The 72,089-nt window shown below is 40.5% G+C and overlaps 2 protein-coding genes and 1 pseudogene across 2 annotated transcripts; all 3 read right to left on the reverse strand.

The window, feature by feature from the left end:
• Positions 1-645: 645 nt before the first annotated feature.
• Positions 646-2,989, reverse strand: LOC130464074 (protein MAIN-LIKE 2-like). The gene is made up of 2 exons (XM_056833455.1): positions 2,150-2,989; positions 646-951 (listed from the first exon to the last, which is right to left on the reverse strand). The coding sequence occupies exons 1-2, from the start codon at positions 2,987-2,989 to the stop codon at positions 646-648; spliced, it is 1,146 nt and encodes a 381-aa protein (XP_056689433.1).
• Positions 2,990-20,736: 17,747 nt separating this feature from the next.
• Positions 20,737-31,186, reverse strand: LOC110793958 (condensin-1 complex subunit CAP-D2). The gene is made up of 17 exons (XM_021998895.2): positions 30,974-31,186; positions 30,540-30,889; positions 29,382-29,542; positions 28,115-29,303; positions 27,795-27,986; positions 26,499-27,155; positions 26,225-26,401; positions 25,890-25,957; positions 25,583-25,805; positions 25,411-25,510; positions 25,170-25,285; positions 25,033-25,090; positions 24,538-24,689; positions 24,248-24,449; positions 21,875-22,042; positions 21,687-21,780; positions 20,737-21,045 (listed from the first exon to the last, which is right to left on the reverse strand). The coding sequence occupies exons 1-17, from the start codon at positions 31,104-31,106 to the stop codon at positions 21,042-21,044; spliced, it is 4,044 nt and encodes a 1,347-aa protein (XP_021854587.1). The 5' UTR covers positions 31,107-31,186; the 3' UTR covers positions 20,737-21,041.
• Positions 31,187-64,131: 32,945 nt separating this feature from the next.
• Positions 64,132-64,232, reverse strand: LOC130466590 (uncharacterized; annotated as a pseudogene).
• Between the last annotated feature and the right edge of the window lie 7,857 nt (positions 64,233-72,089).

Here is a 72,089-nt window from a genome sequence, read left to right on the forward strand (position 1 = left end):
CAAAAGAATCACGAACACTTAGGGGGGTAGCAGACGTGTAATAAACACCCTTTTCAAAAAATATATATAATTAGAACTACGCACGACCTGATTCTGACGAAGATACGTAGGCAATCCTTATCAAGGATTCGGTCCGATCAAAAAAAAGAATAATAAAGTCATGGAACACATCGAGAAGAAAAGACACTACAAGGGCACTATACCCCGACCCATGCACGAGTAAGGCTAAAAGTCCAAATAGAACAAAAAAGGTAGCCACAGGAATTTATGAAGGTGCAAGCCCAACAAAGGAGTATGGCACGAGTTGACAAGGACGAAAACCCCAAATGTAGACATGAGAAAATATACATATGTAATACCCCTCAAGTAGTCGGCTAATCTAGTACATGTGCACTCTTGAAAAAACTCACTCTTTTTTAATACAATATATGGAATACTTTCTTTTTTTTCAAAAAATTGTCGTTGGTTTGAAAGTTTAGTACCGTCATAATGCTATGTGTTGAGACCTCATTTGATAAAGTCAACCTAGCAAGCCCAATGAAAGCTCATACATTCTTGCACCAAAGATTCGCAAAAAAAATAATAATAATAATAAATCATATATACTTGCGAAATACGAGAATGAATACAAAGGTGGAGGCAAGCCTAAGACTCGTCCTCGGCTTCACCCCTCCAAGCCTCACTGGTCCATCCCGTCCACCCCCCATGGTGCGAGGATCCCCAGGCTGAACCTCCCCAATGCTGCGGCTGCAACTCGGGGCTAGGCTCATGAGCCACTGACATGAAACGTCGCCCACGCTCCGGCCCAGGTCGTTCCCCAGTAGTACTCGTCCCCACGTCAGAACGGCGATGCCGTAGGGGCGAGTACCGTTCCCGTTCCCTCTCCTCGGGGTCGCGTCCCCCGAACCCCGACGGCCCCGCGTCATCGGCGCCGGCTCGCCCTGTCTCCGTCTGTAGAAACAAAAAGAAAAAAAGTAAGTGACAGAAATGAGACAACCAAAGAAAATGTACATCTCAAAAAGCAGGCACATTACCTGAGTAGAGTGGGGGCTCCTGCAAGAAAGTACGGATCGGGCCCGAACCAACGCGGACTTCAGCCGGTTGATCACCCCCACCATCGCATTGGCCGTACGGGCCGGGACCTGAAATGGGAATGTCAGTAACAAGAGAAAACAAAAAGGGAATAAGAAAGATGCATAAATGAAAGGTGCATACCGCCTGTACTCCCTCAGGGAGCGGAGCATGGAAAACCCGGCCCTCCGGGATAATCTCCACAAACTCGGATCCACCCTCCCCAATATATGAGATCCGAGCATCGGGAGGCACCCACCCCCCTAACGCAGGATCAGGATGCTCCTGCACGAAACACGATAACATAAATATATGGGTACGAGCATGGGAATGCAACAAGAAATAAAAATAAAAAGAGCGACTTACAACGCCAGGCTCCGGGAGACGAAAAGAATCCAGGATGAACTGATGATAGCTAGCTCCCGCTATCACCAGCTCAGTCGTCGGGACGCCCTCCCTCGAATGAACCCTCCAGGCCTCGCCTATCGAACGGGTGGCCAACATGGTCGCGGGTGGAGGATGAGGCACTGAGAAGACTCCAACGGTCTACATACATACCCGCTCCCCCAGATACCAGACGGGGTCACGGCGACCAATGAATAAAATCCGCATCTGGCTCAGGGCATAACTATCCCTGACCGAAGCGTAGGCACCCCTGAAAGAGATCCATGGGGTCCAGACCACCTATTTGTGAATACAAACACAATCAGATCTCGCACATAAAATATATATATATATATATATATATATATATATATATATATATATATATATATATATATATATATATATATATAGTAAGAAACGAGATAAGGAAAAGGTGCTTTACATGCTCGGGGTTCCCGTCCTGAATGAGATCCCACACGGTATCAGGCGGCGGACGCGCCGTCAGCTTCTTCTTCCAGCCCCAACGACGACCAGCAGGGTACTCCAAAGGCCTATGCCCCTTTCGGGGAGCCAGCCAAGGTAAGTGCTCAAAGGCCCAAAGCTATAAAAAAAAGAGAATGGGCAGTAAAACAAAATGTACATCAAAAAGCCCAATAAGGCAAGAAAGCAAAAGAAGGGGCGAGGAACATACCTCAATCAAGCGCGGCGCCCCCGCCAAGGCAATGACGAAATGATGTCTACGGGGATCCGAGTCTCGCACCGCCAAGCTCATCTGGCCTACGAGCGTCGCATAGCCCAAGTCGCCCCAGCGGTACGCGCCTAGCGAAGACACGTGCTCCACCAGGTCTATCCACCTCGGGTCAAAGGTGTCAGTAGGACCCGACAGAAAAGTGGAAGTGATGAAGTGGAGGTAAAACAACCGGGCCTGTCTCAAAGGCGACTCCTCCACCCCATGCTCCAGGCCCCACATCAAATCAGCATAAGGTATCCTACGGGCCTGGTACGAAGGCAATCTCTGACCCAGCCACGAGGCCATGAGCCTGGTACCCTCAACAACAGTCGGCAGCGGGCCACCAGACCTCAGTCGAACGGGAATCCCCGTAAAGGTCAAGCCCGTCAAAGCGGTGTAGTCCTCAGGAGTAATCGTCATCTCGCCCCAAGGAAAATGGAAGGTATTGGTAGTGTCCCACCACCACCTCATAAATGACCGCAAGAAAGATAGGGAGATGTTGAGTCGCAGTATCTCCCAGAAAGTCTCAACTACCGGGAACAGCGAACTCGCCCTCACCAAAGCCTGGGCGTCCGAACTCATATAGCCAAAAACGGTCTCACTCATCGTCGCACCGTAACCACGGACTGAAGTATCCCTCCTCGCGTAAAGACGGGTAGTCACGTGGTGCTCCAGGTCGTAATGTAAGTCCCGACCGTCGTAATACACAGGACCCACCCATAAGGGTCCCGCACCGGTAGACTGACGTGTCATACCACGCTCCGCGTGGTCGCCAGAGGACGGCGACGACTCGCAAGACATGCTGGTCAACGACACAATAATAAGGCATTATACCTTTAACAAGATGGCCCTCACCATCTCCAAAAGGGTGCATTCCGCTCATAAAATGGAGTCATACAATTTTGTTCCCTAAAAACATGGTACTAAGTTCAAATTGAGAAAATACCTCCCTAAATAAAATTAACTCCAACAAAATCGAGATTCTTCCATAATTTGTCACTCATGAATTATGAAGAACGCAAGCAGTATACCAAGAACACCTATATTGCAAGAAAACACTAGAACCGTAGGTGCACTTGGGGGCTAGTATAAATATGTCCAAATTCAACAAAAACCAACATACTTGCGAAAATTGACATGCACAAACTAATTAACATGTCATATAGAACATTTTCAACTATCTAATTGAAAGAAAGGGGCACGAAATCAAAAACCCCCAAATCAATTTCAAGTTCAAGAACACTCAACAAAAAATACTCAAATTTGACAAAAAGCTTGAAAATTACTGAAAATTACTTACATTGGGAGAATTAGGAAGTGATTTGGAGTAGAATTCGTGAAGAAAAATGAAAGAAACAAGTGAAAAATGAGTAAGTTGAGGAAGAAGTTTGAACGAAAAATGGCAAAATAATGGGGGAAGAAGGAGACGGATCGCGTCTTTTAAAAGACAGCCTCCCCTTGCATTTTCAACGCCCAACTCTGGGCGTTAAACATTCTCGCGCCCAGTGCTGGGCGCTGAAAGTGCTTCCCCATACAGCGAATATTCGCTGTCGGGGCATGCGTGAGTTTTCTTTTGTAAGAATTATATGTTGTCTTAATATTCCTTTCCCGCGGAAAAACAACGGTATTGCAAAAATCTCGTTATTTATTAACGAGGGACATACATAGTGTGGACCCACTTATAGGACACAACCAATTGGGAAATATTGCGACCCACCAACAGGTTGTAATCATAAAAGCCTTTTATTAAAAAAAAATATATAGGCGAAATGAAAAGAACATAAAAATCTTCAAAACAAAACATGCTCGCCATCTTCAGCCTGTGGGGTCTCATCACAAACCGCGTAGGTCCTTATTTTCAAACATCAAAACAGATTTGTCCACTTCTATCGGACGGGGTGTCCACCCTCAGCGGACAGGCTCGCCCACCTTCAGCGGGCGGGGTCTGCGTCACTAACCACGCAGGTCCTTAGTCGCTGCAGCGATAACTTTTCCTGGTTTCCCTTTTCCAAAAATCAAAGGATGGTTTCCCTTTTCCAAAAATCAAAGGATGGTTTCCCTTTTCCAAAAATCAAAGGATGGTTTCCCTTTTCCAAAAATCAAAGGATGGTTTCCCTTTTCCAAAAATCAAAGGATGGTTTCCCTTTTCCAAAAATCAAAGGATGGTTTCCCTTTTCCAAAAATCAAAGGATTGGTTTTCCGCTTTTCCAAAAAAGAGCGATGTGCTGGATTTTCCTTCGTTTTACGTCCTATAAAAACAAGGGGGTTTTCTCGTTTAGCTAACCCTGAAAATGAGAATCTTTAAAACGTTTTACCTGAAGGAAATAGTGCCCTTGGTCCAAGTATGCATATAATATTAAGTCTAATAAATGTGGTTCAGTATTAATTAACAAGTTAATAATTCAGTGAGATCAAGTGAGCTGAATGGCTGACTAGAGGCCGCTTCAGTTCAAGTGGAATTAATTATATTAATCCACAGCTTACTCTTGACTGAACCCGTAGGGTCACACAAATAGTACGTAAACGGATCAAGTATTTAATGGCATTAAATACTCCATCTATGGATATTCGGAATCGACGGATCTTGGTTTCAGTGGGAGCTGAGATCGTCACAGGCAAGAAATGAATACTCCGGAAACGATGATATTGCCGGAAACGGAAATATGGATCGTATCGGAAATATAAATATTATCCAAGTCGTAGATGTTGCCGGAAACGGAAACATGGTACGTATCGGAAAATATTATCGGAAATGGAAATATTGCCGGAATCGGAAATATTGCCGGAAACGGAAATATTGTCAGAATCGGAAATATTATCGGAATCGGAAAATAATTCCGGAAACGGAAATATTAAATATTTGTTCGAAACGGAAATTAATTCCGGAATCGGAAATATTAAATGTTGTTCGTATCGGAAATGAATTCCGGAATCGGGAATTTAATCGGAAGCGTATCGTACGAATTAGCATCGGACGAGGCCCGCTAGACGAAGGCCCAGCACGAAGCCAGGCCATCGCCCAGCGAGCCGCACCCCTCGACCAGGCCTAGCGCAAGGCTAGGCCCAGCCTAGGGCGCGCGCGCGCGCAGCACCGCGCATAGACTGTGCGCTTGTCGTGGGCCGCAAGGCCTGCACGGGTGCACGGCTTGTACGATGCGTGTGAGGGAAATCCTAATCCTATTAGGATTCGTGCGAAGATTAAAATCCTAATCCTATTAGATTTGCTTTGTTATTTAGAGTCCTAATAAAGTTCTAAATTAACAAATCCACATCCTAGTAGGATTACAATTCCTTTTCCATACCTCTATAAATAAGGGCCTAGGGTCATTATTTGTATACACGATTCAAGTATTCAAAGTGATTTTTGAGAGCAAAAATTCAGTCATATAATTGCCTACAATAGCCGAAAATTCTAAGTACCTTAAGGGCGATCCTAGTTGGTCAAGCTTAAGGCGGATCCGGACGTGCTGTGGACTATCTACGGAGGGACGACATTTGGAGTCCTAAAGACTTGTTCTTGCTCGGTTCGGGCGCAGCTAGGGAAGGCACGCAACAAAGTGTATGTATCTAAACTATGCTAAATGATTATGTGTAAATAATATGCTTTCCTGGCTTTATGGTTTTTCCGCATGATTTATGAATTGTCATATGTATCATAACCTAACAGTGGTATCACGAGCCTCTTATTATTTTCATAATCTAAATTGCATAAACATGGTTAAATATTACAAATTTGCAAGAATTAAAAGGGGTGATTAAGTTTCATAATTGTTAATTAATTGCAAATTGCGTTTATTTAATTATACGGACGCAGTTTTTCGGCAGTTTCTTCGTTACTCATCCAAATCGAGTGATTTTTGTGTCAATTCCGCATGATAAAAGGCATTCTAAAATTTTGACAAAAACAGTCTTTTTCGGCCGAACCCAGAATTCTCAAATTCGAAGCCTAACTATGACTTTTCGGAGGTTTTAGTTTTTCGAATGCAAAATTTCGTAAATTTAAGATGTTAAATTAAATATTTGCGATTCTTGTTGATAAATCTTGAATTTTTGATTGACCTACTGTATATGTTTAACAAGTTTGAATGCCTAGCCTTGTTAATTATGCAATCTAATTTGTAATTATGATTAATTTGTTGAAAATTGGAATAATTTAGAATTAATTTGATTTTCATAATTAGTTATAATTTAATTAGATACCTATGATTAAAAACCACCATAAAAATTGTAAATTTATGTTAAATTTTAAATTTTTATGACCTACACTTGAATCCGTGTTAATCGGAAATCAATTAAATAATAAATTTTCGATTTTTCGCCCTAAAATTATGAAATTAATATTATTTATTAATTTGTCATTAATTTTGAATATAAATTTTTAATTTTATGCGACTCGCTCATATAACTTGCACGCACAAAGCAATGGACGCTACGTGTTACCCTTAAGGGGTGTTGTATAGTGCGGGCATGCGACGACGAGCAAGGGAGCTCGTCGCCCATGCGGTACGAATGCAGCGAGCAAGGGCATGGTGCACGAGCACAAGGCAGAAGCCCTGCCTTGTGTCGTGGGCTGTGAGCCATTAGCGTGTGGGCAGGGGCGAGAGCAAGGCACGAGAAGTCGCGTGTGGGCAGCAAGCGTGCTGCACCACAGCGCGCACTGCCTCGCGCAAGCATGCGGAGCCTCGCGCGCAGCGAGCGCAAGCTCGCGTGCCACGAGCGCAACGCACAGCGTCGATGGCTCGCGCGCAGCGAGCGCCAGCTCGCATACTGCTGCCTCGTGCGATGAGCGCAAGCTCGCGTGCGGGTAAGGCAGGCGCGCAGCGAGCGATGGCTCGCATGGATCGAGCGCTGGCGAGCGAGCGCAGCAAGCGATGGCTCGCGTGCATCAAGCGCTGGCGCGCGCAGCGAGCACCAGCTCGCGTGTTCGATTGATGCCTTGCGATGGTGAGCAGCAGCGATGCGATGCAGCGCATGGGCTGCGCGCACATGGCCAGCTATGGCTGTGTGCGTGTGGCCCATGGGCGTGCGTTGCGTGGGATTGTTGCGTTGCGATTAGATCGTTTTGAAATTTTAATTTGAAATTTTCAGTTTACGTAATTTTAATTAATTTTAAAATTAATAATTTAAATTATTTTCTTGGATTTTAATTTTGAATATTGTAATTATAATAAATTTTATTTATTCTAATTATTTTACTAAAATTAAAATCATGAATTAATTTAAATACGACTGAAATTAAATTTAAATTTTTGGATTCAATTATAAATTTATATGAGCTTTAAATTTTAATTAAATTTGTATGTTTCCGGTTAGACTAGAAATACATTTTAATGTTTAAAATTAGTAAAGCATATGAATTTATTGGTTTAAGTGGGAGCCCTTTTTAGTCATAAACTCTTGATTAGGTCTACAAATCCTTTAAAACAACTTGATTAGAATTAATAAGGACTGAATTATTTGTAGATTATTGGTGCCCTTGATTAATTGCTGCAAATGTTTATGTGATGCATAATGTGTTTTACTAACCAGCTATGTGGGCCATTCATGATAATGAATGGGTGAATGGTATATATTGTATATGTACTGTTTTGCAGGTTATGAAGTGACTAGTATGGCCCAAATAGGATAGAAAATATGGTCTGCGTACCATTAATTTGAATGTAATTGGTCTAAAGTACCAAAGTTGTTTTTCAATTCAAATATGGTCTGCGTACCATCAAATAGTTGTAATTAGTTTTAATTATAGCTTATCCTATTTGAAGAAAATGGTGCCTCCCACGGAGATTTTCAAGACGGACTTTGAAGTTAAAGCTTCAAGATGAAGTCGGGCCATACTAGATCACATTTATCTTATGCATGTTTTAAGTTATTTATTGCTTTTAAATATGTCTTAAAATGCATGAGATCAAAAGCTTGATTATGTTGCATGATTAAGGATTTTAGTTCACTTAAAATCTAACCAACATAGTAAGAGCCTTAAGTTCCAAACTTAAAAATTGAGTTAAAAGGTGCCATGCCAAAATATACACTTGCTTGGATATCCTTTACATCAATCTAGTAATAGTTTTCGCTCAGCGAGGTGTTACTTATTGGTCCTAAAGGGGCAAGGTACACAAATAATTGTGAGTACATGTTAGTTTTGGTGAAACTCAACGATATAAGTAAGGAGTCCTTTTATGTCGTGGCAAAATCGATAGGTTTACCTAATAAGTTCTTAGACGTACCTATCAACCAAGAATAGTTTCTAGACTATTAGCAAAAGGCTTTTGCTTACCTAATATGTTTTAGGACTAAGTCGACAAACTGTGCTTAGTTCTTCAATGATTTTAGGATCTTGGAATCATTTTATTCACACCTGCCGGAACACATAACTTGAATAAAATGCTTAATGAACATTGAATTATGCATGTATGCTAGAATTTAAGTTTATTAAGAGAAACTGTGAATGGTTATTTATTTGTTTATTCTTTTCAAATGTAGTTTTAAATATGGCAAACAACAATTCATTCAACATTCGATCAATTCTCGAAAAGGAGAAGTTGAGCGGGAAAAACTTCCTTGACTGGCAAAGGAACTTGCAAATAGTTCTTATGCAGGAAGAAAAGGAGTATGTCCTAGAAGAGGCGATGCTCGAAGCCGCAGGCGACGGGGTCACTCAGGCAGCCCTCAATCGTTGGATTGATGCCAACAAGGATGTGAAATGTCTAATGCTCGCCACCATGAGTGCAGATCTGCAGAAAACGTTCATCAACTCAGATGCTTTCACAATCATCAGTGAGTTGAAGAACATGTTCCAAGATCTGGCTCGAGTCGAAAGATTCGAGACTCATAGGCAAATTCTTGAGACCAAGCTTAAGAAAGGCGAGCCCGTAAGTCCACATGTTCTCAAAATGATTGGACTCATTGAGAATATGAGTCGGCTGGATCAGCAATTTTCTCAGGAAATGGCTATAGACACCATCCTCCATTCTCTTCATAGCGGGTATGATCAGTTCAAACTGAACTACAGTATGAATAGTCTGGACAAAACGCTCACTGAGCTTCACGGTATGCTCAAGACCGCTGAAAAGACGCTCAAAAGTGATAAGCAGGATGTGCTTATGGTGCGTGGGGGCAAGTTCAAGAAATCTGGAAAGAAGAGGAATGCTAAGAAAGGTGGCAACAAGGCCAGCCCAACTAAGCAAACTGGCGCCAAATCTGTAAAGAGGAAGGTCAGTCAACCCACTTCTGAATCCGAATGCTTCTACTGCAAGAAGAAGGGGCATTGGAAGAGAGATTGCTTGAAGCTAAAGGAAGATCAGAAGAACGGAACAGTCGTTCCATCTTCAGGTATTTTCGTTATAGACTGTATACTTGCTAATTCAACTTCTTGGGTATTAGATACAGGTTGTGGCTCACACTTATGTTCCAATCCAAAGGGACTAAGAAGAAGTAGAAAGTTAAGCAAGGGAGAAGTCGACCTACGAGTGGGAAATGGAGCACGGATTGCTGCATTAGCTGTAGAACTTATTATTTGTCGTTGCCCTCCGGGCTAGTTTTGGAACTGGAAGAGTGTTTCCATGTTCCAAGTCTTACTAAAAACATCATTTCAGTTTCTTGCTTAGATGCTAAGGGATTTTCCTTTTTAATAAAAGACAATAGTTGTTCGTTTTATTTTAAAGAGATGTTTTATGGATCTGCTAGATTAGTCAATGGACTTTATTTATTAGATCACGACAAACAAGTATATAACATAAATACCAAAAAGGCCAAAAAGGATGATTCAGATCTCACCTATGTGTGGCATTGTCGATTAGGCCATATAAACTTGAAACGCTTAGAAAGACTTCAAAAGGAAGGAATTCTATAACCATTTGACTTAGAGGATTATGGTAAATGCGAATCATGTTTACTTGGCAAAATGACAAAGCAACCTTTCTCTAAAGTTGGAGAAAGAGCAAATGAACTATTGGGTTTAATCCATACAGATGTATGTGGACCAATGAGTACAAATGCTAGAGGTGGTTTCAGCTACTTTATCACTTTCACTGATGACTTCAGTAGATATGGTTATGTCTACCTAATGAAGCATAAGTCTGAATCCTTTGACAAATTCAAGGAATTTCAGAGTGAAGGCAAGAAGATTAAGGCGTTGCGGTCTGACAGAGGCGGTGAATATCTGAGCTATGAATTTGATGACCATCTGAAAGAATGTGGAATTCTATCAGAATTGACTCCTCCTGGAACACCACAATGGAACGGTGTGTCGGAACGGAGGAACAGAACCTTGCTAGACATGGTCAGGTCAATGATGGGTCAGGCCAAACTTCCATTAGAATTTTGGGGACATGCACTAAATACAGCTGCACTCACTATAAATAGAGCTCCGTCTAAAGCTGTCGAAAAGACTTCATATGAGTTATGGTTTGGAAAGCCTCCAAATGTGTCTTTTCTTAAGATTTGGGGATGTGAAGTATACGTCAAACGATTAATTTCAGACAAACTTCATCCAAAATCTGACAAATGTATCCTTGTGGGCTATCCAAAGGAAACAAAGGGGTATTACTTCTACAATACATCTGAGAACAAGGTGTTTGTTGCTCGAGATGGTGTCTTTTTGGAGAAAGATCACATTTCCAAAATGACAAGTGGGAGAAAAGTAGACCTCGAAGAAATTCGAGTCGAACAACAAACTCTAGAGAATGCTCAAGATGACATTCAGGATGAAACTCAGAGATCTTTAGAAGAATCTTGTGAGAATCATGGTCAATCTAGAAATGTTACCCCGCGTAGATCGCAAATATATAGATCTCAACCGGAAAGGTACTTAGGTATTTTGACGAACGAGAGCTATGACGTTCTATTACTTGAAAGTGATAAACCTGCAACTTACAAACAAGCTATGACGAGCCCTAGCTCCAAGCAATGGCAAGAAGCCATGCAATCTGAATTAGACTCCATGTCTGAAAACCAAGTATGGGATTTGGTCGATTTGCCAGATGGCTACCAAGCCATTGGAAGCAAATGGGTTTTCAAACTGGAAAAGGACAAGGATGGGAAACTTGAAGTTTTCAAAGATAGATTGGTTGCAAAAGGTTACAGGCAAGTCCACGGTGTGGATTACGATGAAACCTTTTCACCAGTTGCAATGCTAAAGTCTACTCGGATAATGTTAGCAATCGCTGCATATTACGATTACGAAATATGGCAGATGGATGTCAAAACTGCTTTCTTAAACGGCGTTTTAACAGAAACTGTGTTTATGACACAGCCTGAAGGTTTTGAGGATCCAAAGAATGCCAAAAAGGTATGCAAGCTAAAGAAGTCAATCTACGGATTGAAGCAGGCATCCAGGAGCTGGAATATACGTTTTGATGAAGCAGTCTGTGACTTTGGTTTCATCAAGAACGCAGACGAATCTTGTGTATACAAGAAGGTCAGTGGGAGCAAAATTTCTTTCCTAGTATTATATGTCGACGACATATTACTTATCGGAAATGACATTCCTATGTTGAACTCTGTCAAGATTTGGCTTGGGAAATGTTTTTCGATGAAAGATCTAGGAGAAGCACAGTACATATTGGGCATCAAGATTTACAGAGATAGATCTAAAAAGATGATTGGACTTAGTCAAAGCACTTATATCAATAAGGTGCTTGATAGGTTCAAGATGGCAGACTCCAAGCGAGGCTACCTACCCATGTCTCATGGAATAACTCTAAGCAAGACTCAGTGCCCAAAAACACTTGATGAGCGTAGACGAATGAATGGGATTCCATATGCATCATTGATTGGTTCAATAATGTATGCTATGATATGTACACGCCCGGATGTTGCGTACGCACTCAGTGCTACGAGCAGATACCAGTCAGACCCAGGAGAGGCGCATTGGACTGCTGCCAAGAATATTCTGAAGTACCTGAAAAGGCACAAAGATGACTTCCTGGTCTATGGTGGAGATGATGAATTAATTGTTAAAGGCTATACGGACGCAAGTTTCCAAACCGACAAAGATGATTTCAGATCACAGTCTGGGTTTGTCTTCTGCCTCAACGGAGGTGCAGTAAGCTGGAAAAGTGCTAAGCAAAGCACCATTGCGGATTCTACAACTGAAGCGGAGTACATTGCTGCACATGAAGCAGCAAAGGAAGCTATATGGCTAAGGAAGTTCATAGGTGAACTTGGTGTAGTCCCCTCCATTAAAGGACCAATAGCCCTGTATTGTGATAATAACGGAGCTATTGCACAGGCAAAGGAGCCTAGACACCACCAGAGAGTCAAGCATGTACTTCGTAGATTTCACCTTCTACGAGAGTTCGTTGAAAGAAAAGAAGTCGAGATAAACAAGATTGGAACTGATGACAACATATCAGATCCATTGACTAAACCTCTGCCGCAGGCGAAGCACAACTCGCACACTGCAGCTATGGGAATCAAGCATATTGGAGAATGGCTTTGATATCCCTGTTTAATGTTTTAAAGTTTTAGAGTTTAAATCTTTGTAAAACATTATTGGTTAATCATTCACAATAAATGAAAAGAATTCATTTTTCCATTTAATTTGTGGTTTGTTAAATGATGAGTCCCTTCAATTTGACGATATATTCAAGATAGACTGTCAGGACCAGTCCTGTGACTAAGAAATGTCTATCAAGTGAACTTGAATGTCAAAGGTTGAAAATGGTCCCTAGTCGGAGTTTTCTATAAAATTGGACGCATAGAAAACGTTAAACGATTAGAATGCAAGATGACTAGTAGTTCTGTTTCTTGAACTATGTGGACATGGCAATGTCATAATCATTTGGATAGATACTTACTTTGGGAAGACTAGTATCGGACAAGACCTATAAAACTTTACTGTAAGAGATGAAAATCTGTCATAAGTAAATTTCATTAAAATTATTAGACACTAAATCCTCAATACCTGAGTGATTTGAGATTACTTGTTTGAGAACTGGTTGCTTTGACGTTGACCAACCGTCGCACCGTAAAAGGAGGCTATAAAGGCAACGCTCAGGTAATCACCTATCAAACGAAGTCTAATCTCAAGATCGCAAGATTGGGATTGTCCTCCCATAAATCGGGATGAGATGCTTAAAAGTTGTACAAGGCCACTCGGAGAGCTAGAAACTGTGAAATGCATGGCCGTGCTCGGATGAATCATAGGCTATGATTATCTGTTTATTTGATCAGTTGAACTCTGAAACCGAGGAACACCTCTGGACATAATAAGGATGACAACTCTTACCTTATGTTCAAGAGCAAGCATCGAGCGACAAAGGAATTAGGAAATGCACACTTGTCCCTAAGGACAAGTGGGAGACTGAAGGAAATAGTGCCCTTGGTCCAAGTATGCATATAATATTAAGTCTAATAAATGCGGTTCAGTATTAATTAACAAGTTAATAATTCAGTGAGATCAAGTGAGCTGAATGCCTGACTAGAGGCCGCTTCAGTTCAAGTGGAATTAATTATATTAATCCACAGCTTACTCTTGACTGAACCCGTAGGGTCACACAAATAGTACGTAAACGGATCAAGTATTTAATGGCATTAAATACTCCATCTATGGATATTCGGAATCGACGGATCTTGGTTTCAGTGGGAGCTGAGATCGTCACAGGCAAGAAATGAATACTCCGGAAACGATGATATTGCCGGAAACGGAAATATGGATCGTATCGGAAATATAAATATTATCCAAGTCGTAGATGTTGCCGGAAATGGAAACATGGTACGTATCGGAAAATATTATCGGAAATGGAAATATTGCCGGAATCGGAAATATTGCCGGAAACGGAAATATTGTCAGAATCGGAAATATTATCGGAATCGGAAAATAATTCCGGAAACGGAAATATTAAATATTTGTTCGAAACGGAAATTAATTCCGGAATCGGAAATATTAAATGTTGTTCGTATCGGAAATGAATTCCGGAATCGGGAATTTAATCGGAAGCGTATCGTACGAATTAGCATCGGACGAGGCCCGCTAGACGAAGGCCCAGCACGAAGCCAGGCCATCGCCCAGCGAGCCGCACGCCTCGACCAGGCCCAGCGCAACGCCAGGCCCAGCCAAGGGCGCGCGCGCGCGCAGCACCGCGCATAGGCTGTGCGCTTGTCGTGGGCCGCAAGGCCTGCACGGGTGCACAGCTTGTACGATGCGTGTGCGGGAAATCCTAATCCTATTAGGATTCGTGCGAAGATTAAAATCCTAATCCTATTAGATTTGCTTTGTTATTTAGAGTCCTAATAAAGTTCTAAATTAACAAATCCACATCCTAGTAGGATTACAATTCCTTTTCCATACCTCTATAAATAAGGGCCTAGGGTCATTATTTGTATACACGATTCAAGTATTCAAAGTGATTTTTGAGAGCAAAAATTCAGTCATATAATTGCCTACAATAGCCGAAAATTCTAAGTACCTTAAGGGCGATCCTAGTTGGTCAAGCTTAAGGCGGATCCGGAGGTGCTGTGGACTATCTACGGAGGGACGACATTTGGAGTCCTAAAGACTTGTTCTTGTTCGGTTCGGGCGCAGCTAGGGAAGGCACGCAACAAAGTGTATGCATCTAAACTATGCTAAATGATTATGTGTAAATAATATGCTTTCCTGGCTTTATGGTTTTTCCGCATGATTTATGAATTGTCATATGTATCATAACCTAACATTACCTTGTGATTGGGCTTGGCCAGGCCTAGTTACACTTTATAGCTTTGATTTCGAAAACATCTTTAGATACTTCCAATGACAAAGTGAGGGAGTTTCTATACTATCAGTTAACAAATTCCAATGACGCGTGAGGAATGTGTTAACACTTCAAGTGATGACCCTTAAGTCAAATGTTATCACTCGGGGGCTCGTGAGACCCTCGCAAAACAGGTCACATACACCATGGCTTGTAGGACGCACTCCGTCTAGTACTTTGACCATCGTCTCATCTCGAGACTCAGTCAAAGTGGGGGCTAACTGTAGACACCTACTTTTGTCCCCGTTCCCGAAAGAGAAGGTTCGATGATGACAACATAAATCTCCACTTGGCAACGCATCTCCTATAAAATAACGAATCTCAATCACCCTCTCATTTCAGCCAAAGCCGCTATTTATGGAAACCAGCTAAGAATAGTAACTGCCGTAAAAGGTAGTTGTTAAAAGTGGCAAGTCATAAAAGATAGAAACCTGTCAGAATTAGGTGTTGCACTCCAACATAAATCCTAAAAGAGATAGAATTTGCATTCCTGGTATAATTCGAAAAGAAGAGTTACGTATTAATTAAATTCCTAACGAACCTAGAGTTCGTAACGGGCCCAGACGCATTCCATCATAAGTTAATACGCACTAAAAGACTCGGATAAATCTCAAAAGCTCCGTATTCTAAGAGTCCAAATCTGATAAAGAAACTCGGCCCAGATCCCATTTTCAACGCCTGGATCTGGGTGCCGAAATCTTCAGCGCCCAGCCCTGGGCGCTGAAAATGCCTGGTTATCTCCGGATTCTTTTTGGATTCGTATCTTAAAAATCTATCTTTCACACACTCTTTTCCTATAAATACAGCCTCACAATCGACGTGAAAGTAACACACAATTCCATAATCTGAGTATTGACTCTAGCCTTAAGCCTAAGCCTCACGCTGCGAAATTGATCCAGCGTTCTGTCGCAATCGACCCAAAAGTCGAACAGAACGCGTCCTGCCCCTTGTAGCTTGATGAATTAAGCGTAAATACTGGAACATTGCTTAGAAACCCGAGATTCGTTAAATAAAAGGAGAAATAGCAAAGCCAAGTGGTTAGTTTTCTGAGAACCACAACGCACCTCTCAAGGGTGCGTTGTAATGTGTCCCTCATATGATTTAATTGCTTTCATCACCATTTTATAAAATTGTCAAACTATTAACTTGATTGATCTATCACGCCTAATAAGCTAATACCTTGGACAATTGAATTATCATGCTAGGTACCTTAAGTCAATCTAAATAAGATAATCACGATCGATTTAGTGTTATCTGTTGCATATTGTTAAAATCAATTCAGAATAGTTTAATAGTTTAACGCATGTCCCTTCAATTATTTATGCTGAGCTAGTAAGGATAGCCTGCCTCTGGAGTATTATCGATGAGCACTCCTCTCGGTAGCTACAGTCCCCCGAACTCTCAATCTCTGCCCTGCGGGTGTACGTTGAGCGATCCCCACACCAGGAATCACAAGGGAACCTATGGCCGTCGTGGTCGAACATAATTGCACTCCCTTTATGTCACGATAACCGGGTTTTGTCAGTTTTTCTCATTGTCGTTAAAAACTGAATGGCGACTCCTATATTACTAGTCGATTGGGTGTAAACTCACGGGAAATCCAATTACACTTGATCTGACGACGTCACGCCCACGAGGGACGAGGTCATGCATTAGTCTCGTGCTTTTTCGATCCCCTCACAGTACCAGGTACCTAAAGAGTTGCTACTCATGGTATGTGATATGTTCATATTTTATAGTGTGTTTACCCCCGTCCCTTAGTACTTTTTCATCTCAAATAAGCTCTTCGGAGCGATTTTTAGTACTAATGTGCTCCTTGTAGTGTGTTTGTAGTTTCAGGTTCATCATTGTAGGAATTAGAATGTTTTTGTGCATTTTCTACTCATTTTAATCAATACAAGAGATTATGTACTTTCGAGAGCACACACATTGTGTTGGAAGAGTTTTCGAGCAAAGCGGATATGGAAAGAACTAGAAAACTGACACTCGTCTACTCTTTTGATCATAACTTACGTCTACAACTCCAAATGAAGTGATTCCAATTTGGTTGGATTCTAGACTTCAGTAGCTTTCCAACGAGTGGCCACTCGCCTAATTCCGACGAATAACGAAGGAGATACGGTGTTTTAAAGATAGAGGATCGTGCAGTTTGTACGCGCGCCCGACGGGCGAATGGCTGCCCGACGGGCGAATGGCTGCCCGACGGTCGAATGGCTGCCCGACGGGCGAACATCTGCCCGAGGGGCGGGAGCTGCCCGACCGGGCGCGTGCCGGTGATTTCCAGAATTTCTCCCTCCGCCCGGCGGGCAGACCTGCGCCCGACGGGCGGGTTACGAGCTGGTCGCCCGACGGGCGGAAGGCTGCCCGACCGGGCGACGACAACCCAGGCCCCTTTTTCCGCGGTTTTCTTCCGGTTTTTCCTTATGTTTATGGGCAAACTATAAATACTAGGCTTAGTTATTTTAGTTGGGCAATTTTGATTTTTCTAGTATTAGCCCCTTAGTTTATTTCTCTTAGCTTTGTTTTCTCTCTAAATTTATGCAAACATTTAGTTTTCAATTTCAATAAAAATTCAAGATTTCTATTTCCATTGTTCTTCAATTAAGGTATTGTTCACTATTTCAATTCTTTATTTAGCTCTAATTATATTTTCAATCATGCTAATTGCTTTGTTTATTGTTAATATGCTTGAGTAGTCTAATTTCTAGGGTTTGGGGATCCATGAATAATATGAAGGGATATTGAATAATCATGATTGTTGGCATTGTAATTGATTCCTATTGATTGGTTTATTTCACTATACAATTAGATTTGCGCAGGTTTAATTGTGGTAGTTATGCAATGTCAAATTAAGATTCGAGAGATGCAATTTGATGTTTAGGCTTGTGTCTATAGGTGGAATTAGAGTTAATACGTAGCGAGAGCCCGTTAATTCTAAGTCTATGATTAGTATCGATTCGAGAGAGCATGCTAGTCTAATTAATTACTTTGTTGATTATCGTGATTGTTCATTGTCCTGGATTGTTATTTGTTGGTGAACCTATGCTCTAGATTCCTGAATATATTGATTCTTATTCGTTTAATTATCGTTCGTAGTTTTAGCATACAAACCACCAACCAATTCCTGTTCCCAATAGTCTAGATTAATTAATTGATAGTAGAAAGAACGCATGTTTCCCTGTGGATTCGATCCTGACTTCCCTTGCTACCTAGCTAGTGGACCTTAGGTTATTTTTGATTAGGTGATACGACTTTAGCCTGTCAGTATGAAGTATGAACTCTCATTCAACCAAAATTATTGTTTCAAAGATGAACAAATGTTAATCCCTGTCACACTTTTCTCACAACAGATGAACACATGCGATCTCAAAATAATAACAAGATTCTCACAAAAAAAAAAAAAAAAAAACTACCGCGCACAGCAACGACGCCGAAGACATGGCTGCCGCGCACAGCCATTGCGCCGACGACACGGAGGTTGCGCACAAGACCTGCGCGGCGGCCCTGTCGTCGGTGCAATGGCTGTGCGCGACAGCCGTGTCGCCGGCGCAATTGCAGTGCGCGGTGGGTTCTATTTAGTAAAAAATCAAATAAAATAAGCATCATCGACCTACATCAGGCCATCAACAATGGATGTCTGGGTTAGAATTTGTTCGCGAATCGTCAACGAGTTCGTCCAACCTCTTCCAATTCAAGGTGTTTACTCTCCCTCGTTTTTGTCAGTGTTTAAGATTTATGGTGATGAACTGGTGATGATCAGGGACGAGGCTACGTTGGGGCCCAAGGGTCCCCGGCCCCAGGCACAAATCAGAAAGTCTTTATATATATTTATTATTGTCAATTGTTGACAATGAAATGTAACTTATTGCAGAGGTTTAAACATCAACATTCTTGTAGAAGGTCATAAGTTCGATTCCCAAGTTCTGCACTTTGCATTATTTTTTCCCTTCCCTCTTCTTTTTCTTTTCTTTCTTTCTCTCTCCTTTTTTTTTTCTTTTTTTCTTTTTTCTTTCAAATTTTAATTTTCTTCGTAATTTCTTTCACAAAGACTACTTACAAAAACTACCTATCTTAAAATCATTTCTTATTTTCTTTATTAATTTTACTTATATATATTTTTTTCGATTTTAAAAAAAAAGAATGAAATTGTTTGGCCCTATCAAGATGAATTTTTGGCTTCGTCCCTGATGATGATGCTGCTTAATCTTTTGAACTTGATGATGATGATGCTTAATTTGTTTATCTTTGAACTTGATGAAGATGGTGATGACGATTGACGATGATGATGATGATTCTGCTTATTTTGTTTATCAATTTTGATCCCATTTATTGATTATTAGTGGCGAGATTTTTTATTATTATTATTGTTGTTTTTTTATTGTTATTATTAATTATTATTATTATTGGAGGGAGTGAATATTAAAAGGGCAAAAATTATTTTCCTACGCTAAATGTGGGCGTTTTTAAGAAAATGCGAGCGTCATTTAAAAATCCCACCCTTACAAGCTTGCAAACCGAATAAAAAACACACTACTAAAAACTGTGAAGGTCTCCTTCGTTAACCTGCGGATCTTGAATAACAAAGAAAGAGGTAGAAGACTAAGGCCCTGTTCTTTAGAGCTGAACTGAACTGAACTGAACTGAACTGAACTGAACTAAACTGAACTGAACTGAATACTCCTGAACTGAACTGAACTGAACTGAACTGAACTGAATGCTCCTTAACTGAACTAAACTTAACTGAACTTAACAGAATATATTACCGAAATAAATAATAAATAATAAATAATAAATAATACTCCCTCCGTCCCAGAATACTCGACCCGGTTTGACCGGCACAGAGTTTAAGGGACTTGAATTGACTTATTTAATTTAATATGTAGTAGTTGATAGTGAGGTATTATTTTAATGTAGTTAGTGGGAAATGTGTAAAGGGGTGGGGTTGGAGGAGAGTAGGGGTTGAATTTTTAATTATTATTTGTATGGAATATGGGGTAGGTGGGTTAATAGGGGTGGAGTGAGAAATAATATAATATTGTTAGAATATTTCCATTTTTAGAAACAGGTCAAGTATTAAGGGACGACCCGATAAGGAAAACAGGTCAAGTATTCCGGGACGGAGGGAGTAAATAATAAATAATAAATAATAAATAATAAATAATAAATAATAAATAATAAATATAAATAATAAATAATAAATAATAAATAATAAATAATAAATAATAAATAATAAATAATAAATAATAAATAATAAATAATAAATAATAAATAATAAATAATAAATAATAAATAATAAATAATAAATAATAAATAATAATAATAATAATAATAATAATGAATAATAAATAATTAATAAATTATATTAAATTGATATAAATAAACAAATAATACTAATTAATAAAAATAATAATAAATTATATTAATTATTCATAAATATTTAGTTATAAATAATAATAATATATTATTATTATTATTAAATTAAATTAAATTAAATTAAATTGAATTGAATTGAATTAAACTGAATTAAACTGAACTGAACTTAATGCTCCTGAACTGAACTGAACTGAACTGAATGCTCCTGAACTGAACTGAACTGAATGCTCCTGAACTGAACTGAACTTAACTGAACTTAACTGAACTGAACTGAATGCTCCTGAACTGAATGCTCCTGAACTGAACTGAACTGAACTGCCAAATAAGTCCTGAAGCTGAAATTAAGCCAAAAAGAACAGGGCCTAATAATAACACGAGCAGGTTGGAAGGAACTCGTGATTTTCTCACAATCCACATGAGTCACTAAAGATGACTCGGTAAGAATGCTATGAAACCCCAAAAAATTGGGTTACTTTCATGTTGAACTTCAATGTACATACATAAATACAACAACAAACTCTTTCCCTGCGATGCAACATAGTCCCCTAATCGCCGTTTATTGAATAAGGGACTATTGGAGAACTCCAACCTCATGAGCATCCTAGATTGTTACAACTTACTAGCTAACTATTCACAGTAAAATGCAGGGCAATTTTAACTGACCCTGGGAAAGAGGTTACCAAAACGAGCATACAAAAGGAAATATTTGCCTATTTGCTGGCAAGGAAGCCAGTAAATCCTCTCCGTCCTCACCTGCAGCAACATAAAAGTCACTTACGAGTTATAAGGCTGTCATAGTTTAAAAGTTCAATTAGAAAGGCGTGTCCTTCATTTGCATTCGACCTTATAGTTATATCCCTCGTTTAAGGAGTAATGTGGAGCGGTCATGTTCTCAAGTCATACAGGGCTCGTTTGGTAGTCGGCCATAAATAGTGTCAACGAGAATGAATTTGTATGTAAATTCGTAAGGAAAACCAACATTCATTCTCATGGTAATGATAGTTCACTCGAAATTATCTCTTTTGCTTCATAAATTTCTATTACCATCGATTACCACTTGGGGAGTAGTATTGGATGAGAATGCAAATTTATGCAGAAAAACACCATGTTTGGGATAAGCTTCATTTCCATGGATATTATGATGTTATTTTTCTTGTCAAATAACACTTACATTTATTCTCATTCTCACCGTTTATTACCGGCAACCAAACGGGCCGTAAGTGCTTTCGCACAAACTTGAAAAAAATTAAGTTTGCGAAAGAATGTAACAAAATTATTTGTTTTCAAGTCACTTTACTTAAGATGATCCAATGATTACACAATGACCCAAATTCTCTTATTAAGATTTGAGAGTACCAGAACTATGTCAGATTGTCAGTCAGGCAAGAAGTTACCTTTGCTTTGATCTGGTACTCCTCCTAACAGATACAGTGTTTACAACCTTCTGATCTTTCAGCTTCGATTTCCGGGATCTAGAATTTGACACAGCTGTACACAACAAAGATGCGGTGTAATTGCCAGATTACAGAAAGTTAGATAGCTACCAGGTGGGAATTAAAATACCATCTTTAAGAAGAATTACCTCTTTGATCAACTATTGGCGATAGGACTTCTTCACCACTAGCCTCTGTCTCTGTTGCTTCATTGGTTATAGTGGAACAATTTTCTTCTAGCTCATCAACATTTGATGTTGCGACATCATTCAAACATGGCCCTGCAGACGGGTCGATCACCTCACCATCTATTGCATCTACAAGAAAAAAAGAAGGGTTTTAATGGTGAAACATGCATGGACCAAAGCCTTTTTACTGTGACTCGTTAAATTGCTGATAGATTTGGCAGACGAGGTAGCCATTTTCTACTGTGAAAAATGTCGGGCAAGTTATTAGTAATGGTATCATTTCATTTGACTTAGTTCAGGAGAGGTGGGGCCGGGTTGGTGTAGTTATAGACCACAAACCTCAACAAAGTCTTAGAACTCACAAAGGCAAATCTAAAATTTTCCAGATCCTGTAACATCCGGTGAAGGACAAATCTCAACTTCCTTTCTCTATAAAACTCTAGTCCCATAAAGATGGCATTTGAACAGAAAGTCATGTTAATAATAGGCAGTTTAATAACCATTAGTGTAGACATGTTTCTGTATTACTCATTATCATCAAATTCAGTTATCTGATACCACACTGTAGATTTCTTAAATCTATCTAAAAAGTTCCTTCACCTGCTAATTAAGTAGTTCTAATTAAGTAGTTCTGAGGTATTTATTCCACTTGAAACAAATTTATTTATTAGCTTCTCAATTCACTGTGCTCTTGAAACAATAGATCCTTACACCAAACACATCCAAGTAATTGTCCATTGATTTCCTCTGCATCAACTAAATACCGGCTAAAAGGAATATTTCCATTATTCCATTATAAATTAATTACAGATGATGTTTCATACGGTGGTTATGTTTTGTCACTGAATTTGCAATGCAGTATATTCTGATGATAATGAGAATAGACCAATCAGCAGGTGTGATCAGTACAACGTCTTGTTAGTTCCATAGCACCCAGTTCCTGCAGCCTCTGGTGCGCACTGTTAGTTCAGTTTGGTTAAATGAGAAGCATTGTGGATTTGTATACTTCCTCCGTTTTTTTCACTTGCACCATTTTCCTTTTATGAAAGTTGCATATTAATTGCACCATTTCCTTTTATGGTATTTTTTCACATGTTTCTTGGTGTGTTCACACACTAAGTACCTACTTTACCCTTACTCACATTTCACATTTAGCATTGTTACCTAACCTTTTTCCTCTCTTTTTGTTTGTTATCATAAGGGCTATTTTGATATTTACAATTTTTCTTAATCTTTGTGCCCAATCCAAATGGTGCAAGTAAAAAAAAAAGAGGTATTAAGAAAGCTCCAAAAGTTTCAGTAGAGACAAAGTCCTTCTACACAGGCTATTGATGAGAAGGGCTAAACTCTTGGACTCTTTGTTTGTTGAAATTTCCCAAGTCGGGCTAACTAAAGAACATATTTGAGGAGCTAATCAATGGCTCGAGTTTGTTGAACCCCTCCCTTGTCCCACCTCCCCGACCTCCTGGGTTGCCAGAAAATAAACAAGGCTTTCATAATGATCTATACTTCAAAGGTCAACTATTTATGTCAAAGTTATACCTGGTGAATAGCATTTCTACTTGTTAAGGGTAAGGTTGCCTACATCTTGACCTCCTCATACACACCCTTCTTGAGATCCAATCTATTGTGTGGTCATTGATGCTAATATGCTATAGCTGATGTAGAAAGATAATTGTTCATCTGTTTAGCCAATGTCCTTTTGCAGGGTTTTTGGTTATCAATCATAAAGGGGAGAGGAAAGCAATTAACTTGCATTTTCCTTCCAAATCTTTCTAACACTAGAAGTATATCACTTTATTAAACGGATATAGAAAATGGATCCCTCCCATTCTCTTTTCTCCCACCCCAATTTCAATGTCAAATAAGGGGTAATGGATGTCTCATTCTTCCTACCCTACCCCAATACCCCCCCTACCCCTATCCAAACACATTGTTTGAAGCAGGTGAATAAAGTTGTTATAGTTGTATAAATGACACAACAAAAATCATATCCAATATCCTAATGATCTCTCCTCCTCAATAAAGAAGTGAGAAAGTACACATTACCATTTGTACTGTGAGAATATGAGATAGACCAAAGGTGGATACGAATTTTCTAGGCTATAAGGCTCATAACCATGTAAGTATCGGTCTATGGGATCACACATTGATCAAAACCAAACAAGTACAATTTTGCATTACAATTATCTCTCACCTCGTTGACAATTCTAGAGTGAGGCTTATGCTCATATCAACGTAATCTTTCCAAAAGGGACACAGATGCCAAACGTGACGGTAATGCAGAAAAATACAAGTAAAAAAATAACGTGGAGTATGAACGGAAACATCTACCTTTGGTGATTGAAGCATCTTCATTTTCTTGTCTGGTTTTACCAGCAACGATGAAACCTTCTAAGTTGTCAATTCTGTCTTTGTGGGCTTGTGCATTTCGTGCTGTGACTTCCTGCTCCTTCTTCTCCAAATGATACTTGTTGAGCTTTTCCTCAAACTCCTCAATAGATGATTTCAGTTCTGGTTTTGCAAACTTCTTGCCCTGATTTAATTTAACAAAAAGTTGGAATAGCACCAGTAAAATTTGGAAACTCAGCAGATTCAGGTTCATTGTTCAACAATGATATTACCTTGTTTATTATGTTTCTGAAATGGCCCAAAACAGAATCCTCAGATAAAGCATGTTCATATGTCTTAAAGGACTCGATAAGCTTTTTCATTCCTTTGTCGGTGAATGTCAACTGAGAAAGGCAATATGCAAGGCATTCCCAGTGACAAGTATCTGCAGAAACATGTTTACCCAAATGAATCGATATTATAGAGAAGAAACCGACACAAAATTATCATTTGGAAAGAGCTCAATTGAAAGCACTTGTTCAGATAATATCAATGACCAGGGAATTTTTCAAACAGAGTAAAAAACACAGGACAATAACAATAGAGCTTTCCTATATGACAGTTAATAGCTGAACACCTGCACTGCAAGCATTCTTACAAAGAGAATTGCCTAACCATTAAGAACTGAAAAAATGACATTACCGCACTGCAATCGGCAAATTTTCTATAGGGCAGCATGTAAATATAAAAAACCATAATGAACACATATTATACACGTTCATGCCAACCTGTAACCCCATTAAACCGGTTGCAAAGCTTCTCAACCAAGCCTTCCATTTGTTTATCCTGTAGAAGACAGGAAGAATATATAAATATGATGCACCCAAGAAAATCAATACAAGATTTAGTAAGAGGTGCCGTTAACCTTTTTAATGGAACCAATTAAGAATTGCATAATGTTGCAGAATGGTTCTGTCTTCAAATTCTGTTGGGAAAGCTTGCCAAGAATATCAGGAAGTAGATTATATATCGGATTCGATCCTGAAGAATGACAAAGAACTCTTTCATGTTGTTTTTATATGGAATAGAGAAATCATATAAGATGTCTCCATTTCAAGCAATTCCATTTCTATCCAAGTGCACATGTAAATTTTAATCGTTTGTACCTTTCTTTGCTAATTCAGTGAAGAAGAGTTTTGCCAGATTTGAAATTCTATCATCTTCATCCTCCAATCTCACAGCCATTTCATATATGTAACCCTTGACCTGATTATGCACTGGCCATTATCAGACACAATTTGGGACACAAAAGTAATTCAAATAGTTGTGCATTCATACCTTCATCATCTCATTCAAGATAAGATGTGAAAGAACCAAAACAGCATTTTTCCTGACAGAAACTGATGGATCACGCAACCTAGCATACATGTGCTCAGTCCAAGGTTCAAGTAAATTAGGAAATCGGACTGCCAGGTCTCCAAGAGCTATGGTGCAATTTGATCGAACAGTTTCTGATGATGTACTCTCCACAACTGTGAACAGCAACTGAAGATTTGCTTCACTGAACATCATTGAAAATGAAATTAATTTAAAAGTGTCAACTCAGTCATGAACCATGCCAAGAGAGAAGAGAGGGCATTCTCACCAAAAAGATGCATCGACAATCATAAAACGACACAGAGCAAGCATAGCAGCTGCTTGCAGTTCCAGATTCTATAAACAGGAAAAACAAAATATATGAGAATGAAAAACGTAAAAAGACTTAGCTAAGCTTCCTTTTACTGTTTGAGAGAAAGATTAAACATCAGTGTTTTAACTCCTTGAAGCTTCAAATATCAGGGAAGGCAGACCAACATCTTCCAGATACATGCCAAAGTAGCCAAACAATGTCGTTCATATTTCTTTGTTATATGAGGCGTAGATTTGTTTTCCATGAAAGATCTTAGCTGTGATAACAGACCGCAGAATTGAGGAACTTACCTTCTGCATCAAACTAAAGTTTCTGCAGAGCTTCGAAAGAAAACCTGCACAGTATCCAAGCAAGTTCTTTTCATCAGAACCACCAGATAAAATTTCTCTCTCTGCCTTGTCAGCTAGTGAATCAAGCATTGCATCATCAGAGGCTGAAACACCTAATTCAGCATTTATACCACTGTCCTGTAAGTTACCAGCAGTATATTCAGTAATGTGCAAACAAATGCATTAAAAGAACATTCAAGATGCCATAAACTTGCCATTATACTTGCCAACTCACCTTTGCAGCATCAGGAGTCAAACCGCTACCATCAACAGTCTGCCTCTCCTTCACTGCCTTTTGTTTTTGAATCTTTCTAACACAAGATTCGATATACATTAACTGATGCATGGCAACATGGCTTATAACAAACAAATATCTACTGAGTTTTCCAGCTTGAACAGTGGTAGGGCCATGAACAGTCTCGGTCTCATTCTCATTTTCCTTGTCATGCTGCAAAGGACCAGAATCCCCAAAATTGAATACAAAAGTCTGAGATTTTTTTACTACCCTGGCAGCAATAATTTCTGGAGCTGGGTGAAGTGTATATATTGCGCCTATTGCTTTATCAGCAGCACTGTACCAGATGTTTTCTGGAAGCCAAGAACCAGTTATTATACTCTCTAGTGCGGCAAAGATACGACTCCCGTTATTAGCCAGCAGCTTTTTTCTGTCTTCTTCAGATAACCTCTGAAGAGTAGTACAGGCAGTTCTTGCAAGCAAGGGATCTACCTTAGCCCATCGGCCAAATCCGATATCAATAATGTCTTGTAAGTGAGAACCTAGAATTTCACTTGATGACTTTGCAGCCATACAGAGAACAGTTAAGGCACCACGACACTGTTCTGCTGTAGTTCTGGGTAAATTAAAGCAAAAGAAGTCCCACAAAGCTGAAATCTGAAAAGGCAGTTGTTCAAGTAGATTTCCATTTAGAGTACAGTGTTATTGTAGAATGACAATCGATAGTAAATTCATATTTTAAACGACAAAAAATATGGAATTGTAGAAGTTAATTAAGTAATCAGTTAGTACGGACTACAATAGGATTAATCATTTTGTACCCCAGATATTTGAAAGCTTCAACAGCTACACGTCTGTAATTCAGTTAAGTAAAAATTATGATACAGTTTTAAAGTAATAGGGAACTTGCTGGCAATATGAAATGAGATACTGTCATTATGAAAATGAAGAATTGAACATTTGCAGCTGTGTACCCCCTCTTCCACCACTAATGAGTAAAGGTATTACCCAAAAGCAACATTTATAAAAATTTACCAAGCACTTTAATCTTCAGGTAACATATTTGTTCATTTTAGGAATTTCTAACAAAGTGCAAGAACTTGAATGTCAGTTGTGTTAGTGCAATATTAACTCCCTAAGACATAGGTCATGTAGTCACAAAATCAACCTCAATGGATGCCTAATAACAATCTGCTCTAAGAGCACAGTAACTTTAATAACACAGCTTCCATATAAAGAGCTTTACCAGCAAGTTTGAAAAAAAGAAAAAAGTTAGAAGACAAAAGATTAAGTTACCGTTCCAGATGATACATCCCCTTTAAACACTAAAGCGCCAATTATGGACTCCAGAGCCGCAAGATCTCCAATATTTGAATCTATCGCAAGTTTCAAAAGATTCTTAGCAGTTTCCAGTGAGTTCTTTGTAATATAAATGGTGATGAAAGCATTCTCTACAGCCTCACATATGGCTTTGTCCTGAGAAAAAACCTGTAAAAGAAAAGCAGGAGCAATAACATTTAGATTCCTCAAAATATGTGAAAGATAACCTAATGGGTGTAGCACATAATCAAACTTAAGACATGCTGTAGTGAAGGTTCGAAAAGTTAAATCAGTACCAGAGGCAACATCTTGCGAAGGCAGGCTTCTGATCCATCAATCTGAAACTGTCTACATCTCATGAGCAAGAGTATAGTATTCTCTACATCCGAAGCAGAGGAAGAAGCCATCAGTTGAACAAGAGTTGGCATTGTAGCTGATAGACACTTGGAAAAACTTAGGCCAGCCTCCAGGGAAGCAACCAGAGCCCTAGTCTGCTCCACATTGCCAACATCAGGAACAGAATTATCTTTCAGAACAGTCCCTTCTTCAACCTGGGACAAATAGCTATCAGTTACACTATTTGGCAGCTCATCAGATCTGGTTTCCGTGTTCACATGATCGACATCACCATCCCCATTACAGTTGCCTTTATCAGATGGCGCTCCATCAATATCATTTTCTTCATTCATCTCTGGCTGAAGAGCACTTAGCTTATTCTTGTATTTGTCCAGTGTCGCTTCAAAAGATGATATGCGAAGTTGAGGCCCGAACGGATTATGCTGAAGCATTACAATGAGTAAATTTAAAGCAGATTTTCTTACAATAGCACTCTTGTCTTCCAATCTTCCAGCAGCCACTGTTGCCACTTCATTCCATAGACCAATTAAAACGGAATGTTCTTCACACAGTTCAGACCAAACTTGAAGCACCCTGCTTCTTGTATAAGCTGAAACATCACGACACCGCTCTAGCAAAATTTCCAGCATAGCCTGTTTAGTTCGCAGACGAACTGATTTTGAGCTTACCTCACCTTCGTCATCTTTAAATGCTTTAGAAACCAACTTTCCAAGCACCCCCACAAGTGCATTCCTGATCTTGTAAGATTCTCCACCAAAATGTGGGACTAGAATGCCAATATTCGTTGAGACCAACTTAGGCAATCTCTCAGAGAGCTCAACAAGAAAGCGCCCTATGTTTTCTGCACCCACTGTATCCTTGGCATAATTCTTTGGGTTTGTCCTTCCAATCTCTCTAATAATAGAGGTAGCCAAGCTCCCATCAGCGTACTTCTTTTCAGCCCCTGCCACAGCATCAGCCATTGCAGTGACAACAAAATCATACTTGTGTAGCGAATGAATAATAGAGGCAGACGTTTGTGCCAAATAGTGGTACTTAGTAGCACAACTCCCAATAATGCGACACAAAGCATCTTTTGCATCAGAATCCTTCAGCAGTATAGGATTTTCAAACATGAGAAATGCATTCCTAGAAAAATTGAACAATGTCATCGTTTACATAGAATAATAATACAAAACTCAATAGAAGTTTCACCACCAAACTTACTTTGCAATGAAAGAAAGGTAATTCTCATCAGGATCTGAGGATCCAAATAAAGTTGATAGATTAATCTCAAGCGAATTGGCAATTAAGGTTAGAATCCGCCCTCGTTGTCCTTCCCATTTCCATGCATTTATTGGCAATTTCTTCCGGCTGGTAGCTGCCGTCTAAAACCACACAAGAAAAGTGACAATAATCAACTTCGAATAACTAGGATTTTCCCAATTAGGACTTTCCAGTAACAGGTTAGGAACATAGGAGCATATATTTATGACTCTTTTCGAAGAATATTACAGAGACAGGAAAATAGCTAATTCTAGTGACTTGTCGGAATGCTTTTGCCCAATTTCCGCCACATCATGTACACTCTAGTGACTCAATTTACTTATGATGACGTAAATAAAATGGAAAGTGTTTTTCAAGCTCCTGTTACTTCAGAGTGATAGTCCTCCTATCTACAGTTACCCTAAACCCTATCTTTATCCTTTTCCTCTCTAAACTATTGTATGTATTATCCTTTTCTCTTAACCTCTCACATGAAGGTTGGCAACCTAGCCAAACATTTCACCATTCGGATTTAATAATATGATTGTCCTAATTACTCTCTCTTTATGCATTTACTGCACTATTTCATAAACCTCATTCTTTTAGTTTTATCCCACCTTCTTCAGTAAACGTGAAAAGACAACAAGAACAAACACTCTACTCCCAACATTTGACATTAACCGTTGTCTAACGCTGTACACGAGTTTTTACAAGGCGTTAATTATCGTCTATTGTATTGGTATGTAAATTGATAATTAATATTTAATAGTGCATTTGTAATTTTATACTAACAAAATAACAAATACATGCAATTATTGAGTAAGAGGGGTAAAACATATGGAGTAATAAAAGAAAATCTAGATTTCCAAGTATACAATTTGTGTCAAGCAAACACCAGTTACACCAACATGAATCAATAAGGGCTTATCTAACCAAAATCCCTAATGAAACTAGACAAAATCATGTGTCCTCCAGTGTTATTAATGTTTGGTATAATTAGCCCTTAGGTTCTGCATATATCCAAGTTCCCTAATAAAATTTGATTATACTCCAGTAAAATGCACACTGTACATTGAAAGAGGGCAAGGAAAGACAAGGCTAATTCTGGTGAATACTTACTTTGGAGGTATTGATAGAAGCCGTACTTGACTCCTCGGCAAGAATAATATGAACAAGAAAGAAAGTGTAGATTTTGAAAGCATTTCGATGCGAAGCAACTCGCTCGAGCATAGCAGAACCATCATCAGCACCACCGTCATCATCGTCATTTGGAGGACACTGCGACACTCTGGAGAGAGAATCGATATTCGGAAGAAGCACACTGAAATTCGACCGAAGGCTTTCGACGATGTTGAATTTACAGGGCGGAGTAAGAGAAGAGTACCACTTCACCAAGGAATACACTCGATCAAAGACCTCTTGATCTTCGATGCAGAAAAGCTCTTTATCTGATAGGTCGAATGAAACACCTGAAACGTCAAAATTGAGAGAATTTAGTGACGGAAACGTAAAACTAGGGTTTTGAAATTGGGGTTTTTGGAGAGAGAAATTACCTTTGACGAATTCTTCGAGGTCAGAAGAGCGAAATTCAGTGATGTTGGTTGGCTTTTGGGCGGAGAGATGGTTGTCTTCGTTTTCTTCTTCAAGGGAGTGGAGATTTGGGGGGAAGATGAAGGTGGGCGCCATTGCCGAAAGAGGAGAGAGAAAGTCTGAAATGAAGCTCCTGAATTTTAATTTTGGAATGTTTTTTTTACTTTTTTCAGTCGTTGTTATTTGAATTTGAATTGGAATAGGCGGGAATTTAACGGTTCTTTCATTTTGGCTTTTCGAGTGCTTTCTCAAAAGGAAAATTAAATTCTAATAATCCAACATTTGTCCGGTAATCCATTAACAGTCCCACCTATGAGGTATTCTTAGATGATCCAACATTTGGTACCCATTTTCTTTTAACAAACCCTTTTTACCGGTTACCTGAAAGAAAAAGTCAACCAACAAACCCTTTTTACCGGTTCTTTCATGTTGACTGGGCATTTCCCTCCCTTTCCCTCTCAGTATCTGATATCCACAGCAAAACCCAACCCTCATAATCCTACACGCCACCGCAAAACCACCACTTTCTCTCTCCAAAAAACTCCTAACCTCCGACGAAATCCTCTCCTCCGACCCCACCTCCCTCTCTCTCCGCCGCCCCATCGACTGCGGCTACCTCATAAACCCCACCTCTTCCGCACTCTAACCTCCGACGAAATCCTCTCCTCCGACCCCACCTCCCTCTCTTTCCGCCGCCCATCGACCGCAGCTACCTTCTAAACTCCGGCCTCCAACGCGATATCTGGGCCCACCTCTTCCGCACTCTCCTACTCCCTTCCCCACACTTCTCCTCCCTCCTCCTCACTCACCCCCTATTTTCTCTCTCCTCTTCCCCTCTCTTCGAACTCGTCTTCGAAGATTTCAATTTTCGATCACTCTACATTTCTGATTCACCTATTTGGTTCACCTCTACAAAGCTAGTAGAAACCCTAACGGTGTCGTTTAGAGGACCCAATGTAGCCTTGTTGTTGATTGTGGGTTTTCTTTCACTCATTGTGCTAAAATTTTCCAGAATTTTTCCCTTAATTATTGGGTTAAGGTCTTGATTTAGGGGGGCAAAGTTTTGACTAGTTATCTGAAAGAATTGGTTTCGTATCGTACCATTAATGTTATGGATGAGACTTTGGCCCAACCATGACTAATTCACGATGAGAAAAACGTAGGAAAATTTGTAATTATTAATTCAACCTTTGCCCGGTATTCTTTAATTAAGCCTACCTATGCGATATTTCTAAATAATCCAACCTTTATGACCCAACTACTACTATTAAGCCTGGATGACCGGTTACCTGCTACAAAGTCAAGGAAAATTTATAATTATTAATCCAACCTTTGCCCGATTTTCTTTAATTAAGCCTACCTATGCGATATTTCTAAATAATCCAACCTTTATGACCCAACTACTATTATTAAGCCTAGATGACCGGTTACCTGCTACAAAGTCAACGTTAAAAACGTTGACAACCTAAAGTTGGTTTCCCTCCTAAAATATTGGACACGTCATCATCACTTGCCACCTAAACAAAGATTTCATTTTTTTTAAAAAAAACCCTTAACCCTTCTCTTCTCTGTACCGTGTTTCAATTCCTCTCTCCTCTATTACTGCTGCTTCAACCACAATTGTACTGGCTCATGACATCATCATCGATTTTCTTGTGGAAATAGGTGACTTCATCCACGCGCATTCAAATTTCGTCTCCAAAATCGTACAATTGAATGTGAACTTACGAACCTTAGCGTTTTTGTTCCTTTTTTGGTAAATTTTGAATTTTGGGCTTCCTTGATGGTCAGTTCGTAAAAACCCGAGTTGTTGCAATAATATAGTTTTTTTTGTTGAGGGATTTAGGTTATTGTCGTCTTGTTGAAAATTTAGAAAGAAAAAAATACCTTGAATTTGAACAAGATCCAGATCCAACAGGCAATTGCTTTACCCCAGCCATAGCAATTAAAGAAAATAAGGGAATTTTTTTTTTTTAAAAAAAAGTATAATTGTAATATGCCACGTAAGCGTGAATACCGCCTATAGCAGGTTAGTTACTTGTTAGGCTTAATAATAGTAGTTGGGTCATAAAGGTTGGATTATTTAGAAATATCGCATAGGTAGGCTTAATTAAAGAAAATCGGGCAAAAATTGAATTAATAATTACAAATTTTCCAAAAACGTAAGAAAGTGGATAATTGTTATTTTTTTGGGCTAATTGATGTGGAGAAGAAGAGATAAGAAGAGAGAATGTTTTTTTGGTTGTTAATGGCACGTGAGCAAGAGCAGAGAAGGAAAGGAGTGGATTTTTTTTTTGAATATGAGAGACGAAGAACAGAGAAGGAAAATGAGAAAGACGAAGTTTAAAGGAAGGAAACCTGCAAAAATCACAATGGTCAATGCCACGTAGGACATGTGACCTGAATTAGCAAGTCGCCATTTAAAAGGGTTTGTTAAAAGAAAATGGGTACCAAAGGTTGGATCAGCTAGGAATACCTCATAGGTGGGACTGTTAATGGATTACTGAGCAAAGGTTGGATTATTAGAATTTAATTTTCCTTCTCAAAATAGACGATCAAAACACACATTTGGTGGATTTGGATACACTAGTAACCGGACTGCATGCGATGAATTTGTTTATGAAAAATAGAGCGTCAGTAATATGTGCCAAATAGACAGATTGAACTCAACTTTATAATACATAACTAGTATGATAGTCGTGTGATACACGACTTGCGAAGTTCTATTATTTGCAATAATCTTGAACAATTAGGTTTTATTAACCAACTCATCCCAATGTAAAATTACAGTATCTTAGTTTATAACCCGTAACTTAATAAATAATAATTTCATAACAAAGAAGGTACATGTTTTTTTAGACGTAAAATGATGATTTGGCTGAAAATGAAGAGGAAGATGAATATAGTAATCGATGACTTCATCTATATATATTGGAGATATAATCAAATTGGAAGAAATTATAATGCACAATGCATTGTGCATTGTGCATTAAACATTTGAATTAAAAAAAAGTGGATAATGATATACCATCAATTACCAATTATAATTATAATAACCAGTGTGTGGCCCGGGCGATGCCCCGGTTGTTACTTTAAATAATTGAATATAGATATCCTTCTCAATTCACCTCAATATTTTACCAAAGTATGTGTAGTCCATAAAAGTGAAAAGATACATTAAGTTGATCAACTACAAATGTACATTGCGTCATTTATCATGTCAATTAATTTTTCAATTAGATCATCTTACAATTCATTTAATTTATTTTCTAATGAAACTAAGTGCTTCAAATTAATAAACACAAAATTAGATACATGCAGGACATTTTATAGTTGATGCTTATGAGACTTATGATAAGACATCATGTTTAATTCATGGTTTTCCTAATGCTTTAATTTGTTATTTTTATTCCAATATAGTATACAAGAAATAAAAGGTAACTAAAGGTTTTAATGTTTTAGACTTCATGTTAACACGTATTTATATATTAATGTGCATGGATAAACAACAATTAGTGGTTGGTTAAGATGGTAATGAGAGTTATTCTCCAAACTTGAGGTCTTGTGTTCAAATCTTGTTGCATTGATTTTTGGTTGTCAATAACATCACAAAGCCTTAGTGAGTGGATGATGTGGCGTAACAGGAGAGTTATACGTGGCACATAAACTTTGGGTAATTGATGTGGTGTTAAGGAAGTTGGTTACAACTTTGGGTAGCATGCGTCTTGAACCCTTGGCTTGTGGTAAGATGGTGTCGATCTCTCTAGTGATTTGAAACCGGAGAGAGTGGTATTTGCTCCCTTGTGAGGTTCATGTTCAAATTAGCCCAAACACATATTCATATATTTTGAATGGCATGGATCCTTGGCATTGACTTTCCTACTTCCCGAATTTGACTATTTCCTTCCCGGGACCGCGACCGAACTACTTTAGGGGACGATAGAGGCATTTCTTTCGGTGACTATTTTTCTTTTTAGTTTAGGACTTTATTTTCTATTTTTCTCATATGTTTTTGTTTGAATTTGCCCCCTTTGCTAGCCATTTGAGCCTTGACCCATCATTTTTTATGAGCACAATACAAGCCTAATAGCCTTTGTTTTGTTTTCACCCTTAGAAGTGATAGTGAAGCTTAGTGTTATGATGCTTGATAGTTTTGAATGATTATGCATATTTGAGGAATGATGTTTATTGGTATGAATGACAAAGTTTGGGAAGTATGTTGTGTATAGTGAATAAGTGATGCAAAAGCAAAAATGAGAAATAAAAGTTTTGAAAAAGCCAAAAATAAAGAAAAAAAAGGCATGAGAAAAGTTTCAATTGAAACGCAAAAAAAAAGAGAAAATCAAATCAAGAAAAGTGCAAAAAGAGTTGTAGTTTAGAAATGTTGTTGAATAAGCTTGGGGGTGCCCCAAATAAGTGGTATGAGTTTGTATTTGGTTCGTTTTGCTTGAGTTGAGTTCTATCATTACGCTTCACTTTAGGTATGAGCACCAAATTACCAAATTTGTTCCACACCTTACCCTTAGCCTACGTTACACCCTAAAAAGTCCTCTTGACCCTTTTGAGTTGAGTCATTGTCGGTGGAGGGAGGATTTGGTCAAGTTTATGGAATGGGATTGTCATGCTAAGATGTCGGGTAGCCTATCTTATTTTCTCCGGCGCCTTCGCGGTGTCTCGAGACGCTACTCTTAAGGGTGGAAAAGATCTAGAGATTTGACGTGGTATGCTCGGTTGAAGGGGAATTGATTAGTGTTCACCCTTAGTTCGCTTCGCTTGGCACTTGAATCTTTCACTCGATTTAGGACATTAGTTAGCGTGCACTCATTTATTTGATTGGTAATATTAGTGTTCTTTTATACTCGTTCCATAATAAAGGCCCTATCTTGGATTTTGTAGTTTAATTTCTTTTCTTTTCTTCTTCTTTTCTTTCTTTCTTTTCTTGGTTTGTGCTTTTCATTTTTAGTCTTGCCTTGATTAGATTTGCTGGTTTTTTGTGTTTGTCAGTTTTTAGGATTTAATTAGTTGCTCATTCTTTCCTAGTTGAGTTTAGTTTGCTAGAGACTAGCAAACGCTTAGCTTGGGGGAGTTTGATGAGCGACATTTATGTCGCTCTTAGCTTAGGATTTTATGTTAGTTTTTATACTTTTTATAGTTTTTGTAACTTTTTGTGTGAATTTCATAAGTTTCGTTCCATCTTGTGCTTTATAGGTGATTATGATGAAAAGTGATGGAAAACAAGTAGAATCAAGCCAAAACAGGGCTTGTGCGATCGAGTGATGGTTTGTGCGCCCGAACAGAGGAGTGCAAATGGGCACAAGGAATATCCAGTTCTGTGCGACCGAACGTGCTCTGTTGTTCGGTCGCACAGGTTTGGTTTTTGGAGGCAGAATGTCCCTAATTTGGGATGCGATCGCAGAGCCTACTATTCGACATCACAGGTTTTGTGCGACCGAACGTGCTTTGTTGTTCGGTCGCACAGGTTTGGTTTTTAGAGGCAGAATGTCCCTAATTTGGGATGCGACTGCACAAAGATCTCTACTCGACCGCACAAGAGTTGTGCGCCCACACAAGGCCTTTCGTTCGAGCGAATCATAATGCAGAGGAATTATGAGCCAAAGAAACCCCATTCGACCGAACAGGGTTCTTCGTTCGGTCGCACATGACAAAGGAAATGTTCTTCGCTGCCTTCGCTCGCACAGGACCCAGTATTTGCTCGAATGACTCTTTTACATTCGGTCGCACAAAAGGTCTGTGTGACCGAATGGCTGCGCGGGCTGCACTTATTCGAATTTTGGCTTCTATTTGGGGAAAGTTATAAATAGATTTTTCGATTATTTTGTGAAGTGTAGAATTTTAGTTGATAATTTTAGATTCTCAAAGTTAGTTTTTCAGCATTTTCTAGAGAGAGAAACTCTCCTCCATTGAAGCATCAATTTGTAATTCTCTAAACTCTTCTTCTAATTTTGTGCAATTCAATTCAATTTCTTAATTCTTGCTTTTGTTTTGATTGTTGATTGTTCTATAATTCCTTCAATTCTTGAATTCTTCTTGATTTTAGTTTAGTTACTTTGATCTCTAATTCTCTAGTTGATTGTTCAATTGGTTGTTCTAGTCTTTGATTCTCTCTTCTTAATCCTTCAATTTCATGCTTGCTAGTGTAGAATTAATGGATTTCTTGATTTCTAGAATGGCTAGTGAGTAGATTTAGGTTAGGGAAAGGGGAGAATCTAGGAGCCTAATTAGGGGAATTTGATGATTTAATTGATTAATGATTGATGTGATTAAATTGATTTAGTGCTAGGATTTTCCATGATCAATTGAGTAGTAGTTGCAAATGCTAGTTGATTGAGTTAGATTGGAATGTATGATTTAGGTTTGGCAAGACATTGTGAGCCTAGTTCATGCAAGTGAATGATAGTTCCTATTATATGCAAGCCAATCTAGCTTAGGACTATGCGAAAGCTTTTCTATAGGCTAGGTTGCTTCGCGTGCTCTATCCGAGAGGTGGCGAGTACGTCATTAGTTTTCATTCCCCTATGTGCTATTTCATTGCATTATTCATGATTACTGTTTTGGGCAAATTCGACTTTAGAGACGAGCTTGCCTTGATGATGGTGCTAACAATCGATCGAGCTAGATAATTGAAAATGGTGAGAGCAAGTTGTAATAGCACGGAATGATAATAGGTTTATTGGTTGGAAGTCGTGTGTGTAAAATAGACAAGACTAAGCGATTTTATAGGCATTTACAACAAAAGCGTAACGTTTGTGCTTAATTGCACATAATTAGACAATAAATGCGTAATGAAGGCCGGCTTCATCAAGGGCTTGCAACGGCTATTTTGATCCCAGCAGTTGAGAGTGAGTTCGAACGGTGCCACCATGTGTCGTGTTGGCAGCCACGTATGCAATGCTTTGCCACGTTTGCCTACGTCACCAAGAGGGTATTTTCCCCCGTAAAAATTGTCCCCAAACCCATTTTGAATTTATTCCGGGAAGTTCAAAAAGGAAAAATGGGTTTCACGGAAGGAAAATGGAAACCGCCTCTTAACCTCCCTAACGCTGACGGCGTTAGAGAAATGATGACTTTTGCTTTGGAAAGACCAACCGCCCATCTGCGCCAATAAATAAGGCTGCGCACCCAACCACCCGTACTCACTTCTGCAATCTCTCTCTTCTCTTTCCCAGAAAAGCAATCGACGCTCTTTCTCTCTCCTTTCTCCAGGTAACTGCTTGGCTTCCATCTTCTTCCTTTCTTCTTTCTTTCTTTAATTCTTTCTATGTCGCAACGAATGGGAAAGAAATCCACCCGTGCGAAGAACAAAAGAGTGGTGGTGGAGTGCGACCTGGTTGAGGGGGCAATCTTCAGCCCTACCCACATTCTGGACAGAAAGAATGCTCGGCCGGCCACTTGGGGGAAGCAGGATGTGGAGGCGCTCAAGGAGGAGTGTGGTTTCCCTCCGTCGGCGGTAATTCGGTTGCCACAGCCCGACGAACGGGCCGATTGGGTATCGGACGGTTGGGTGTGCTTTTATGAGTACCCCTTCAGAATTGGGTACACTTATCCTTTCTCGCCACTGGTGCGAGGAGTTCTGAGGGCACTGGCGGTGCCGCCGGCGCAACTGATGCCGCAGGTCTGGAGGGTAATGCATCTGGTCGACCATTTGGCCGGCAAACTGGATATGGAATTCCGGGTTGAGGACCTTGTTTACACCTACAAGGTCCAGAATTATGGGGCTGGTAGATACTTGCTGCATGTCAAGGATGACAGGGAGGCTCTTCTTGGCGCGGACAAGTCGAACGACCGCGGGTGGATGGGTCATTTCTTTTTTGTGGAGTTGGCTAGTTTAGGGCCCGACTCCGACTTCTTGACGGGGGAATGGATGGCTAGAGGTATTTTTGTTTGTTTTTGTGTTTTTTGGGCTTGTTGATTTGACTTTGTCTCACTTTCTTGTTTTTGTAGGTGCGTCCTTCGACACAGTTGGAGTCGGTGCCGAAGCTATAGAAAAGACTGCCGTGCTGTTGGGGTCCCTCTAAAGGACAGAGCTTTTATCGGCCTCAAGTTCGATCGTGAGGAGGCCTCTCAAGAAGAAGAAATTTCTGAGCCTGCAAACATGTCGACGTCAACAGGTAAACATGGGTTAGGGTTAGTTTACAACTTTGGGTTCGTTGCCCTTTTCAAAACGAAATATAAATTACAACTGTTGTGACGAGACTGAGTCGTCAAAAAAAAATGCTGTCAACAGGAACTGGCCCATCGACACGCTCTGGCAAGGCCCCATCTGCGGACGCGTTGCTGAGGAAGAGGCTGGAGTCACTGGGGAGTGTGTCTCGAGCCAAACCCATCACTGTGCTGTCACCGCCGAAGCCGCCAAAGGCTTCAATTGACGCCACGGTGACGGGGGAGACCAACTCGCTTATGCCTTCTAAGAAAAAATTGCCGCCTCCAACTCGGAAGAGGAAGTTCGCAGTGGAGTTCCCTGACGACTATGGGTCGGCAGATGCGCCACGGGTTCAGCTTTAGCCTGAGGTTGACCGTCTATGGATGCCGTCAAGCCGGGAGCGCCAGGAATCCCTGTCCCCAGTTGCTGCAACTGTCGAGAGCGTCTCGGATGCATGGAGGGTATGTTTTTGCTCCCTTTATTTATTTATTCTTTGTCTCCTTACTTTCCTGCATGCCATCTTCATCTCGTCATTTTAGTGACTTGGAATAATTTTCTTTCCCTATTCAAATAGGCCCTGCAATCTGCTTTAGCCACACGTCATCATGTCATAATGTTAGAAGATCAAATAGTAAAACTGAAAAACGACATGAAGAAGGCAAAGCAGGAAGCTGGTCGTCTTGGCGGTGTGGCCAAGGAGGCGACGGCCAGAGCTGAGGCGCTGCAAGTGGCGCAAGAAAAGGGGGCTACTGAGGTCGCACAGTTAAGTGCCGAGAAGGAGACGCTAGTTGCTGAGGTTGACGAGCTGAAGACGTCTCTCTCCAAAGTCAAGGCGAGGATTTACGAGTGTGCTGGTTATTACACTTGGAAGATGAAGGCCGAGATGATGGAGGAATTCAAGGCGGGCAAACATGTGAACTGGACTCCTGACGAAGACATTGCTCAGTTCAACACTACATTCCCTGAGGACTATATCCCCCCTGGTGCCGTTAGCGATGAAGAAGACGTTGAGGAGGGTGCAACTGCAACCAGCCCCAATGCCGAGACGGTGGCGGCACCAGGCGATGGCGAACAAGGGGAGAATGCAGGCCCAACAGATCCTCAGGAGTAGCTCTGTCCCCCCTCCTCAAAAATTTAATATTTTAATGGTGTGTGTTTCAAACAGTGGTTCGTTTTAAACAATATTTTGTGTGTTCGGCCTTTAGAAAGGTCGAAAAGATATTTGTGGTTGTGTTTCGCCTTGATGGAGGCAGTCTTTTGGATGTTTTTGGGCTTGTCCAAGGGGGCAAGTCATGTAAATATTTTGTGGGTTTTAAATTTTGTGTTGCTTGCTTTGTGTTTGGAAAAAATATGCTTTGGTTTAGTGTTTTGTTTTGCAAGTTGGGCACATACCTCGAGTTCGACTTTGGAGACGTCTCCAGCCTGTCAAAGGAGAACCTGCAAAATGTATACTGTAGGAAATGTAGATCTGTATTCCATTGTGTATGTAACGTACATTGTAGTGTACCAAGCGTTTTTGTAATGGCCTAAATTGTGTTTTGTAGTTTGTAAAATTGTAATATGTGATGTATACAATCATGTTTGAAATAAAATTGACAACGTTTCCTGTTACTTCGTTTCTTTGAACATTTGTGCTCAGTTTCAAATATTGTTTTCCTGTATGCTGTGTTGTATACTTCACTTCATCTCTTCTCCTCTTGTCGAATCCGTCATCATGTGGGCATCATACTGTCAACATAGCAGAGCATGAGGATTGGCCGTTGGTGGAGCCAACGGCCCTCCGATGCTTAAGTCAGTATAGAGCGACATGAAAATGAGAGGGAATTACGACAAGGAGAAAAAAGAAAGAAAAGGTTAAAGAGAGATACTGGACGAAGTCTAGTCGAATGCTTTATGTTTGTTACTCCTTCTAAGTGTATACTTTATGTTGGCGTCATGTTATTGTCTGCAAAACAGAATGATGGCGTGAAGATTGGCCGTTGGTGGAGCCAACGGCCCTCCGATGCCTAAGTCAGTAAGGATAATAATATGTAGAGAGAAAAAAAAAGTAAAAAAGGATAGAGGAGAGAGACTTAACTTCTTGTTGCTTGTGAGTGTATACTGTCCGAGATGTTTTCGGTTTTGTGATACGTCGTGCCCACTCTGCTTCGGGGGCGTCGTCATAATGACGGCGAATGCTAGAGTGCATGTGTGTTAGGAAAAACGAGAAAGAAAGAAAAAAGGCTTGAGTGTTCAGAAATGGTACAATTTTAGGTGTGTTGCATTCCAACTTCTTGGGATGGATGTGCCATCTTTGTCCACCAACTCGTACGCACCATGACCTGTTCGTCTCACGATCTGATAAGGACCTTCCCATGTCGGGGCCAGTTTGCCGTGTCGAGGATCCTTTTTGTTTGGGAAAACTTTGCGCAGAACCCAATCTCCTTGCTGAAATACTCGAACCCTCACATTCTTGTTGTAGCTTTTTGCAACTGCGTGTTGGTAGGACGCCATCCTGACCAATGCTGCTTCTCTGAGTTTGTCGACAGTATCAATGTCGTAAGCCAAGACTGAGTCGTTCATTCCTGGAGCCATGAAACTGCTTCTTGCTATGGGGAGCTCGACCTCGGGAGGGATGACTGCCTCACAACCGAAGACTAAGGAGAAAGGAGTGTGATTGGTCGCCGTCTTGGGTGTCGTCCTGTCAGCCCAAAGGATCATAGGTAATTCGTCTGCCCATCTTCCTTTGGCGTCGTCAAGGCGCTTCTTGAGGTTGTCGATGATGATTTTGTTGCTCGACTCGGCTTGGCCATTTTCTTGAGGGTATCTTGGTGTTGAGGTATGCAAGGTGATGTTATATCTACTGCAGAATTCCTTGGTTTTGTTGCTGATGAACTGAGATGTTAGGTTATGATACATATGACAATTCATAAATCATGCGGAAAAACCATTTAGCCAGGAATACATATTATTTACACATAATCATTTAGCATAGTTTAGATTCATACTCTTTGTTGCGTGCCTTCCCTAGCTGCGCCCGAACCGAACAAGAACAAGTCTTTAGGACTCCAAGTGTCGTCCCTCCGTAGATAGTCCACAGCACGTCCGGATCCGCCTTAAGATTGACCAACTAGAATCGCCCTTAAGGTACTATTATTTTCGGCACTTTTAGGCAATTGTGTGACTGAATTTTTCTCTCAAAAACTCACTTTGAATACTTGAAAAACTCGTTATAAATTGTGAACCCAGGCCACATATTTAGAGGGGTATGGAAAGAGAATTGGAATCCTATTAGGATACGAATTAATTAAATTAGAATCCTAATGAAACTCTTATTTAATTAATTTATCAAATAGGATTAGGAATTTAATCATTAAACGAATCCTGTACGTTTTAGGTTTCGTATGTGAACACAAACACCCACGCACGCACAGCAGCCCACGAGGGGCGCCATGCGCGCGCGCGCACAGCCCGAGCATCGCAACCCACGACTGCCGCAGCCTTGGGCGCGCGCTGGGCCTGCCTTGCGGTGGGCCTGGCGCAGTCTTGGGCTGGCGTGTTGTGGCGCGCGTTTCCCTTGCTGGACGTGGGCCTGGCTTCGTGCTGGGCCTTCGTCTAGCAAGCTCGTCCGATGCTAATTCGTACGACGCGCTTCCGATTAATTTTCCGATTCCGGAATTCATTTCCGATACGAACAATATTTAACATTTCCGATTCCGGAATTTATTTCCGTTTCGAACAAATATTTAATATTTCCGTTTCCGGAATTATTTTCCGATTCCGATAATATTTCCGATTCAGACAATATTTCCATTTCCGTCAATATTTCCGATTCCGGCAATATTTCTATTTCGGATAATATTTCCCGATACGTACCATGTTTCCGTTTCCGGCAACATCTACGACTTGGATAATATTTATATTTCCGATACGATCCATATTTCCGTTTCCGGCAATATCATCGTTTCCGGAGTATTCTTTTCTTGCCTGTGACGATCTCAGCTCCCACTGAAACCAAGATCCGTCGATTCCGAATATCCATAGATGGAGTATTTAATGCCATTAAATACTTGATCCGTTTACGTACTATTTGTGTGACCCTACGGGTTCAGTCAAGAGTAAGTTGTGGATTAATATCATTAATTCCACTTGAACTGAAGCGGCCTCTAGCTAGGCATTCAGCTCACTTGATCTCACTGAATTATTAACTTGTTAATTAATACTGAACCGCATTTATTAGACTTAACATTGAATGCATACTTGGACCAAGGGCATTATTTCCTTCAGTCTCCCACTTGTCCTTAGGGACAAGTGTGCATTTCCTAATTCCTTTGTCGCTCGATGCTTGCTCTTGAACATAAGGTAAGAGTTGTCATCCTTATTATGTCCAGAGGTGTTCCTCGGTTTCAGAGTTCAACTGATCAAATAAACAGATAATCATAGCCTATGATTCATCCGAGCACGGCCATGCATTTCACAGTTTCTAGCTCTCCGAGTGGCCTTGTACAACTTTTAAGCATCTCATCCCGATTTATGGGAAGACAATCCCAATCTTGCGATCTTGAGATTAGACTTCGTTTGATAGGTGATTACCTGAGCGTTGCCTTTATAGCCTCCTTTTACGGTGCGACGGTTGGTCAACGTCAAAGCAACCAGTTCTCAAACAAGTAATCTCAAATCACTCAGGTATTAAGGATTTAGTGTCTAATAATTTAATGAAATTTACTTATGACAGATTTTCATCTCTTACAGTAAAGTTTCATAGGTCTTGTCCGATACTAGTCTTCCCAAAGTAAGTATCTATGCAAATGATTATGACATTGCCATGTCCACATAGTTCAAGAAACAGAACTACTAGTCATCTTGCATTCTAATCGTCTAACGTTTTCTATGCGTCCAATTTTATAGAAAACTCCGACTAGGGACCATTTTCAACCTTTGACATTCAAGTTCACTTGATAGACATTTCTTAGTCACAGGACTGGTCCTGACAGTCTATCTTGAATATATCGTCAAATTGAAGGGACTCATCATTTAATAAACCACAAATTAAATGGAAAAATGAATTCTTTTCATTTATTCTGAATGATTAACCAATAATGTTTTACAAAGATTTAAACTCTAAAACTTTAAAACATTAAACAGAGACATCAAAGCCATTCTCCAATATGCTTGATTCCCATAGCTGCAGTGTGCGAGTTGTGCTTCGCCTGCGGCAGAGGTTTAGTCAATGGATCTGATATGTTGTCATCAGTTCCAATCTTGTTTATCTCGACTTCTTTTCTTTCAACGAACTCTCGTAGAAGGTGAAATCTACGAAGTACATGCTTGACTCTCTGGTGGTGTCTAGGCTCCTTTGCCTGTGCAATAGCTCCGTTATTATCACAATACAGGGCAATTGGTCCTTTAATGGAGGGGACTACACCAAGTTCACCTATGAACTTCCTTAGCCATATAGCTTCCTTTGCTGCTTCATGTGCAGCAATGTACTCCGCTTCAGTTGTAGAATCCGCAATGGTGCTTTGCTTAGCACTTTTCCAGCTTACTGCTCCTCCGTTGAGGCAGAAGACAAACCCAGACTGTGATCTAAAATCATCTTTGTCGGTTTGGAAACTTGCGTCCGTATAGCCTTTAACAATTAATTCATCATCTCCACCATAGATCAGGAAGTCATCTTTGTGCCTTTTCAGGTACTTCAGAATATTCTTGGCAGCAGTCCAATGCGCCTCTCCTGGGTCTGACTGGTATCTGCTCGTAGCACTGAGTGCGTACGCAACATCCGGGCGTGTACATATCATAGCATACATTATTAAACCAATCAATGATGCATATGGAATCCCATTCATTCGTCTACGCTCATCAAGTGTTTTTGGGCACTGATTCTTGCTTAGAGTCATTCCATGAGACATGGGTAGGTAGCCTCGCTTGGAGTCCGCCATCTTGAACCTATCAAGCACCTTATTGATATAAGTGCTTTGACTAAGTCCAATCATCTTTTTAGATCTATCTCTGTAAATCTTGATGCCCAATATGTACTGTGCTTCTCCTAGATCTTTCATCGAAAAACATTTCCCAAGCCAAATCTTGAGAGAGTTCAACATAGGAATGTCATTTCCGATAAGTAATATGTCGTCGACATATAATACTAGGAAAGCAATTTTGTTCCCACTGACCTTCTTGTATACACAAGATTCGTCTGCGTTCTTGATGAAACCAAAGTCACTGACTGCTTCATCAAAACGTATATTCCAGCTCCTGGATGCCTGCTTCAATCCGTAGATTGACTTCTTTAGCTTGCATACCTTTTTAGCATTCTTTGGATCCTCAAAACCTTCAGGCTGTGTCATAAACACAGTTTCTGTTAAAACGCCGTTTAAGAAAGCAGTTTTGACATCCATCTGCCATATTTCGTAATCGTAATATGCAGCGATTGCTAACATTATCCGAATAGACTTTAGCATTGCAACTGGTGAAAAGGTTTCATCGTAATCCACACTGTGGACTTGCCTGTAACCTTTTGCAACCAATCTAGCTTTGAAAACTTCAAGTTTCCCATCCTTGTCCTTTTTCAGTTTGAAAACCCATTTGCTTCCAATGGCTTGGTAGCCATCTGGCAAATCGACCAAATCCCATACTTGGTTTTCAGACATGGAGTCTAATTCAGATTGCATGGCTTCTTGCCATTGCTTGGAGCTAGGGCTCGTCATAGCTTGTTTGTAAGTCGCAGGTTCATCACTTTCAAGTAATAGAATGTCATAGCTCTCGTTTGTCAAAATACCTAAGTACCTTTTCGGTTGAGATCTATATCTTTGCGATCTACGCGGGGTAACATTTCTAGATTGACCATGATTCTCACCAGATTCTTCTAAAGATCTCTGAGTTTCATCCTGAATGTCATCTTGAGCATTCTCTAGAGTTTGTTGTTCGACTCGAATTTCTTCGAGGTCTACTTTTCTCCCACTTGTCATTTTGGAAATGTGATCTTTCTCCAAAAAGACACCATCTCGAGCAACAAACACTTTGTTCTCAGATGTATTGTAGAAGTAATACCCCTTTGTTTCCTTTGGATAGCCCACAAGGATACATTTGTCAGATTTTGGATGAAGTTTGTCTGAAATTAATCGTTTGACCTATACTTCACATCCCCAAATCTTAAGAAAAGACACATTTGGAGGCTTTCCAAACCATAATTCGTATGGAGTCTTTTCGACAGCTTTAGACGGAGCTCTATTTATAGTGAGTGCAGCTGTATTTAGTGCATGTCCCCAAAATTCTAATGGAAGTTTGGCCTGACCCATCATTGACCTGACCATGTCTAGCAAGGTTCTGTTCCTCCGTTCTGACACACCGTTCCATTGTGGTGTTCCTGGAGGAGTCAATTCTGATAGAATTCCACATTCTTTCAGATGGTCATCAAATTCATAGCTCAGATATTCACCGCCTCTATCAGACCGCAGTGCCTTAATCTTTTTGCCTAATTGATTCTCTACTTCACTATGGAATTCCTTGAATTTGTCAAAGGATTCAGACTTATGCTTCATTAGGTAGACATAACCATATCTACTGAAGTCATCAGTGAAAGTGATAAAGTAGCTGAAACCACCTCTAGCATTTGTACTCATTGGTCCACATACATCTGTATGGATTAAACCCAATAGTTCATTTGCTCTTTCTCCAACTTTAGAGAAAGGTTGCTTTGTCATTTTGCTAAGTAAACATGATTCGCATTTACCATAATCCTCTAAGTCAAATGGTTCTAGAATTCCTTCCTTTTGAAGTCTTTCTAAGCGTTTCAAGTTTATATGGCCTAATCGACAATGCCACAGATAAGTGAGATCTGAATCATCCTTTTTGGCCCTTTTGGTATTTATGTTATATACTTGTTTGTCGTGATCTAATAAATAAAGTCCATTGACTAATCTAGCAGATCCATAAAACATCTCTTTAAAATAAAACGAACAACTATTGTCTTTTATTAAAAAGGAAAATCCCTTAGCATCTAAGCAATAAACTGAAATGATGTTTTTAGTGAGACTTGGAACATGGAAACATTTTTCCAGTTCCAAAACTAGCCCGGAGGGCAACGACAAATAGTAAGTTCCTACAGCTAATGCAGCAATCCGTGCACCATTTCCCACTCGTAGGTCGACTTCACCCTTGCTTAACTTTCTACTTCTTCTTAGTCCCTGTGGATTGGAACATCAGTGTGAGCCACAACCTGTATCTAATACCCAAGAAGTTGAATTAGCAAGTATACAGTCTATAACGAAAATACCTGAAGATGGAACGACTGTTCCGTTCTTCTGATCTTCCTTTAGCTTCAAGCAATCTCTCTTCCAATGCCCCTTCTTCTTGCAGTAGAAGCATTCGGATTCAGAAGTGGGTTGACTGACCTTCCTCTTTACAGATTTGGCGCCAGTTTGCTTAGTTGGGCTGGCCTTGTTGCCACCTTTCTTAGCATTCCTCTTCTTTCCAGATTTCTTGAACTTGCCCCCACGCACCATAAGCATATCCTGCTTATCACTTTTGAGCGTCTTTTCAGCGGTCTTCAGCATACCGTGAAGCTCAGTGAGCGTTTTGTCCAGACTATTCATACTGTATTTCAGTTTGAACTGATCATACCCGCTATGAAGAGAATGGAGGATGGTGTCTATAGCCATTTCCTGAGAAAATTGCTGATCCAGCCGACTCATATTCTCAATGAGTCCAATCATTTTGAGAACATGTGGACTTACGGGCTCGCCTTTCTTAAGCTTGGTCTCAAGAATTTGCCTATGAGTCTCGAATCTTTTGACTCGAGCCAGATCTTGGAACATGTTCTTCAACTCACTAATGATTGTGAAAGCATCTGAGTTGATGAACGTTTTCTGCAGATCCGCACTCATGGTGGCGAGCATTAGACATTTCACATCCTTGTTGGCATCAATCCAACAATTGAGGGCTGCCTGAGTGACCCCGTCGCCTGCGGCTTCGGGCATCGCCTCTTCTAGGACATACTCCTTTTCTTCCTGCATAAGAACTATTTGCAAGTTCCTTTGCCAGTCAAGGAAGTTTTTACCGTTCAACTTCTCCTTTTCGAGAATTGATCGAATGTTGAATGAATTGTTGTTTGCCATATTAAAAACTACAATTGAAAAGAATAAACAAATAAATAACCATTCACAGTTTCTCTTAATAAACTTAAATTCTAGCATACATGCATAATTCAATGTTCATTAAGCATTTTATTCAAGTTATGTGTTCCGGCAGGTGTGAATAAAATGATTCCAAGATCCTAAAATCATTGAAGAACTAAGCACAGTTTGTCGACTTAATCCTAAAACATCTTAGGTAAGCAAAAGCCTTTTACTAATAGTCTAGAAACTATTCTTGGTTGATAGGTACGTCTAAGAACTTATTAGGTAAACCTATCGATTTTGCCACGACATAAAAGGACTCCTTACTTATATCGCTGAGTTTCACCAAAACTAACATGTACTCACAATTATTTGTGTACCTTGCCCCTTTAGGACCAATAAGTAACACCTCACTGAGCGAAAACTATTACTAGATTGATGTAAAGGATATCCAAGCAAGTGTATATTTTGGCATGGCACCTTTTAACTCAATTTTTAAGTTTGGAACTTAAGGCTCTTACTAATCAAGCTTTTGATCTCATGCATTTTAAGACATATTTAAAAGCAATAAATAACTTAAAACATGCATAAGATAAATGTGATCTAGTATGGCCCGACTTCATCTTGAAGCTTTGACTTCAAAGTCCGTCTTGAAAATCTCCGTGGGAGGCACCATTTTCTTCAAATAGGATAAGCTATAATTAAAACTAATTACAACTATTTGATGGTACGCAGACCATATTTGAATTGAAAAACAACTTTGGTACTTTAGACCAATTACATTCAAATTAATGGTACGCAGACCATATTTTCTATCCTATTTGGGCCATACTAGTCACTTCATAACCTGCAAAACAGTACATATACAATATATACCATTCACCCATTCATTATCATGAATGGCCCACATAGCTGGTTAGTAAAACACATTATGCATCACGTAAACATTTGCAGCAATTAATCAAGGGCACCAATAATCTACCAATTATTCAGTCCTTATTAATTCTAATCAAGTTGTTTTAACCTTAAGGATTTGTAGACCTAATCAAGAGTTTATGACTAAAAGCGCTCCCACTTAAACCAATAAATTCATATGCTTTACTAATTTTAAACATAAAAATGTATTTCTAGTCTAACCGGAAACATACAAATATAATTAAAATTTAAAGCTCATATAAATTTATAATTGAATCCAAAAAGTTTAATTTAATTTCAGTCGTATTTAAATTAATTCATGATTTTAATTTTAGTAAAATAATTAGAATAAATAAAATTTATTATAATTACAATATTCAAAATTAAAATCCAAGAAAATAATTTAAATTATTAATTTTAAAATTAATTAAAATTACGTAAACTGAAAATTTCAAATTAAACATTCAAAACGATCTAATCGCAACGCAAACACCCTACGCATCGCACGCCCATGGGCCACACGCACACAACCATCGCTGGCCATGTGCGCGCAGCCCATGCGCTGCGTCGCATAGCTGCTGCTTCTACCCTTCGCAAGCCATCGCACGAGTTGGTGCTCGCTGCGCGCGCGCCAGCGCTCGATGCACGCGAGCATGTGCTCGCTGCGCGCGCGCCAGCTCTCGATGCAAGCGAGCCAGCGCTCGCTTCGTGCACTCGCCAGTGCATGCTGTGCGCGCTCGCTAGCGCTCGCTTGGTGCGAGCCAGCGCTCGCTGCGCGCGGCATCAACGCTGGGCGCAGCACTCGTGGCACGCCAGCTTGCGCTCGCTGCGCGCGAGGCTGCGCGCGCTTACGTGAGGCAGTGCGCGTTGTGGCGCAGCTCGCTTGCTGCCCACACGCGACTGCCGTGCCTTGCTTTCGCCCACGCCCATTCGTCCATTGCTCATAGCCCACGACACAAGGCAGGGCTGCTGCCTTGTGCTCGTGCACCATGCCTTTGCTCATTGCATTCGTGCCGCATGGGCGACGAGCTCCCTTGCTCGTCGTCACATGCCCGCACTATACAACACCCCTTAAGGGTAACACGTAGCATCCATTGCTTTGTGCGTGCAAGTTATATGAACGAATCGCATAAAATTTAAAATTTATATTTAAAATTAATGACTAATTAATAAATAATATTAATTTCATAATTTTAGGGCGAAAAATCGAAAATTTATTATTCAATTGATTTCCGATTATCATGGATTCAAGCCTAGGTCATAAAAATTTAAAATTTATCATAAATTTACAATTTTTATGGTGGTTTTTAATCATAGGTATCTAATTAAATTATAATTAATTATGAAAATCAAATTAATTCTAAATTATTCTAATTTTCAACAAATTAATCATAATTACAAATTAGATTGCATAATTAACAAGGCTAGGCATTCAAACTTGTTAAACATATACAGTAGGTCAATCAAAAATTCAAGATTTATCAACAAGAATCGCAAATATTTAATTTAACATCTTAAATTTACGAAATTTTGCATTCGAAAAACTAAAACCTTCGAAAAGTCATAGTTAGGCTTCGAATTTGAGAATTCTGGGTTCGGCAGAAAAATATAATTTTTGTCAAAATTTTAGAAGGCCTTTTACATGCGGAATTGACACAAAAATCACTCGATTTGGATGAGTAACGAAGAAACTGCCGAAAAACTGCGTACGTATAATTAAATAAACGCAATTTGCAATTAATTAACAATTACGAAAATTAATCACCCCTTTTAATTCTTGCAAATTTGTAATATTTAACCATGTTCATGCAATTTAGATTATGAAAATAATAAGAGGCTCTGATACCACTGTTATACATATGACAATTCATAAATCATGCGAAAAAACCATTTAGCCAGGAATACATATTATTTACACATAATCATTTAGCATAGTTTAGATGCATACTCTTTGTTGCGTGCCTTGCCTAGCTGCGCCCGAACCGAACAAGAACAAGTCTTTAGAACTCCAAGTGTCGTCCCTCCGTAGATAGTCCACAGCACGTCCGGATCCGCCTTAAGATTGACCAACTAGAATCGCCCTTAAGGTACTATTATTTTCGGCACTTTTAGGCAATTGTGTGATTGAATTTTTCTCTCAAAAACTCACTTTGAATACTTGAAAAACTCGTTATAAATTGTGAACCCAGGCCACATATTTATAAGGGTATGGAAAGAGAATTGGAATCCTATTAGGATACGAATTAATTAAATTAGAATCCTAATGAAACTCTTATTTAATTAATTTATCAAATAGGATTAGGAATTTAATCATTAAACGAATCCTGTACGTTTTAGGTTTCGTATGTGAACACAAACACCCACGCACGCACAGCAGCCCACGAGGGGCGCCATGCGCGCGCGCGCACAGCCTGAGCATCGCAGCCCACGACTGCCGCAGCCTTGGGCGCGCGCTGGGCCTGCCTTGCGGTGGGCCTGGCGCAGTCTTGGGCTGGCGTGTTGTGGCGCGCGTTTCCCTTGCTGGACGTGGGCCTGGCTTCGTGCTGGGCCTTCGTCTAGCAAGCTCGTCCGATGCTAATTCGTACGACGCGCTTCCGATTAATTTTCCGATTCCGGAATTCATTTCCGATACGAACAATATTTAACATTTCCGATTCCGGAATATATTTCCGTTTCGAACAAATATTTAATATTTCCGTTTCCGGAATTATTTTCCGATTCCGATAATATTTCCGATTCAGACAATATTTCCATTTCCGTCAATATTTCCGATTCCGGCAATATTTCTATTTCGGATAATATTTCCCGATACGTACCATGTTTCCGTTTCCGGCAACATCTACGACTTGGATAATATTTATATTTCCGATACGATCCATATTTCCGTTTCCGGCAATATCATCGTTTCCGGAGTATTCTTTTCTTGCCTGTGACGATCTCAGCTCCCACTGAAACCAAGATCCGTCGATTCCGAATATCCATAGATGGAGTATTTAATGCCATTAAATACTTGATCCGTTTACGTACTATTTGTGTGACCCTACGGGTTCAGTCAAGAGTAAGCTGTGGATTAATATCATTAATTCCACTTGAACTGAAGCGGCCTCTAGCTAGGCATTCAGCTCACTTGATCTCACTGAATTATTAACTTGTTAATTAATACTGAACCGCATTTATTAGACTTAACATTGAATGCATACTTGGACCAAGGGCATTATTTCCTTCATGAGAGCCATTGTCACAGACGATCTCGGAGGGGATACCGAACCGACTAAGGATGTTTCGTTTGATGAACGAGATGACCTCAGTATCTCGAACTCGCTTAAAAGCTTCTGCTTCGATCCATTTGGAGAAGTAATCAGTCATTTCCAACATGAAGACGCGCTGTCCGGATGCTTGTGGTAAGGGTCCCACTATGTCCATCCCCCACTTCATGAAGGGCCAAGGGGATAGGATGGGGTGGAGCATTTCACAAGGTTGGTGAGAGATAGATGCGAACCGTTGGCAAGAGTCGCATTTCTTAGCAAAGGCGATTGCGTCTTTCTTCATGGTGGGCCAAAAATATCCCATGGTGAGGGCTTTGTGAGCTAAGCTCCTTTCTCCGGCGTGATTTCCACATTCTCCATCATGTATATTGCGCAGTGTCGACTCAATCTCGTCATGGTCTAGGCATCTCAGGTACGGTCCTGCAACTGATTTTCTGAACAATACTCCATGAATTAGGATAAATCTGGATGCTTTCATGCGGAAGGATTTTTCGTGGGTGACTCCAGGTGGGGTGGTGTTGTGTTTGAGCCAGTGTATGTAGGGGTCGCGCCATGAAGGCGTTTGGGTAGGTTGGGACTGTTCGGTGATGGGTAGGTTATCTTTGGTGATGGCTGGATACATTAAGTGGACCACGGGGATGGAGGTGAGTTTAGGTTTGATGTTTGAGCCGAGGTTGGCTAAGGCGTCAGCCTGGGTGTTTTGATCTCTTGGTATTTGTTGTAAGGGGCATGAGTCGAACTTGTTTATGAGCGTTTTTGCTATTTCCAAGTAGGCCTGCATCTTTGAGTCCTTCGCTGCATATGAACTGTTAATCTGACTGATAATAAATAAAGAATCACAACGTACCTCAAGTCGGTGGATATTCATGTCGAGTGCTAATGATAATCCCAGGATCAAGGCTTCGTATTCTGCTTCGTTGTTGGTAGCTTTGAACTCGCAACATACAGACTATACTATGGTGTCCCCTTGTGGCGACTTTAGCACGATGCCGAGGCCTGTCCCCCGTATGTTGGAGGAACCGTCAGTATGTAGAGTCCATGTTGATGAGGATCCACTGTCGGTCAATATGTTGACTTCGTGATCGACTTCGTGTTGGAGGCTCGGGCTGAAGTCAGCCACAAAATCAGCCAGAGCTTGCGACTTGATGGTTGTGCGAGGTTCGTATCTGATGTCATAACAACCCAATTGTATTGCCCATTTGGACATCCTGCCAGACAACTCGGGCTTCCTCATGATTGACTTCATGGGATAGTTAGTTCTAACAGTGATAGGATGACATTCAAAATAAGGGCGCAATTTAACAGAAGCGACGACTAATGCAAGGACAAGTTTTTCGAGATGAGAGTACCTTATTTCGGCGCTAAGTAAAGACTTACTGACGTAATAAACAGGTAGCTTCCTTCCGTCTTCTTCTCGTACTAATACTGCACTGATGGTCGACTCCGTAACTGCAAGGTATACCTGTAGCACTTCATTTTTTTTTGGTTTGGACAATAGCCGAGGGTTTGACAGGTACTGCTTGAGTTGCTGCAATGCGGCTTCGTGTCGGTCGGTCCAGTTGAACTTCTCGTTCTTCCTAAGGATGTCGTAGAACAATTTGCATTTGTCGGACGACCTGGAGATGAAACGGTTGAGGGCGGCCACTCTGCCTGCTAACTTCTGTACGTCCTTTTGATTTCGAGGTGATTGCAGGTTGATGATTGCGCGGATCTGATCAGGACTGGCTTCGATGCCTCTTTGAGTAACCATATAACCCAAGAACTTCCCGGAGGAGACTCCGAATGAACATTTGGTGGGGTTGAGCTTCATGCTGTACTCCCGTAGTACGTCGAAGGCTTGTTGGAGATGCAAGATGTGATCTGAGGCTTTCTTGGATTTTACCAACATGTCGTCGATGTAGACCTCCATTGTGTCCCCTAGCTGTTTTCTGAACATTTTGTTGACTAGGCGTTGATAGGTGGCGCCTGCATTCCTCAAAAAGAACGGCATGACCTTGTAACAATATGTTCCCCGCTCCGTGAAGGCGGTTTTTTCTTGGTCTTCTGGGTGCATCAAAATCTGGTTGTACCCACTGAACGCATCCATGAATGTGAGCATCGCATGTCCCGCAATAGCATCAACCATGGCGTCGATGTGGGGTAAAGGAAAAGAATCTTTGGGGCACGCCTTGTTGATGTCGGTGAAGTCTATGCAAACTCGCCATTTCCCATTCTTCTTTCTGACTACGACGACATTGGCCAACCAGTCTGGGTATTTTACTTCCCTGATCTTTCCTGTATCTTCATCGTTGATAATTTGGTTGCGTTCTGGAGTGAACTTCCGCCGTTTTTGTTTGACGGGCTTGTGACGGGGGTCAACACTGAGTTTGTGAGTGATGATGTCTGGGCTGATGCCTGGCATATCTTCATGGGACCACGCGAAGCAATCTGCATTGGCTTTGAGAAACGTGACAAGTTCCGACCAGATGTCGTCGGGTATGCCACACCCAATAAAAACAACATGTTCTGGCTTTGTGGGATCTAAGACGACCTCGTCGAGTTGTTCAGACTTGGGCTCTTTGTAGCTTGCTGGTTCGAAACTAGACTGTAATTGCTATAATGAGGATTTGTTGTTGGCTGAGGGTTTTAGGGCCGCCTTGTAACACTCTTTGGACTCTTGCTGATCTCCTTTGATTTCCTGAACCCCCCATCAAGTTGGGAACTTGATGGTTTGGTGATATGTCGAAGGGATGGCCTTCATGTCGTGGATCCATGGCCTGCCCAAGATAATGTTTTAAGATGAGGGGCAATCAATAACATAAAACTTTACCTGTTGGTTGATTCCTTGAGCGTAAACAGGTAGGGTAACTACTCCAAAGGTCGTCTTTGCTTCACCACTGAACCCTATTAACACGGTGGACTTTTTGACGACATCTGTGTCCGGGTTGAGCCCCATCTCTTTGAGGGCGTCGAGCATCATTACGTTAGTTGAGCTACCGTTGCCGACAAGGACTCTCTTGATCATGCAATTCCCAACAGGAATGGATATTACCAAGCCGTCATGATGTTTATCCGAGATGTCCCCTGCATCAGATTCATCAAAAGATATAGGGGTTAGATATTTTGCGGCTACTGCTCGGACCGGTCTATCTATCTCATTTTCTCGGGCGTGTCTCTTCGCTGCAGAATAAGTTAAACCACAAATGTCAGAACCTCCAGCAATAAAATTCACAGTTTTAGTATGAGGGGGAGGTGGAGGAGGTCGAGATGGAGAGTTAGAGTTGTCTTTATTGACAACACCACGAGCTTTGTCCGACATGACGTTCTTGAGGTAACCATTTTTCAACAGATAGGCTACTTCTCTCCTCAACGCAACGCAGTCGTTGGTGGTGTGACCGATGTCGGCATGGAAATCACACCATTTTGAGGGATCCTTCTTCGACTCGGGTTTGCTGGACTTCGGTGGCCACTGCACCGCTTTCCCCATCTTCGAGAGGTGGTTCATCAGACCTACAGTATCAACACAGAAAGAATATTCGTTAATTTTTGGAGGCAGATCCGGAGTCGTCGTCATCTTCCACCACTGCTACGTGTTGAGGTCCGGAATAAGGAGCAGGGCGATCGTTGCTTCTCTTGGGATAGGGAAATCGTCTTTCAGTCTTTGAGTAGTCATTACCCCCTTTCCGGGAATGGAGAGTTTCTTCCAACCTTACTTGGGCCATTGCTTTGGCTTGAGCATCTTCGAACGTCTTGCAGAGGTATTTGATTAGATCCCTCCAGACGTCGGTTTCGCCATACAATCCTTGCCCGAACGCTTCGATAGCTGTCGGGACATCACATTCAGGAACAGTCACCTTCTCCCTGATGAACCGGGCTATATAATCCTTCAGGGGTTCGTCAGGGCGTTTGATCACTCGGTATAGGTCGCTTGTTTGCTTCTCCAAGCACCTGCTGCTAGCAACTGCTGATTGAACATGTTGTCGAGGTGAGCAAAAGAGGTGATGCATCCATTTGGCAGGCTGGTCAACCACTTCAAGGCGGGCCCAACCAGTGTCGAACCGAACCCCTTGCAAAGGCTGGCTTCTCTCATGTGTTTGGGGACCGGAATGGTCATCATCCGTTGTTTGTAGGTCAAGATATGCTCTCTTGGATCGGTCGTCCCGTCATACATGGGCATGTTGGGTGGGCCGAATCGCTTCGGGATGTCGATTTCATCAATGGGGTTGGCATATGGGGAGTCGACATAACTGTCTAGGCTGGCTTCTTTGATTGGTGTTGGCATGCCTGGGATTTTGTTTATCATAGTCATGATTTGTTGGAGTTGATGATTGGTGTTCTCACAGATGCTGTTGAGCACCGAGACGAGGGGGCTGAATGTTTCGGGAAGGCTGGCTTGGAGATGTTGATAATAGGTATTTTGTGGATATACACCATGAGGTTGATGAGGAGTGAACTGCGGTACCACTTGTTGCATGTAAGGGGGTGTTCCTTGAGTAGCGTAGGTACCTGCAACATAAGGGAAAGGAGTTACGAAACCGTGACTAACTGGAACGACTGACCTGTTAAGAGGAGTGTATGGAGAATAGTTTCGAGAAGAGTCAGGGCGCATCAGGGCATTTGGAAACGCTGCTTGTGGCGCCTGGCTGGCTGAAGGAACCGCCATCAACTGGAGGGGTGCTCCTGGCGCTGAAGTCACTAGGTTGACGAAAGGTTGGACGACTTGCTGGGAGAAGAGTTGGTCCCATGGCATTTGAGTCACTGGCGCTGATCCTTGTGCCGGAAGTGTAACGGGCAGAGGCATCGACATGGTTACCATTGGGGGTGGCAATGGACGAGACGCCGAAACAGAGGCGGGAGCCGACACCATGGTGGATGTCGTCATGCCGACCTGAGGTGGGGCGACCCGGGCAGCTGTCGTGGCGATGACTGTCGCCGATGTTCCTGCAAAAGATGGTCGAGTTGGAGGTGGTGTAAGCCAACTCGGGTTAGAGCGGGGCTGATTTGGTAGCGGATTGAACTCACGGATCTGTTCGAGGACAGGGCCCCCAGGCTTGCCTAAAGGTACATGGAGGGGATGGTCTGGAGCGGCGTCAAGATCCAAGCGGCGGTTTAGCCCGGAGGTGTCTCGCCGGTACTGGAACCTGGATCCGGTGGCTATGGAGGCGGTGGACCTAACTTGAGAGTGCAATGCTTCATTTTCCTTTTGGAGGATGTTGATGCGCTTCTCCATGGCTTCGAAGCGACGAGTAATATCGTCGGATGAGCTAGTATTTCCGGCCATGGTGATTGGAATGGTATTATCAAGCTGTTTTTGATTGTCAGCCCCACGGTGGGCGCCAAATTGTTTTGGGAAAATTCGACTTTAGAAACGAGCTTGCCTTGATGATGGTGCTAACAATCGTTCGAGCTAGATAATTGAAAATGGTGAGAGCAAGTTGTAATAGCATGGAATGATAATAGGTTTATTGGTTGGAAGTCGTGTGTGTAAAATAGACAAGACTAAGCCATTTTATAGGCATTTACAACAAAAGCGTAACGTTTGTGCTTAATTGCACATAATTAGACAATAAATGCGTAATGAAGGCCGGCTTCATCAAGGGCTTGCAACGGCTATTGTGATCCCAGCAGTTGAGAGTGAGTTCGAACGGTGCCACCATGTGCCTTGCTGGCAGCCACGTATGCAATGCTTTGCCACGTTTGCCTACGTCACCAAGAGGGTATTTTCCCCCCTAACAATTACTATATGGTAGTTCATTTCCCCCGATTTCCCTAGACTATCCCCAACTCCCTAACGTTTAGCTTCCTTGATTCAATCTAGTTTAATTGTTAGTTTAACATCTTAGTGATAATTCAAATCAAACCTCTTGTTCGAATTAGCTTGACATTTAAACTCGAGAACCATCGTTTCTTTGGGACGATCCCTTTACTTGCCACTATAATTCATATAGTTGGTTGGTCTAGTGGTTCTATAAATTTTGTTTGATTGAGGCGTTGATCTTTCAACGACGGAAAAACGCCCTATTCCGAGAATTGCATTGAAGTTGATGATGTGAATTTGGTTGAAAAATCCCTTGTTGAGATTTCTTGTGTTCCTTGTGATGTGAGTGATGTTGTTTGTGAAACTTTTGTTCCCACTCCCTTCCCTCATACCCCTTTCCGAATCAAGAAACTCGAGATTTATCCTTCCTTTCCCATCTCTCTTCCTTATTGCCTCCGAACCCCACCACTTGAGGATTTTCCACCTCCTATCCATTCCCCATTGCCTTGTTTGAACAGTATTGAGGAAATTGGCTCTCATGCCACCCAAAAAGAGTTCGTTGAGGAGCATGAGGCTTCTCTTTTCCCTTTTTTTTCCTTCTACTTTTGATTTTTCTTCTTATTTTCTTACTTTTCCTTTTGATTTTTCTTACTCTTGGCACCCCACACCTTGTAGGCATAGAGTTGCATTCTACTTTGTGCTTGCATCTCATTTGACTCTTGCCTACTTGTTACTATTGGATATGTTTGCCATTGCATATGACAAACTATTGCGATCGTTGTCGGGGTACTTACTAGAGTCAAGAGGCGTCAAGCTAATGACGTAAAAAGAGCGCTTCTCGGGAGGCAACCCGTGGGTGTTGGCCACTTGGCCCATGTATACTAATTTTTCTTGATTTTTGAAGTTTTTGTGCCTCAAGCTATCTTGATGTGGAAATCTTTGCATCCATCTTTGCCATCTCCGGCTATTCTTCTTGGTGAGTTCGTTCGTTATTACGGTTCTTTGCGGGACTTGCTCCCACGTCATCACCGGTAATATCCTTCTAACTCACATGCATTCTTTGGGTTGGGCATCTTTATTGCGGGGCATTGGTTGGATGGGTAGCTGTGCCCCTCTTAGTTTCGTTTTAGCCCTTGAGGACATGGCCTAATTCGAGCTTGGGGGGAGATTCTATTGTTGCTACTTTGATCTCCGTGTGATGGATTGCTTGATTTTGTGAATATTTTGGATTTTGTGCATATTTCTTGATTAGCTTCGTTGATTGTGTGAATATTTTCTTTATTTTCATTTTCTTTTTCATTTCATTTCTTTTTCCTTATTTTCTTTCTCTTTTCTCTTTCTTTCTTTTTCCTTTTCGATCTTTGTCAAGGCAAGCTTTTCTAGATTTTTAGGCATTATTCTTGATTTGGGAAAATAAAATTGGAACTTGTAGTCTAGAATGCTTTTATTCCTAATTGGTAGATGGTTGCACGGTTTTCAATGTCTTGGGTCGAATCTAGGATTTAGGTGTTAAGAAAGTTGGTTGAACTTTGGGTAGCATGCGTCTTGAACCCTTGGCTTGTGGTAAGATGGTGTCGATCTCTCTAGTGACTTGAAACCGGAGAGAGTGGTATTTGCTCCCATGTGAGGTTCATGTTAAAATTATCCCAAACACATTTACATATATTGAGTGGCATGGATCCTTGGCATTGACTTTCTTACTTGCCGAATTTGACTATTTCCTTCCCGAGACCACGACCGAACTACTTTAGGGGACGATAGAGCCATTTCTTTCGGTGACTATTTTTCTTTTTAGTTTAGGAATTTATTTTCTATTTTTCTCATATGTTTTTGTTTGCATTTGCCCCCTTGCTAGCCATTTGAGCCTTTCCCCTTCATTTCTTATGAGCACATTACAAGCCTAATAGCCTTTGTTTTGTTTTCACCCTTAGAAGTGATAGTGAAGCTTTGTGTTATGATGCTTGTTGGTTTTGAATGATTATGCATAGTTGAGGAATGATGTTGATGGGTATGAATGGCAACGTTTGGGAAGTATGTTGTATATAGTGAATAAATAAGCAAAAGCAAAAGTTTTGAAAAAGCCAAAAATAGAGAAAAACAAGGGAATGAGAAAAGTTTCATTTGAAACACAAAAAAAAAAGAGAAAATCAAATCAAGAAAAGTGCAAAAAGAGTTGTAGTTTAGAATTGTTGTTGAATAAGCTTGGGGGTACCCCAAATAAGTGATACGAGTTTGTTTTTGGTTCAATATGCTTGAGTTGAGTCCTATCATTGCGCTTGACTTTAGGTATGAGCACCAAATTACCAAATTTGTTCCACACCTTACCCCTAGCCTACGTTTCACCCTAAAAAGTCCTCTTGACCCTTTTGAGTTGAGTCATTGACGGTGGAGGGAGGATTTGGTCAAGTTTATGGAATGGGATTGTCATGCTAAGATGTCGGGTAGCCTAATCATGTTTTATCGGCGCCTTCGCGGTGTCTCGAGACGCTAATCTCAAGGGTGAATAAGATCTAGAGATTTGACGTGGTATGCTCGGTTGAAGGGGAATTGGCTAGTGTTTGCCCTTAGTTCTCTTTGCTTGGCACTTGAATCTTTCACTCGATCTAGGACATTGGTTAGCATGCATTCGTCTATTTAGTTAGTAATATTAGGATTCTTTTGTGCTCGTTCCATAAAAAAGGCCCTTACCTTGAGTTTTGTAGTTTCGTTTTTCATTTTCTTTTCCTTTCTTTTCTTTTTCTTTTCTTTGCTTTCTTTTTCTTGCTTTGTTTTTCATTTTTTTGGTCTTGCCTTGATTCAAATTTTTGGAAGAGTTATGGGTGTTTCTCTTTGGAAACCCTTGCGAGATCCCACTCTCCCTCATGAGCGATTGTGGGGTTCAAAGAGCTTGTTGCATGCGCTTAAATGCAACCGTGATTCCTACGAAAGTGAGTTAGTGTGCATTCTTGTAGTTCTTATTTTCGTAATTTTGATTTTAATAAATAAGCTCATTCTCCTCCCCGTTTCTCATTCTAGCTTTGCTTGAGGACAAGCAAAGGGTTAGCTTGGGGGAGTTTGATGAGCGACATTTATGTCGCTCTTAGCTTAGGATTTTAGTTCATTTTATTAGCATTTTATTATTATTTTTTCTTAGTTTTATCGTTTTTAGTTCGTTTATTGCATTTTTGCATTAATCGTTACATTTTCTCGTCTTGCGCATATTTTAGTCGTTTTTGCTCTAAATATGCCTTTTGCGCGCATTCTCGTTGCGTAAGGTTCGTTTTGAGTATTAACGTGTTAATATTGTGTCATTATGCTTGTCGACGAGTTATATGTTTTACGATTTGTAAAAATGTTAAACGAATTAATAATAATGTTTTCGATTTTTAAATAACATGCTTGACGATTTACTTTGCTCTTGTGTGTGTGCAGCTAGGCAAGCACTTAGTTGCTGCCCATACGACCAACAGTGCAAACTGCCAACAGCAGCCTTATGCTTGTCTTGATAGCAACAGCTCGAACAGTAGCTGTACACTCACAGCTATGCACGAGCACACTTGCAGCGCTCTTGTGCACTCACCTTTGCAGCAGCTTGTGGACTCTTCACATGGCTACTTTGAAGTGTATACCCAGCAGCTGTACATTAGCATAGTGGCAGCCACAACATGGCACAGCATTGCAAGAGCCAAGGTATAGCAGCATCACAGAACACGCAGCACAGACCCAGGCAGGACAACAAGAGCGCAACAGCTCTGTGGGTTTAATTTCACGAGCCTTGAGCACCTTCACAACAGCCCTTAGTGCTCACTTGAAGCACCTTGCAACATGAAGAATAGTACAGCAAGGCAATGCACACAGCCAAGCAATGCAACAATACCAGAAGCGCAGCAGTGCAGCAAACAACAACACGCAGAACAGAAGCAGCCACGCAGCTGTGGGCGCAACAAAGCTCGTAGCAGTCTGTGCGATCGAGTGTTGTCCTGTGCGCTCGAATCCTTGCTGTGCGATCGAGTGCAACAGCCTGTGTGGTCAAACAAAACTGCAAATTGTGGAAAGTATGTCTTAAAATTGTTGTGTGACCGAATGATGGGTCTTGTTCGACCGCACAGAATCTGTGCGCCCACACAAGACCTCTTGTGCGACAGAATGGGGCTGCGAGGCTGTTACTATAAAGCCCGAAAATCGCAGCATTGTAATCAGGCTTTCATTTACGTAATTTCTAATTTTCAGATTTTAGGCTTAGCTTAGAATTCTCTCTCTAGAATTAGTTTAGGGCTTTGATTAGAGTTAAGGATTCTTAGCCTCAAATTCTTGATTCTAAATTCAATTCAATCTTTAATTTTCAGATTTCTTTTCTATTTCTTTTGAGCTTTGTTCTTCATTTTGTTCTTCAAGTTTGATGCTAATTCTTCAATTCAAGGTATAATTCTAATTTTCTTTTTGATTTGTTCTTTAATTCTTTCATTGTTTCATTAATTTCGTTTATGCTTTGATTTCATGCTTGAATTCTAGAATTAGTTTGATATTTTGAATATTCTTAGTTTTTTCCCCAATTTTTGTGGTTTGAATTTTCTGAATTTTATTGTTTCAATTAGCTTCATTAGTTCAATTAGTTTCATGATTAGGATTAATGTTAGTTTAATGTTGATGTTAATCATGCTAATTGAGTAGTTTAGTCTAGAGGTTAGGGATGAAGCCTTGGCATTGAATTTGGGGAATTTTAGGGAAAATTCATGATTGATGTTGTGATTAAATGTGATTTAGTGATAGGATTTCCATGACTAATTGAATAGTAGTCGCGAATGCTATTTGATTGGATTAGATTGGAATGTATGACTAGGTTTGGCAAGACATTGTGAGCCTAATCCCTGCAAGTGAATGATAGTTCCTATTATATGCGAGCTAATCTAGCTTAAGGCTATGCGAAAGCTTTCCATAGGCTAGGTTGCTTCGCGTGCTCTATCCGAGAGGTGACGAGCACGTCATTAGTTTTCATTCCCCTATTTGCTATGTCGTTGCATATTCATGAATGTCTTGACCTTGTTATTTCTTTGATTTGATTTCCATTGCCGATTCCCGAAATCTCTAGAGCTTCCTTATTTGTTTGTTCCTCTAGTTTTCATTAGATTAATTCAAAAACAAATCATTTTCCATCCGAACTAGCTTGTGAACGCATAGATTGATAAGTCAAGCATATCCATTCCTATGGGACGATCCCTATACTTGCCACTATAGTCAATATAGCCGGTAGTTTAGGTGTTTTATAAATTTTGTTTGGTGAGGTGATTTTCTATTCAACGACGGAAAAACACCCTATCAAAATGGCGCCGTTGCCAGGGAACGGTTGTTGTTTTTGAGTTTAAGTTGAGACTTAGCTTTCTTATTCCTTGGCATTGCTCACGGTTTTTCTTGAGTTTGTATGCTTGTTAGGGGGCGTGCTCGTCAAAGGACCCTCCATCCTCTTGACCTCGAATTGGAGAGGACACTTAGGAGACTAAGGCGTGTACTGTCTAGCTCATCAAGCCATAACAGATTCGAATCGTTGAGTGTTGGTGAGGAACAACAAGAGAGTGAGCAAGTTTTTGAGAACATGGCGCTCCCGGTTAAGAACTTGGGAATACCGGGGGCATTCGAAGCTACATGTGGTATTCAAGCCCCAACAACGGGTGCCAACATCTTTGAGATCAAGCCCGCCTTGATCAATTTGGTCCAAAGCCACCCCTTTTGTGGGAAGAGTAATGAATCACCTCACGAACATCTCAAACAATTCGAGCACCATTGTGACACAATCAAGCACAATGGTGTCACATCGGATTACGTGAGGTTGACATTGTTTCGGTTCTCTCTACTTGGGCGAGCAAGTGATTGGCTTGACAAGGAGGTCAAGCCCAACTCACTTCGCACTTGGACCGAGGTGACGAGTGCATTCTTAAACAAGTTCTATTCGAATGGGAAGACGGCGGAGTGTCGCCACAAGATTCAATCCTTTGAGCAAAGGAGAGATGAGTCACTCTTCGAAGCTTGGGATCGTTTTAAGGAGTACCAAAGGGAATGCCCTCACCATGGGATCCCTAAATGGTTGTTTCTTCAAACATTCTACTTGGGGTCGAGTCCAAGTTCGAAGACAAGTCTTGATGCGGGCGCGGGAGGCCCAATCATGAACAAAACTGAGGATCAGATAGAGGAAATAATTGAGGATGTAGTTCAAAACTAGGAGTGAAGATGGTAAGGGTTCGGTGTACGCCATAGAGAAAGCACAGATGATAGAGAAGCTTACTTCGCGCTTGGAGAAGCTCGAAAACACACCAAGCCAACCGCCATCACCGTCTACAATCCCTCCTCCCTCGGCCACTCTTCTCTCTAAGGGGAAGAGCAAGGTTAGTTCTTATGGCTCAATGCCTCCGGGCACCTCCTTTTGCGAAAATTGCCAAGACTATAGCCATTCCCCCAATGCATGCCCCTTAGTTCATAACTTGTCATTTGTGGATTATGGCCTTTCGTATGAAGGCGATTTTGATGTAGAGTATGCTAATTCCATAAATGAGAGGTCTAAGAATGATAACCCTAACAATCCTAATTTTTCTAGGAAACCTAGAGGGCCCTCCATGTATGGTCCCCACCAAGGCTATGGCCAAGGAAGTGGGTATGATAGCCAAAATCGAGGTGGCTATAGAGCATAAGGCTATCAAAGCCAAGCGCCCTATGGTCAATCTCAAGGTTTTGGCAATCAAGGCCAATACAACCAAGGGAGTTATAATCCCAACCATCAAGGTGGGGGGGGGGGGGTTATAACTACTCTTATGGGCAATTTAGGGGTGCCTCAAGTGGGGGTTATCCTTTGAACCCGGGAGGTCCTTATGGTGCATCTCAATTGCGACCTCCCGGATTCAATGGACCGAAGACCTTTGGCAACCAATATCAAGCAAACCTTAGTGGTTATGGTGTTGCACCTCCACCACTCCCGCCTCTCAAGTCTAATCTTGAGGCTCTTATGGAGTCGTTTGTGGGGGCGCAAGCCAAGAAGAATGTCGAGTTTGAGGATGGATTCAAGTAATCCAACACTCACTTGAAGATGATTGAGACCCAACTTGCTCAACTAGCTAGCACTATCAAAGAGCAACAAGTGCATACAAGTCTCCCACCCCAAGGTCAACCTCCTAAGCAATTGTATGCAATTGTGACAAGGAGTGGGAAGACCTTAGATGATAGTGCTACACATGTTGAAGCTCCTAGCTCAAGGGGTGAGAGTTCTATGGGAAATGAGTCCTCGGACCGTGATGATGCGGAAGAGAAGTCTCATGTCGACGACATGAGTGATGGTGATAAGTCGAAGGAGACTCCTCTTCCTCCTCTCCCAACTCCTCCTCCCCCCTATCCCCAAAGAGTTAATAGACACAAGTTAGATGTGCGATTCTCAAAATTTCTTGTGATTCTTCTACAAATGTATGTCACTATCCCCTTTACGGATGCGTTGAAACAAATGCCATCCTACACGAGATTTCTTAAGGAAATCTTGAGTGGGAAGCGAGATTTTGACGTAAAGGAGACGGTGAACCTCACCGAAAATTGTAGTGCTATCATTCTTAACAAAACGCCACCCAAACTCAAAGACACGGGAAGTTTTTCTATCCCTTGTGCTATTAAGGAGCTTGAAATAAGCAATGCCTTGTGTGATTTGGGTGCTAGCGTTAGTATACTACCTTATTCGGTGTTTGCCAAGCTTGAAATTGGTGATCTTGTCCCAACTAACATCACCTTGCAACTTGCCGACCGTTCGGTCAAGTACCCTATTGGCAAGGTTGAGGATGTTCCCCTAGTTGTTGGGAAGCTTAATTTCCTTGTGGATTTCGTCGTCTTGGACATTGATGAGGATGCCCATACCCCCATTATCTTGGGGAGGCCATTTTTGGCCACCGCTGGTGCTCTTATCGATGTGCAAGGGGGACTAATCACTTTGAAAGCGGGAGACGCCAAGGCTAGTTTCAAGCTTACAATTGATGAACATTGTTGCTCTAAAATGAAAAGTTGCATGAAAGTTGACACTCTTGCTTGTGTTGAGCACAATCATTCTTGTGCCATTGCTTCTAACAATCCTTGTGTTCTTGAGTGTGATTTTGATATTGATAGGAAGGTGAAGAAGGATGTGCACGAGATCTCCTTTGTGTAAGGAGATCCCTATGATGACGTCATTACCATTCCCGACACATTCGGGATGGATCTTGATGATGTAAAGTCACTCCCTCCGGCATCTAATGGTAAGAAGTGTATGAACAAGAAGTCCAAGCAAGGCAATCCTATGCCTAAAAGGACTTGGTTTGGTATCCACTCAATAAGTGGTGGTTTGGGTAAGTGGTTTGTGCCCAAGGAGGCCAAGAAAGGTTTGTTGACTAGTGTTGACGCGAGGTTTGTTGTGTTTGACCCCCCTTGACTTTTGGGGGGATCCGTCAAGCTAATGACGTTAAACGAGCGCTTCCGGGAGGCACCCCGTGGCTTCTTTGCATGCTTTTGGTTTGGTTTCGTTGTCGTGGGTTCCCATTTTCCACCTATGCCTTGTTCGTCGATACTTTGGTGAGTTTGTTTGGTTTTTACCGGTTCTTTGCGGGACTTTCTCCCACGACACTTCCGGTAATAGCCTTCTATCTCACATGCATTCGTGGGACAGGCATCTTGCATTTGGGGCATTTGGTTGGATGGGTAGTTGTGCCCCTCCTTGCTTAGTTTTAGGCCTTGAGGACATGGCCTATTTCTAGCTTGGGGGGAGTTTTGTTGTATAGTTGCCTATTTGTGATGCTCATGTCTTGGAAACCATACCATTTTGTGCACTTGTATATGTTAGTCTCTTTGTTTTTAGTTTGATTTTAGTTTCTTTTCTTTTCGTTTCTTTTGTTTGTTTCTTTTTGTTTTCCTTTTTGGTGTGTTTTCTTATTTTCTTTCTTTTTCTTCTTTTTCCTTTCCTTTTGTCAAGGCAAGTTTTTTAAGGTTTTCTCAGGCAATATTCTTGATTTGGGCAAATAAAATTAGAACTTGTAGACTAGAATGTTTTTATTCCCAATTGGTAGATGTTTACACGGTTTTTAATGTCTTGGGTTGAATTTAGGATTTGGTGTTAAGGAAGTTGGTTAGAACTTTGGGTAGCATGCGTCTTGAACCCTTGGCTTGTGGTAAGATGGTGTCGATCTCTCTAGTGATTTGAAATAGGAGAGAGTGGTATTTTCTCCCTTGTGAGGTTCATGTTCAAATTAGCCCAAACACATATTCATATATTTTAAGTGGCATGGATCCTTGGCATTGACTTTCCTACTTCCCGAATTTGACTATTTCCTTCCCGAGACCGCGACCGAACTACTTTAGGGGACGATAGAGGCATTTCTTTCGGTGACTATTTTTCTTTTTAGTTTAGGACTTTATTTTCTATTTTTCTCCTATGTTTTTGTTTTCATTTGCCCCCTTTGCTAGCCATTTGAGCCTTGACCCTTCATTTCTCATGAGCACAATATAAGCCTAATAGCCTTTGTTTTGTTTTCACCCTTAGAAGTGATAGTGAAGCTTAGTGTTATGATGCTTGATAGTTTTGAATGATTATGCATATTTGAGGAATGATGTTTATTGGTATGAATGGCAAAGTTTGGGAAGTATGTTGTGTATAGTGAATAAGTGATGCAAAAGCAAAAATGAGAAATAAAAGTTTTGAAAAAGCCAAAAATAAAGAAAAGCAAGGCATGAGAAAAGTTTCAATTGAAACGCAAAAAAAAAAGAGAAAATCAAATCAAGAAAAGTGCAAAAAGAGTTGTGTTTAGAATTGTTGTTGAATAAGCTTGGGGGTGCCCCAAATAAGTGTTAGGTTATGATACATATGACAATTCATAAATCATGCGGAAAAACCATTTAGCCAGGAATACATATTATTTACACATAATCATATAGCATAGTTTAGATGCATACTCTTTGTTGCGTGCCTTCCCTAGCTGCGCCCGAACCGAACAAGAACAAGTCTTTAGGACTCCAAGTGTCGTCCCTCCGTAGATAGTCCACAGCACGTCCGGATCCGCCTTAAGATTGACCAACTAGAATCGCCCTTAAGGTACTAATAATTTCGGCACTTTTAGGCAAGGTATGTGACTGAATTTTTCTCTCAAAAACTCACTTTGAATACTTGAAAACTCGTTATAAATTGTGAACCCAGGCCACATATTTATAGGGGTATGGAAAGAGAATTGGAATCCTACTAGGATACGAATGAATTAAATTAGAATCCTAGTGAAACTCTTATTTAATTAATTTATCAAATAGGATTAGGAATTTAATCATTAAACGAATCCTGTACGTTTTAAGTTTCGTATATGAACACAAACACACACGCACTCACAGCAGCCCACGAGGGGCGCCATGCGCGCCCGCGCACAGCCCGAGCAATGCAGCCCACGACTGCCGCAGCCTTGGGCGCGCGCTGGGCCTGCCTTGCGGTGGGCCTGGCGCAGCCTTGGGCTGGCGTGTTGTGGCGCGCGTTTCCCCTGCTGGACGTGGGCCTGGCTTCGTGTTGGGCCTTCGTCTAGCAAGCTCGTCCGATGCTAATTCGTACGACGCGCTTCCGATTAATTTTCCGATTCCGGAATTCATTTCCGATACGAACAATATTTAACATTTCCGATTCCGGAATTAATTTCCGTTTCGAACAAATATTTAATATTTCCGTTTCCGGAATTATTTTCCGATTCCGATAATATTTCTGATTCAGACAATATTTCCGTTTTTCGGCAATATTTCCGATTCCGGCAATATTTCTATTTCCGATAATATTTTCCGTTACGTACCATGTTTCCGTTTCCGGCAACATCTACGACTTGGATAATATTTATATTTCCGATACGATCCATATTTCCGTTTCCGGCAATATCATCGTTTCCGGAGTATTCTTTTCTTGCCTGTGACGATCTCAGCTCCCACTGAAACCAAGATCCGTCGATTCTGAATATCCATAGATGGAGTATTTAATGCCATTAAATACTTGATCCGTTTACGTACTATTTGTGTGACCCTACGGGTTCAGTCAAGAGTAAGCTGTGGATTAATATCATTAATTCCACTTGAACTGAAGCGGCCTCTAGCTAGGCATTCAGCTCACTTGATCTCACTGAATTATTAACTTGTTAATTAATACTGAACCACATTTATTAGACTTAACATTGAATGCATACTTGGACCAAGGGCATTATTTCCTTCAGTCTCCCACTTGTCCTTAGGGACAAGTGTGCATTTCCTAATTCCTTTGTCGCTCGATGCTTGCTCTTGAACATAAGGTAAGAGTTGTCATCCTTATTATTTCCAGAGGTGTTCCTCGGTTTCAGAGTTCAACTGATCAAATAAACAGATAATCATAGCCTATGATTCATCCGAGCACGGCCATGCATTTCACAGTTTCTAGCTCTCCGAGTGGCCTTGTACAACTTTTAAGCATCTCATCCCGATTTATGGGAGGACAATCCCAATCTTGCGATCTTGAGATTAGACTTCGTTTGATAGGTGATTACCTGAGCGTTGCCTTTATAGCCTCCTTTTACGGTGCGACGGTTGGTCAACGTCAAAGCAACCAGTTCTCAAACAAGTAATCTCAAATCACTCTGGTATTGAGGATTTAGTGTCTAATAATTTTAATGAAATTTACTTATGACAGATTTTCATCTCTTACAGTAAAGTTTCATAGGTCTTGTCCGATACTAGTCTTCCCAAAGTAAGTATCTATGCAAATGATTATGACATTGCCATGTCCACATAGTTCAAGAAACATAACTACTAGTCATCTTGCATTCTAATCGTCTAACGTTTTCTATGCGTCCAATTTTATAGAAAACTCCGACTAGGGACCATTTTCAACCTTTGACATTCAAGTTCACTTGATAGACATTTCTTAGTCACAGGACTGGTCCTGACAGTCTATCTTGAATATATCGTCAAATTTGAAGGGACTCATCATTTAATACTAAACCAAGATTAAATGGAATATGAAAATACATTTCATATATGATAAATGTTCAACCCCAATGTTTTATAACCATGGGCCTCAAACCCATCTTCTAAAACAATTCATGGAATTCAAAGCTATGCTTGATTTCCAGTGCTACAACGTGAGTGTTGCTTCTCACTTGTTGCATAGGTTTAGTTATCATGCTTTGCCAATCTTAATATCTTTTTCATCGAATGTTCTTCGAGATATGATGATAAGAACTTTTGAGTATGTTTATTTTGTGATCTAGTCTTTCTTGCTACATTAGTGGTTCTATGCATTTTGCAATGAAGAACCATTAAGTCAACAGACATGTGATCTTCCCAAGTTCAATGAAGAACTCATATAAACAACTCTATTTTATTGCTTCTTAGGCAATAAGTACTTTTACTTCAACTGTATAGGTTGCTAGTGATGCTTTGTTTGGATTTACCTATCCAGGCAGTTCATAGATATGTGGAAGATTCTCCAACTATATCTTAGAACATAGAAATTATTATTTTAATTTCCCACGCAACAACTCATGGTCTCCAATCCATGTTGCCATTTCGAAAAACGATGCTCTTTAGCTCGTCCTTGTCAATGGTTAACTCCAAAGGGTCTTTGCTTGATCCTTTGCCAGTGTTTATGCGTGTAGCATCAATATTTAGCATATCTTTATTTCCTTGAATCAAGAACTATTCCTATGTACCTTTTCAAGTACCATAAGTATTCTTGATCTCAATCTAGTTGATCTTCACTTAGATCAATAGAGATTGGTATATGTTCGTCATGCCTAAAGTCATACGATACGTTTTTGGCGATCCTCATATTATATCATACATGATAAATTCTTTTGCAGAATAATTCTCAATTGAATTGTATTCATGTAACTTTAGCTCATTCAATTTCAGTAGATACTGAATCCAGCTAAATTCTTTGACATATAATATAGGTTAAGAATCTCACTTAGATCCTTTGATGTTTTAACTTAGTAAATGCTTATACATAGTTCAAACATTCTTTTACTTAGATTTATTCACATGGGTTGAATATCTCCAATGGAGTATTTCGTGTTTGATTTAGTAAATGCCATTACTTAATCCAAAACAATATTATAAGATCTTTGTAAATAGATCTTAGTACCCAGTATGTACTAAGTTTCGCCTTGGTCCATCATTGATGAATAATTTCAAATCTAAGTCATTAACATTTGAATGTTATTTCACAATAGAGAGATATGTGTGTGATACACACAGGACCAATTAAGTTTTATGTACTCCCACTAAACTTCTTATATATCTATAAGAATCATGTACATTTTATGAAACTAAAATACTTATTGGTTTCACTAAAATACATTTCTAATTCCCAATTGCTTGCTTAAATCTGTACTTAGATTTTATAAACTAGCTTTTCTTTTCAAGCATTTATTTGGATCCACAAATCCTATGACATACCATGTACATAGTTTATTCCAACATTTGATTGAGGAATACGTTTTGTCATCCAATTGCTATATGTACCAATATGCAATCATTGCTTGAATATAGACTTGAGCATTATGATTATGCATGAGGTTTCAACACAATCCATGTCATGAATTTGCTTGTAACCTTTAGCAACTAATCTAGCTTTGTGTGTGAACACAATTTCATGTTTGATGGTTTTTATCCTTGAAACAAACTTGCAACCAATAGGTGTGAAACTATTCTTGCAAATCAACAAAATTTTAATTTTGTCATCAAAACATTGAGTATGTTTTATGGCCTCTAACCATTAAACATTTGAGTCTATATATGGCCTCTAACCATTTTAGGGAATCTGGGTTTCGTCATAGCTTTCTTACAAGTCACAAACTCATTAATCTACATGATAATAGTTTGACTGCAAGTTGTAGGTTTCTTCACTATCTAATAGAAGAATCTCATAGTTTCATTGACCAG

This window comes from Spinacia oleracea, chromosome 1 (genome assembly GCF_020520425.1).
Source record: "Spinacia oleracea cultivar Varoflay chromosome 1, BTI_SOV_V1, whole genome shotgun sequence".
Lineage (NCBI taxonomy): Eukaryota > Viridiplantae > Streptophyta > Magnoliopsida > Caryophyllales > Amaranthaceae > Spinacia > Spinacia oleracea.

Coding starts and splice junctions, on each gene's coding strand:
- LOC130464074 (XM_056833455.1), bottom strand. CDS start 2,989: ATGTCTTGCGAGTCGTCGCCGTCCTCTGGCGACCACGCGGAGCGTGGT. Junction 952..2,149: donor GGGCGCCGCGCTTGATTGAG/GTATGTTCCTCG, acceptor TTGTTTCTACAG/ACGGAGACAGGGCGAGCCGG.
- LOC110793958 (XM_021998895.2), bottom strand. CDS start 31,106: ATGGCGCCCACCTTCATCTTCCCCCCAAATCTCCACTCCCTTGAAGAA. Junction 27,987..28,114: donor TTCGCAAGATGTTGCCTCTG/GTACTGATTTAA, acceptor TTTCTTTTACAG/GTTTTTTCTCAGGACAAAGC. Junction 27,156..27,794: donor GGGATGTATCATCTGGAACG/GTAACTTAATCT, acceptor CTGCCTTTTCAG/ATTTCAGCTTTGTGGGACTT.